The sequence below is a fragment of the Muntiacus reevesi genome, chromosome 18 (genome assembly GCF_963930625.1).
Source record: "Muntiacus reevesi chromosome 18, mMunRee1.1, whole genome shotgun sequence".
NCBI lineage: Eukaryota > Metazoa > Chordata > Mammalia > Artiodactyla > Cervidae > Muntiacus > Muntiacus reevesi.
Genome location: NC_089266.1, coordinates 6,240,321 through 6,301,268, shown reverse-complemented (window position 1 = coordinate 6,301,268; position 60,948 = coordinate 6,240,321). Strand labels below are relative to the sequence as shown.

The window sequence follows — 60,948 nt, the reverse complement described above, 5'->3', positions numbered from 1 at the left end:
TCATTTATGATTAAAACTCTCCAGAAAGCAGGAATAGAAGGAACATACCTCAACATAATAAAAGCTATATATGACAAATCCACAGCAAGCATCACCCTCAATGGTGAAAAATTGAAAGCATTTCCCCTGAAATCAGGAACAAGACAAGGGTGCCCACTCTCACCACTACTATTCAACATAGTTTTGGAAGTTTTGGCCACAGCAATCAGAGCAGAAAAAGAAGTAAAAGGAATCCAGATAGGAAAAGAAGAAGTGAAACTCTCGCTGTTTGCAGATGACATGATCCTCTACATAGAAAACCCTAAAGACTCTACCAGAAAATTACTAGAGCTAATCAATGAATATAGTAAAGTTGCAGGATATAAAATTAATACACAGAAATCCCTTGCATTCCTATACACTAACCATGAAAAAACAGAAAGAGAAATTAAGGAAACAATTCCATTCACCATTGCAACAAAAAGAATAAAATACTTAGGAGTATATCTACCTAAAGAAACAAAAGATCTATACATAGAAAACTATAAAACACTGATGAAAGAAATCAAAGAGGACACAAACAGATGGAGAAACATACCGTGTTCATGGATTGGAAGAATCAATATTGTCAAAATGGCTATTCTACCCAAAGCAATCTATAGATTCAATGCAATCCCTCTCAAGCTATGAACAGTATTTTTCACAGAACTAGAACAAATAATTTCACAATTTGTATGGAAATAAAAAAAAAACCTCAAATAGCCAAAGTAATCTTGAGAAAGAAGAATGGAACTGGAGGAACCAGTCTGCCTAACTTCAGACTCTACTACAAAGCCACAGTCATCAAGACAGTATGGTACTGGCACAAAGACAGAAATATAGATCAATGGAACAGAATAGAAAGCCCAGAGATAAATCCACGAACCTATGGACACCTTATCTTTGACAAAGGAGGCAAGGATATACAATGGAAAAAAGACAACCTCTTTAACAAGTGGTGTTGGGAAAACTGGTCAACCACTTGTAAAAGAATGAAACTAGAACACTTTCTAACACCATACACAAAAATAAACTCAAAATGGATTAAAGATCTAAATGTAAGACCAGAAACTATAAAACTCCTAGAGGAGAACATAGGCAAAACACTCTCCGACATAAATCACAGCAGGATCCTCTATGACCCACCTCCCAGAATATTGGAAATAAAAGCAAAAATAAATAAATGGGACCTAATGAAACTTAAAAGCTTTTGCACAACAAAGGAAACTATAAGCAAGGTGAAAAGACAGCCCTCAGATTGGGAGAAAATAATAGCAAATGAAGCAACAGACAAAGGATTAATCTCAAAACTATACAAGCAACTCCTGAAGCTCAATTCCAGAAAAATAAACAACCCAATCAAAAAATGGGCCAAAGAACTAAACAGACATTTCTCCAAAGAAGACATACAGATGGCTAACAAACACATGAAAAGATGCTCAACATCACTCATTATCAGAGAAATGCAAATCAAAACCACAATGAGGTACCATTACACACCAGTCAGGATGGCTGCTATCCAAAAGTCTACAAGCAACAAATGCTGGAGAGGGTGTGGAGAAAAGGGAACCCTCTTACACTGTTGGTGGGAATGCAAACTAGTACAGCCACTATGGAAAACATTGTGTGGAGATTTCTTTAAAAACTGGAAATAGAACTGCCATATGACCCAGCAATACCACTTCTGGGCATACACACTGAGGAAACCAGATCTGAAAGAGACACGTGCACCCCAATGTTCATCACAGCACTGTTTATAATAGCCAGGACATGGAAGCAACCTAGATGTCCATTAGCAGACGAATGGATAAGGAAGCTGTGGTACATATACACCATGGAATATTACTCAGCTGTTAAAAAGAATTCATTTGAATCAGTTCTAATGAGATGGATGAAACTGGAGCCCATTATACAGAGTGAAGTAAGCCAGAAAGATAAAGAACATTACAATATATTAACACATATATGGAATTTAGAAAGATGGTAATGATAACCCTATATGCAAAACAGAAAAAGAGACACAGAAATACAGAACAGACTTTTGAACTCTGTGGGAGAAGGCGAGGGTGGGATGTTTCGAAAGAACAGCATGTTTATTATCTATGGTGAAACAGATCACCAGCCCAGGTGGGATGCATGAGACAAGTGCTCGGGCCTGGTGCACTAGGAAGACCCAGAGGAATCGGGTGGAGAGGGAGGTGGGAGGGGGGATCGGGATGGGGAATACATGTAACTCCATGGCTGATTCAAGTCAATGTATGACAAAACCCACTGCAATGTTGTGAAGTAATTAGCCTCCAACTAATAAAAATAAATGAAAACAAATAAATAAAATAAAATAAAATATTCATTCCCATTGTGATTTATCACAGGATATTGCAGACAGTCCCCCGTGGTACACAGTAGGATCTTGCTGCTTATCCATCCACACGTAACAGCTCACGTCTGCTAATCCCAGACTCCGAGCCTTTCCCTTCCCTCCTCCCTCCCTCTTGGCAACCACAGGTCTGTTCTCTACCTCCGTGAGTCTCTTTCTCTTTGGTTGATATGTTCATTTATGCCATATTTGAGATTCCACATATAAATGATATCATATGGTGTTTGTCTTTGACTTTCTGAGTTACTGCACTTAGTAGGATATTCTCTAGTTGCACCTATGTTGATGAAAATGGTCAGTCGTGTCTGACTCTTGTGACCTCATGGACTGTAGCCCACCAGATTCTTCCATCCGTAGGAATCTCCACGCAAGAATACTAGAGTGGGTTGCCATTTCCTTCTCCAGAAAATGGCATTATTCATTCTTTCTTATGTCTTAGTAGTATTCCAGTGTGTATGTATGTGGATATATACACACCACTTCTTCCTCATCCATTCATCTGTTCATGGATGTTTAGGTTGTTTATATGTCTTGGTTATTGTGAATAGTGCTCCGATGAACATAGGGGTGCGTGCATCTTTTTAAATTAGTTTTGTCCAGGTCTATGCCCAGATGTAGGAGTGCTGGATCAAATCGTAATTCTATTTTTGGTCTTCTGAGGAACCTCCACACAATTTCCATAGTCGCTGCACCAACTTATATTCTCACTAACAGGGTAGGAGGGTTCCTTTTTCTCCACCCTCTCTCCAGCATTTGTTAAATGTAGACTTTCTAATGGTGGCCATTCTGACCAGTGTGAGGTGATATCTCAATGAAGTTTTTTATTTGCATTTCCCTACTAATTAGTGATGCTGAGCATCTTCTCATGCGCCTACGTAGAACAGCGGGATGTCTTTAGAGAAGTGGCTGAGACCTACTTTTAAGAGAAGTGGAATTTCAGCCAGGGTTAAATCCTCAGCCACAACCAGTGATTCAGGACACACGTTTCCTGGAGGGAAACAGAGGAGGCCCTGAGACCAGTGCACTTGAGCTCCTCACCACCTGCCCAGGTGCCCTGAACCCTCAGGGTGGGCAGAAGAGGTCTGACATTAGAAGACATTAGAAGACATTGGAAGACAGTGGATCCCCTGCCGCAGCTGAGAAAATGAATTCCTTTCGTTATGACCAGAGGGCTTGCTTCGGAGTGGATCTCAAGGCAGAGATCCCGGTGCCACCATGGAATCTCATGGTGACCGAGGAGGAGTCTGTCGACCTGGGGCTCACACACACACACACACACACACACACAGCCACACACACAGCATGGGGCACTCAGCACACTTGCCAAGCCTGGGGAGCTGGGCCCTGTTCACCTCTGGGTAGCTCTTAGCAGCACGGAAGCCACAAGACCACACATGACATGAGATAAACAGAACTGGCCAGGACAGAGTGAGAAAGAAGGGGTCAGAGGCTCAGAGAAACTCGCCTGCTAAAATATGACAGAGAAAAGGAGAGACAAAGAATCCGTCCAGAGAGGAGGGGGAGAGGGCGCAGGGGACACAAGGGGCCCCTGAGGGCAGTGGGGAGGGTCACCCAGGACACAGAAGAATAAACAGTGCCTGTGCAGGGCGGTGACCAGCAGCCAGGAGCCAGGGGGCAGGTGCACACGAGGGAGAGGAAGCCTAGGACAGAATGGGTGAAGGAAAAGGGGCTTCTCCTTTCTGATCCTCCCCCAGGGCGGCCTCTGCTCTGCAGTGACTCAGGACCTCAAAGGGAGCTGGCCCCAGGGAGGGGCAGGGGTCAGGCTCAAGGCAGGCAGGTGGTCTGAGATGCTGCCTGCAGGGAGGGAAGGGTGGGGCAGTTTCTCCAGCAAGGCTGGACCTGAGCCCTGAGCTCCGCCTTCTCCCCAAAGTGCAGACCCTGTTGAGTCCATTCCTGCCTCCGACCCCTGCTCTGGGATCCTCTCTCCTCAGCCACCACCAGCTCTTCCCTCTCCCCCCAGCAGCGATGTCTCGGCTTCTCGTGGGCACACTCGCCCGGATCCGGACCACTTGTTCTCCCCAGAGGCACAGAGGTCTGGACACAGCTCTCATCACGTGCTGCAATTCATCCTCTCAATCAATGACACTCCTTTCTCCTAATATGTAAAATGCAGAAGTAGGTGCTGAAGTGGGAAGTGAACCAGAGACAAGTGCAAAGGAGATTCAGGAAACGCCTTTCAAGTCTTGAGAGACATCAGGCATGTCCACTTCTGATCTGGGCTTTGGGTCCTTGAAGGGACTGAGAGTTCGTTAGCTCTGAGGATGGGAGGGAGGACCACGTGTCTGCTTCTGGCTCTGTTACTTCTCGTCATCCCAGGTGAGTGGGGCGGGGCTTCAGACCCTGGAGTGACTAAGACAGGAGATCCTGAGGGTCCTTCTTGGGGGAATGTGGCAGGAAACATGACAGGGTCTATTCATTCATCCAGACACTTACTTGTTAATCAAATATCACGTTTACTATTAACATCTCATAGGTTCTATGTTAGGTGCTGGGAAACAAGAAATCAAACCAAAACAAAGTGTCTCCCCCTTTAGGACAGTGTTTTTCAACCTTGGCCATTCTACACAAGCAGATGAATGAATGAAAACGGGAGTAATGAAGGAACCCACTCCTGAAGAGCTTTTTAAAGCTTTATTTCTGGCTGCACCGGGTCCTGGAGGTGCGCTGGCTTCTCATAGCAGTGGCTTCTCTGGTTGCAGAGCACAGGCTCCAAGGGGTGCAGTCTCCACAGCTGTGGTCAGGCAGAGCTGCCGCCTCACCCGTGGAATGGGGAATCTTCCTGGACCAGGATGGAACCCGTGCCCCTGCATTGGACCATCGGGGAAGTCCTTAAGGTTTTTATTGTGATTTTCCCCCCACTATTTTGTTCTTTTGGGCATCCCTGGTAGATCAGAGGGTAAAAAATTTGCCTGCAATGCAGGATATCCTCGTTTGACCCCTGGGTTGGGAAGATTCCTTGGAGAAGGTAATGGTAACCCACTCTGATATTTTTGCCTAGAGAATTCCATGGACAGACCATGGGGTGAAAAAGTGAGACTTGACTGAGCGATAACGTTTTTGCTTTATTTTGCTCTTTAGACATTTTCTGAGCACGTGGAAATGGTTCACTTCTGTTTTGTTAAAATTTCTGGCTTAGTTGAATTATATCCAGAGAACATATTCAGTGACTTCAGCCCTTGGAAAATTTCAGCGACCTATTTTATGGCAGATCTCTTTAATGGTCAAATTTTGTAAATATTCTCTATGTGCTTTAAAAGAAAGTGTTGTTTGAAGTTGTTAGATCGTGTTCCACATGCTTCTAGTTGCATCTCAAACTCATGCTGAACAATCATGCTGAATGTTTATTGACTGTAAAGAAGTGGTCAGCGTTTCTGTGAATGGGTTTGCACTTGCATGCATGCATGCTAAGTTGCTTCAGTCATGTGTGACTCCTTGTGACTCCATGGACAGTAGTTTCTAAGCTCTCTGTCCATTGGATTCTCCAGGCAAGAATACTGGAGTGGGTTTCCAAGCCCTCCTCCAGGGGATCTTCCTGACCCAGGGACAGAACTCTTGCCTCCTTCCGCTCCTACATTGCAGGCGGATTCTTTACCACTGAGTCACTGGGAACCTCCAGGTTTGCGTTGACTTCAGTAAATTTAAATTATTTTTAATGGAGGTCTGATTTAAGTTATTTCCAGCACTCTGAGTGCCTTTACGCAAGTTTCAGTTCATTTCAGTCACTCAGTCATGTCCAATTCTTTGCAACTCCGTGGACTGTAGCACGGCAGGCCTCCCTGTCCACCACCAACTCCTGGAGTTTAATCAAACTCGTGTCCATTGAGTCGGTGATGCCATCCAACCATCTCAACCTCTGTAATCCCATTCTCCTCACACCTTCAATCTTTCCTAGCATCAGGGTCTTTTCCAATGAGTCAGTCCTTCACTTTAGGTGGCCAAAGTATTGGAGTTTCAGCTTCAGCATCAGTCCTTCCAATTTATATGCAGGACTGACTTCTTTTAGGATGGACTGATTGGATCTCCTTGCAGTCCAAAGGACTCTCGAACATCTTCTTCAACAACACAGTTCAAAAGTATCAATTCTTCAGCACTGAGCTTTCTTTATAGTCCAACTCTCACATCCATACATGACTAGTGGAAAAACCATAGCCTTGACTAGACAGACCTAGACTGAAAATCATGAGCCAGTGAGTGCTGTCCTGTCCTTGCTGTTATAAGACAAAAGCACTTCTCCCAGGAATTTGGAGTGGAATTCACAATCCAGTGAACATAATGGGATGTGTCCTGTATGGAGTCCATAGCACATGGAGCCCCAGTAGCAACCACTGTTTTGGTCAGCTTCAAGGAGGCCCGTGCTGGCACATTTACTACATCATACCCAGTTTACTACAGCTTACCGGTTTACTACATCGTAACCAGTAGGAACAGCCTCCCCACAGACATGCTAAGGGGGTGTGTCAGCTGGACCTCCTGAGGTCATCAGTGCAGAGTCATCTTGTGTGGAAATGGGTCCCCTGGCCTTTCCTCCCCATCAGAGCAGAGTAACACAGGGATGGCTGCAAATGGACATGGCTGGAGTGGAAAGGCTTACTGGCTGCAGACAGGGAAAGTGGGGATAATTACAGGAAGCTACTCTTGCTCTGTGTCAATGTTTGTGCTTCTTCGAGATCTGCAGTTGTGCTTTTATGGGATTTTCCTGGTGGCTTTGGCTAGAATTCTGAAGGACAAAAGGTCCATCTTGTGGAAGGTGTATTCCTTCCTTGACTGTTTCTCTCTCCAGGAGGCCGTTGGGTCTGGTTGAACTATTTACAATGCAGGAGGCTGTGGCCCTGCCCCCAGGGCGGGAGGTGACAGGTGCATGGATTTGTATTTCCAGGCTCATCTGCCATCTCGGGTCCCAGAGCAGTGAGAGGTGTGGAGCAGGAATCACTGACTGTGTGGTGTCGATACGACCCGGGGTATGAGTCCTACGTGAAGTGGTGGTGCCGGGGGGCCGACAGGGGCAGCTGTCGGATAGTCGTTAAAACCACTGGATCAGAGAAGGAGGTGAAGAAGGGCCTTGTTTCCATCAAGGACAACTGGAAAGACCGCTCATTCACCGTGACCATGGAGAAGCTCAGGCTGAACGATTCAGACACTTACTGGTGTGGGATTGAGAGAAGTGGACCTGACCTGGGGTACCGAATAGAAGTGACCATTGACCCAGGTGAGAGTCTGTGTCCGTGTGGACGTGTCTCTTCAGGACCTGCTCTGACCAGGGACCCAGCTGGCCCTCAGAGGGAATGTCACGGGATGGGGGAGTCCTGAGGTCTCACGGAGCCCCGGCTGACCACCTGGCCTGGGAGGGGCAGGGCTTCCCCTCGACGCTCTCCTGGCTCCAGGGCCTCCTCCGGGAGGGGATCAGGCTTTCCCGGCACCTTGCTTTCCTCTGCACAGTCAGTGCCCGAGTCTGTTCCCAAGGAGATGAAGGTGGTGGTCCCAGTGTCAGCCCGTGGGCCAAGGGACCCTCCTCTGTGGCACCTGGAGCCCCCGATTCCTGCCAGTGCTTTCCTGGGACCCCTGCTGCCCTGGGGGTGTTCCTGCTCTTTCGGAATTCAGGCTTGGGTCTTCAGAGCTGCCATGCCCACCGCGTGGTCCATATCCCATCTCAGGGGAAAGACCCAGCCCAGTGGGGGATGCTGTGCTTAATTTCGGGGTCTGGAAAGGGCTTCACCGTCAGAAGGCTGCATTTCTGATGCATGAAACCCCATCAAGAGCCATTTACATGTTTGCGTTGAATGACACTCTTCTTAAATCCTTCTAAAAGGCAAACTCTCCTGGGCTTATCTGCTGAGGCACCTTGGTTTGACAGATTTTGTCTGTTGGGCTCTGCCTCTGCTGACTCTGGAACCGGGCAACCCCAGCTCACTGGGAACCTGTGGCAAAGAGGGGTGGGCACACAGTCAATAGGTCCCCTACACATACACCTGGGACCTGTGAGGCTCATTGTACTTGCAAAGCAGAGCAGGTTCGTCATCTCATTCAATCCTGACAACATTCCTGAGAGGAACTACCCCATCGTGGGAGCTTAATAACATCCTCCAAGTGCAGGCTCTTCCTGAACCTTGGGACTTTGCTCAGGGTTGGTCCTGACCTTTGACGTCGCAGAGCTCGGCTATGTCAGCGGCCTGGTAGCCCCCAGTCTACTCCCGTCCTTGAGGATAAGTAGATGGGGGAGGCACTGGCCGAGGCCCCGGCATAAGCAGCTGGAGCATTTGGATTCAGGTGCCCTCCAGCTGCCCTTGTCCTGAGGCGACCCTGGGCCCCTCTGACCTCCCTGGACCTGTGCCAGCCCCACTGCCTCTGAGGCTCTGAGTCTCCTGGAGGCCAGGGAGACATGAGCAGTCCGGGCTGTCTGCCCCTCCCTTGGCCCTGCTCCAGACTCCTCAGGGCAGGGCGGCCCCTGCTCCCCTAAACCCCATCCCCGAAACTCAGGGGCATGTTTAGGGCGGCGGGCGGGCGAGCAGGCAGAGTGCTGTGTAACCTGGTCTGTTGTCTTGCAGCAGAGTCGATCTCCACGTCTGCCACCTCCAATGCCAACATGCTCACGGCACCTGTTGCCCCGGAAGGGCACCCGTAAGTACCAGTTAGGGCTTTTGATCTTCATGAGATGCTTGATTCACTCATTTATCCAACAAATAAGCACTGAGTACACACTCCTGCCCATCCCTTTCTTCAAAAAATTTTTTATTTATTTTATTTTGGGGGGGATATGCTCGGTCTTCATGGCTGTGCATGGGCTTTCTAATGATTCCTGCATTGGCTTTGGCTTCTTTATCACTGGACCACCAGGGAAGCCTGCCCATCCCTGTTTTAGGAATACGAGGGGATATGAGGATTATCCAAATATGCAGCTGTCTGCCTTCCAGGTACTTATATTACATAATCAACGTACCAAACAGGGCTAAGTGATTGATTCATGACTTTATTTGAGAAATTTCTGTGACGAGTGAAGAATAAGGGATGATTCTTGTATTAGCTTGGCTGCCATGACAAAGTAACACAGGCCAGGTGGCTTACACAGCGTTCATTTCTCACAACTCTGGAGGCCAGGGTCTGCGGTCAAGGTGTCAGCGTATTTCCTTTCTTCCAAGGCCTCCCTCCTTAGCTGTGTAGACGGCCGTCTTCCTCACTGTGGCATCACGTGTTTCCCCTTTGTGTGTGTCTGTGTTCTAAGCTCTTCTCCTTCTGATGAGGGCACTAGTCCTTTCCTGCCCAGGAGAGCAGCAAGGGTCTGAATAGTGAGACATGAAGGAGAGTCTGGGGGTGAAGGCCGTTGTCACCCTGGGGTCCCGGGCTGGCCCTCATGTAGGTTATTGGAACCTGGGACCCGGGAGAGCTGGGAGGAGGGGGCCTGGGGGGCAACTCACTTCCTGTCCCCGTGTCCCCACAGGCCCCTGCTGGGCAGCGTCCACTTCCTGCTCCTCGTCTTCCTGAAGGTGCCCCTGTTCCTGGGCCTGCTGGGTGCCGTCCTCTGGGTCAATAGGCCTCTGAGGAGCTCGGGGGGGAAGCCCCAGGAAAACCAGCAGCCCCCATGCTCTTCAACATTGTCCAGAGAGAAAGACCCTCAAAGAGAAGAAAAAGGCATTTTTTCAGGCAATGACGGTCAGCAGTGACTGTGGTTCTTGAGGTAGCATGGCTCTCCTGCCTCAAGAATCAGTCCCCTAGTCCCTGGAAACCTGCTGCTGTGATGCTCGGGCCTGGATCCAGTTTCGCCCTTCCGTGCACAGCCTCTGACCTTCTTCATCCTGAGGCCTCCAACACAGGAGAAACTACAGGAAGGAATGCAAGAGCAGATGCCTTTTTCCTGGGCCTTGTTCCTTGGAGGACATACATGATCTCAAATCTGTGCCGCACACAATGTAAAACACTTGTCTTTGCATTGTATGCGGGGCAGGGCTTCAGCCAATCGGGGCTTTGAGATTCTCTGTGTGTGTGCTGGATCGTGTCCGACTCTTTGTGACCCCATGGGCTGTAGCCCACGAGGCTCCTCTGTCCGTGGATTCTCCAGACAAGAATACTGCAGTGGGTTGCCATTTCCTCTTCCAGGGGATCTTCCCAACCCAGGAGTTGATCCCGTGTCTCCTGCATCACCTGCATTTGCAGGTGAACCACTGAGTCACCTGGGAAATTCTAGACCCCAGGAAAGTAGAGAAGTGTGCAAAACAAAGATAGTATGCCAACTGCATGTGAAGATTTGAAGCTGTAAGTGGACAGAGGGACTTTGCTGGTGGTCCAGTGGGTGAGAATCCGCCGTGCAATGCAGGGGCTGTGGGTTTGATCCCTGGTTGGGGAACCAAGACCGTGCAGTGCAATGAAAGATTCTGCATGACTCAAGGAAGATCCCGGGGGCAATGCAGCCAAATAAAGTATTTTCTTAAAAAGTGGCAGAAGACTCTGGCGTCCCTGCCCTGATGTATTTTGTGTTTGTGTGAAATGAGATTCTAGTCCCAGCGCCATCCCTCACCACACCTGAAGATGAGAGCGACCTCACAGCCTCTCCTTGTCACCCTAAGTCCCCGCCCAGTCAATCTCTCCATTCTCTTCCCTCTCTCGAATGTATTCAGTCTGACTCTCACTTGGGGTCTGCGAGGAGATCCTCCATGCATTTTGGGGATGGTGGAGTAATCCATCAGTCAGACCCTGGAGTTAGAACAGATCAGCGGCTGTGAGCTAGGCTGGGCTGGAGAGGGTGGGGTTTGGAGAAGACTCTTTATTCTTTTTTTTTTTTTTTAGGAGGGAACGCAGACAGTCTTTAGTTTTCAGTGATTATCAGTACAATATCAGTACACCAAGTAGTAACATGTAACAAGTTAGTGAATTCTACCATCTGGTAAGTTTGAATAAGAGAAACTAAGAGCAGCCCAACACTAGGACCCATTATTCTAATCCTTGGCTGGAAAGGACTATTTTAAGGCTGGCTGCTGTTTCATGTGGGTTACAAATAACTATTTACTACTTTTTATTTATTTATTTTTTATTAGTTGGAGGCTAATTACTTCACAACATTTCAGTGGGTTTTGTCATACATTGACATGAATCAGCCATGGTATTTCCTACTTTTTCATAGATAAAGCCCCTGACCTTCAAGAAAGATTTAGGGAAAAAAACATTTTAACCCCCTTTCTCTCTTAAGAAAATTGGGTTTTTAAAAACTATCTAAGAAAGAAAAAGTCAGTGTTGATAATATGCTGCTTGAGTGAAAAGGCATAGAAAACACACAACATATATCCATTAAATTTCTAAGAACTATGAGATAAAAAGATACAATCTTTGGATAAGCTCTAAGCCTGTACAAAGAATCTACGTTTGCGATTCTGCAAAAAGCGAAGGGACCTAGTATGGAATGTACAGAAATAATTTAATGCCTTTTCATAAGATATAACTCAAGCCTTGCTAAATGAAACCTCATGTTCCATGAAGGCATTCAAAACGCCAACCCACGCAACAGGCACTTTTCCTGTCCCTCTGTCCATCCATGCGGTAGTTCTCACGGATTTCTGGCCGGATGTCGCAGGCAAAGGCCAAGCGGTTATCCAAGCTTCATCCCGATTCTGCCGGAAGTAGGTCTGAAGGACGGTCATCTTCTCCTGGGTCCTTCTCTACCTCAGCGCTGCAGCTCCATGGGCTCCCAGAGCCGCAGCGACCTTGGCCTTGAACTCCTTCTCCCGCGGCAGGCGGTACTGTGCAGTTTCAGCCCGGCTTCTTTGGCCTGCTTCAACCTCCGGTCCTTTCGCTCGCGGGCCTCGGACACCTTCTCGGCGGCCCGCTTCTCCGCCTGGAGCAGCCGCTGGACGCCCTGCGACTGACTGGCCATGGCTGTGGCGACGGCGCCGGCGCGGCGACTCCGAGGCGGCAGACGAGGCCCGCTCAGCCGCCTCTCCCACCTCGGGTCAGCTGATCAGACGCGCACGATCTGCGCCTGCGCCCGTCGCCCCGCCCACCGTCACGAAGACTCTCTATTCTTATGAAGATCTCTAGACAGGAGTCCTGGGATATGAATTAAGCTCTTCCTGTTGGCTCACTGTGGAGGAAGGGGGCAGGACAGTCTAGAAAACGACAACTGCTTTCTTCTCAAGCTAGAGGCTAAACCTTGAGACCCTCTCTTGCCCCCGAGAGGTGAGGGGCACATAGGAGGGAGACCAAGGTTTCAGCCCCCTGTCCTGCCATCCAGCTGAAGATTTTGCCTTCACGTCCCTAAAGCTCGGGTGGGACATTGGCTGTATTCAAAGACAAAATGAGTTTGGGGAGGCCCACCCCAGACTTCCCAAAGACTCTGCTGACACAAGGAAACATCCGAGGGTCCAAGTGTGGGGACCCCAGCTTGAGTACCCCAGAGGGTAGAGTTATCAGGTTTAGCAAATAAAATCGCGGGACACTGGGGCTTCCCTGGTGGCTAAGAGTCCACCTCCCAATGTAGGGGATGTGGGTTCGATCCCTGACTGGGGAGCTAAGAGCACACATGCCTTGTGGCCAAGAAATATAACAAACAGACACAATAATCTAAACCGATAAAACTTTAGAGTGATCTACATTAAAAAAAAATCTTGGAAAAAGTTCCACAGGACACTCAGTTATCACTGAAGTTCGGCTAAACAACAAATATTTGAAAATATAAGTATATCCCGTGAAATATTTGGAAAATACTTGTAGTAAAAATTGGAGGTTCCATTGAAAGAGGACTGTCAGGCTTGTCTAGTTCCAAGGAAGGCAGAGTGGGTGCCATCAATGACCAACATGGGGACACGGTCTTTTTCAAATTCTTCTACCTGAGCTGAGCATGTCCTGCTCTGAGAGGCTAAGACAGGCATCTTCTTCTGATGTCACACACTCACTCCTTCCCTCACTCACACTCATACACGTGGTCTCAGGGAAGGCTTTGGGGGTTCAGTTTTATAGTTTGAATAAGAATGAAGGGGACCCTGAAACCTCAAGCCCCCAGCAACATGATGCAGAAAGGAAGAGTCTTTATCTGGGTCGGGGTCAGTTTAACTCAGACCCCAGGGCCCGCTTTGATTCTCTCAGCCCCACATCAGTAAGTGTCTGCATTGTTTTCCCTGAGCTCCCCCAGATGTATTGAGATGTATTGAGAAGCTGGAGTTGCTGTGTTGAATGAAGACTATGCAGATTATAGAATGAAACCATGCCATTTGTAGCAAGATGGTTGGACCTAGAGATGATGATACTAAGTGAATTAAGCCAGAGAAAGACAAATATCATATGATACCACTTATATGTGGAATCTATAGAATGATACCAATGAACATATTAAAACAGAAACAGACGCAGGGACTAAAACAACAAGCTTATAGCTACCAAAGGGGTAAAAGAGGGGGAGGGATAAATTAGGAGTTTGCGATGAGCAGATACAGACTACTATATATAAAATAGATAAACAACAAGGACCTACTTATAGCACAGGGAACTCCACTCAATATTTTGTATTCAGTTCAGTTCAGTCCCTCAGTCGGGTCCGACCCTTTGAGACTCCATGAGCTGCAGCATGCCAGGCCTCCCTGTCCGACACCAACTCCCAGAGTTTACCCAAACTCATCTCCATCGAGTCGGTGATGCCATCCAGCCATCTCATCCTCTGTCGTCCCCTTCTCCTCCTGCCCTCAATCTTTCCCAGCATCACGGTCTTTTCAAACGAGTCAGCTCTTCACATCAGGTGGCCAAAGTATTGGAGTTTCAGCTTCAACATCAGTCCTTCCAATGAACACCCAGGACTGATCTCCTTTAGGATGGACTGGTTGGATCTCCTTGCAGTCCAAGGGACTCTCAAGAGTCCTCTCCAAACCACAGTTCAAAAGCATCAATTCTTCAGCGCTCAGCTTTCTTTATAGTCCAACTCTCACATCCATACGTGACTACTGGAAAAACCATAGCCTTGACTAGATGGACCTTTGTTGGCAAAGTAATGTCTCTGCTTTTTAATATACTGTCTAGGTTGGTCATAACTTTCCTTCCAAGGAGTAAGCATCTTTTAATTTCATGGCTGCAATAAACATCTGCAGTGATTTTGGAGCCCAGAAAATTAAAATCAACCACTGTTTCCACTGTCTCTCAAACTATTTGCCATGAAGTGATGGAACCGGATGCCATGATCTTAGTTTTCTGAATGTTGAGCTTTAAGCCAACTTTTTCACTTTCCTCTTTCACTTTCATTAAGAGGCTCTTTAGTTCTTCTTCACTTTCTGCCATAAGGGTGGTGTCATCTGCATATCTGAGGTTATTGATATTTCTCCCAGCAATCTTGATTCCAGCTTGTGCTTCCTCCAGCCCAGCGTTTCTCATGATGGACTCTGCAAATAAGTTAAATATGCAGGGTGACAATATACAGTTTTGATGCACTCCTTTCCCTATTTGGAACCAGTCTGTTGTTCCATGTCCAGTTCTAACTGTTGCTTCCTGACCTGCATACAGGTTTCTCAAGAGGCAGGTCAGGTGGTCTGGTATTCCCATCTCTTTCAGAATTTTCCATGGTTTATTGTGATCCACAGGGTCAAGGGCTCTGGCATAGTCAATAAAGCAGAAATAGATGCTTTTCTGCAACTCTCTTGCTTTTTCGATGATCCAGCGGATGTTGGCAATTGGATCTCTGGTTCCTCTGCCTTTTCTGAAACCAGCTTGAACATCGGGAAGTTCTCGGTTCACGTATTGCTGATGCATACTTTGATGAATGTTTAATGCAGGCATCATTTCTTGCAAACACCACCACAAACATACAGCGCAATTCCATCACTTTCCTCCCAGGGTCTTCAAATGAGGCTTCCGCTTCTTTACTGTCAGGCAGTGAAGAGCTTCACGTGCTGAAGGCTTCCCAGGACTGCGGATCCAACGGAGTTCAGCTTTCAGAGGCTTGGAGGTGCTTCCGGACCTGGCCCGTGTGCGCCCCCCAGCGGCTAGTCCGTGACACGGGGTGGCCTTTCCCCAGGTCTCAGACTGGGGAACTCGCTCAGGGTCCCGCCCGGCAGGCACGGCTTGGAGGGTGAGCTGACTGTCCAGGGTCCCTTTCTGGAGCTGCGTCCTCTTCCTCAACTCCCTGACCCCTTCGCAGCTCCCGGAGACCTCCCCCCCGGTTCCTGGTCCTCTGGTTGGAAAGCTGAGGCTTTTATCTATCCCGCTCAGCCTGGGTCAGCCTCCAGGGCCCGTCAGAGGGAGCGTGAGAAGAAACACGCACTGGCTTCCCTGCCAGCCGCCCCCATGCTGCTGCTTCAATTCCTTTTTTAAAAAAAGGTCTATTTATTTATCTTTTGGCTTGGCTGAGTCGTTGTTGCTGCACTCAGGCTTTCTCTACTTGTGGTGAGCAGGGCCTACTCTAGTTGCAAGGGGGAGGCTTCTCCCTTGTGGTGGCTTCTCTTGTTGCCCAGCGGAACCTCCAGGGGCGGGGCCTCCGGGGGCGGGGCCTCCGGGGGCGGGGCCTCCAGGGGCGGGGCTTCCACTGTCGGGGCCTCCGGGGGCGGGGCCTCCGGGGGCGGGGTCTTCAGGGGCGGGGCCTCCAGGGGCGGGGCCTCCGTGGCGAGGCTCCGGGGGTGGGGCCTCTTCAGGGGCGGGGGGTTTCAGGGGCGGGGCCTCCAGGGGCGGGGCCTTTGTCAGCTGAGGCTCTCAGGCCCTAGGCTTCAGTAGCTGGGGCACACAGGGTTGCTTGCTCCACAGCATGCGGAGCCTTCCTGGACCAGGGGTCAAACTCATGTCCCCTGCATGGGTAGGTGGATTCTTACCCACTGAGCCACCAGGGAAGTCCCGATCCTTTGTGTCGGTGGGTGTCTGAGTGGTGTCAAGTTTTGACTGTTATGAGGAGGGTTGCTCTGACATTTTGGCCCATGCCTTTGGTGAACATCCATATTCGTTCTTCTTAGCATTTATAGGGACCCTTGTTTTCTTTATGGGAAGAAGCAATCGTGTATATATCAGGTCAGCACCCAATTTTTATAATGGCTCTTTTCATTTTATTTTTTTAATTGAAGTAGAGTTGATTGACAATGTTGTTCGAACCCCTCCTGTACAGAGTGACTCAGCTATACATATCAGCTCAGTTCAGTTCAGTCCCTTAGTCGTGTCCGATCTTTGCAACCCCAAGAATGGCAGCATGCCAGGCCTCCCTGTGAATCACCAACTCCCGGAGTATATCCAAACTCATGTCCATTGAGTTGGTGATGTCATCCAACCATCTCATCCTCTGTCATCCCCTTCTCCTCCTGCCCTCATCTTTCTCAGCATCACAATCTTTCCAAAGGAGTCAACACTTCCCATCAGGTGACCAAAGTATTGGAGTTTCAGCTTCAACATCAGACCTTCCAATGAACACCCAGAACTGATCTCCTTTAGGATGGACTGGTTGGATCTCCTTGTAGTCCAAGGGACTCTTGAGAGTCCTCTCCAACACCACAGTTCAAAAGCATCAATTCTTCAGCACTCAGCTTTCTTTATAGTCCAACTCCTACATCCATACATGACTACTGGAAAAACCATAGCCTTGTTAGACAGACTTTTGTTGGTAAAGTAATGTCTCTCCTTTTTAATATACTATCTAGGTTGGTCATAACTTTCCTTCCAAGGAGTTAGGGCCTTTTAATTTCATGGCTGCACTGTTTATAATAGCCAGGACATGGAAGCAACGTAGATGCCCATCAGCAGACGAATGGATAAGGAAGCTGTGGTACATATAGACCATGGAATATTACTCAACCATTCAAAAGAATTCATTTGAATCAGTTCTAATGAGATGGATGAAACTGGAGCCCATTTTACAGCGTGAAGTAAGCCAGAAAGATAAAGGCCATTACAGTATACTAACACATATATATGGAATTTAGAAAGATGGTAATGATAACCCTATATGCAAAACAGAAAAAGAGACACAGATGTACAGAACAGACTTTTGGACTCTGTGGGAGAAGACGAGGGTGGGATGTTTCGAAAGAACAGCATCGAAACATGTATATTATCTAGGGTGAAGCAGATCACCAGACCAAGTTGGATACATGAGACAAGTGCTCGGGCCTGGTGCACTGGGAAGACCCAGAGGGATCGGGTAGAGAGGGAGGTGGGAGGAGGGATCGGGATGGGGAATACATGTAAATCCATGGCTAATTCATGTCAATGTATGACAAAAACTACTACAATATTGTAAAGTAATTAGCTTCCAACTAATAAAAATAAATGAAAAAAAATTTAAAAAGAACTAAAAAAAATAAATAAAATAAAATTCAACAAATTAAAAAAAAATAATTTCATGGCTGCAATCACCATCTGCAGTGATTTTGGAGCCCAGAAAAATAAGTCAGCCACTGTTTCCACTGTTTCCCCATCTATTTGCCATGAAATGATGGGACCGGATGCCATGATCTTAGTTTTCTGAATGTTGAGCTTTAAGCCGACTTTTTCACTCTCCTCTTTCACTTTCATCAAGAGGCTCTTTAGTTCTTCTTCACTTTCTGCCGAAAGGGTAGTGTCATCTGCATATCTGAGGTTATTGATATTTCTCTCGGCAATCTTGATCCAGTTTGTGCTTCTTCCAGCCCAGCGTTTCTCATGATGTACTCTGCAAATAAGTTAAATACGCAGGGTGACAATATAGAGCCTTGACGCACTCCTTTTCCTATTTGGAACCAGTTGGTTGTTCCTTGTCCAGTTCTAACTGTTGCTTCCTGACCTGCATACAGGTTTCTCAAGAGGCAGGTCAGGTGGTCTGGTATGCGCATCTCTTTCAGAATTTTCCAGTTTGTTGTGATCCACACAGTCAAAGGCTTTGGCATAGTCAATAAAGAAGAAATAGATGTTTTTCTGGAACTCTTGCTTTTTCGAAGATTCAGCAGAAGTTGGCAATTTGACCTCTGGTTCCTCTGCCTTTTCTAAAACCGGCTTGAACAGGTGAAAGTTCACGGTTCATGTGTTGCTGAAACCTGACTTGGAGAATTTTAAATACACAGAAGAACTGCACAAAAAAGATCTTCACGACCCAGATAATCACGATGGTGTGATCAGTCACCTAGAGCCAGACATCCTGGAATAAGAAGTCAAGTGGGCCTTAGGAAGCTTCACCATGAACAACCCTACCCGAGGCGATGGAGCTCCAGTTGAGCTGTTTCAGCTTCTAAACAATGATGCTGTCAGGTGCTGCACTCGGTATGTCAGCCAATTTGGAAAACTCAGCAGTGGCCACAGGCCTGGGAAAGGTCAGTTTTCATTGCAATCCCAAAGAAAGGCAATGCCAAAGAATGCCCAAACTACCGCAAAATTGCACTCATCCCAAACACTGGTAAAGTAATGCTCAAAATTCTCCAAGCTAGGCTTCAGCAGTAGGTGAACTGTGAACTTCCAAATGTTCAAGCTGGTTTTAGAAAAGGCAGAAGTTATACGTATAGAGACGTTCTTTTTCAAAATATTCGTTTCCATTGTGATTTATCACAGGATGTTGCAGACAGTCCCCCTGGTATACAGTAGGATCTTGCTGCTTATCCATCCCCATGTAACATCTTTCGTCTGCTAATCCCAGACCCCAAGCCTTTCCCTTCCTCCTCCCTCCCCCTCGACAACCACAAATCTGTTCTCTATGTCCGTGAGTCTGTTTCTGTCTGGCTGATATGTTCATTTATGCCATATTTGAGATTCCACATATAAGTGATATCATATGGTGTTTGTCTTTGTCTTTCTGAGTTACTGCACTTAGTAGGATAATCTCTAGTTGCACCCATGTTGATGAAAATGGCATTGTGTTAGTCGGTCAGTCGTATCTGACCCATAAGACTCCATGGACTGTAGCCCACCAGCTTCCTCTCCATAGGACTCTCCAGGCAAGAATACTAGAGTGGGTTGCCATTTCCATCTCCAGAAAGTGGCATTATTCATTCTTTTTTATGACTGAGTAGTACCCCAGTGTGTGTATATGTGGATATATACACACCTCTTCTCATCCACTCATCTGCTCATGGCTGTTTAGGTGGTTTCTATATCTCGCCTATTGTGAACAGAGCTGCTGTGAACATAGGGTGTGTGCATCTTTTTGGACTAGAGATTTGTCCAGTATATGTCCATGCGTAGGAGTGCTGGATCGTATCGTAATTCTGTTTTTAGTCTCCTAAGGAACCTCCACTCAATTTCCACAGTAGGTGCACCAACTTTTATTCTCACTAACAGGGTAGGATGTTTCCCTTTTCTCCACCCTCTCTGCAGCATTTGTTAAATGTAATGATGGCCATTCTGACCAGTGTGAGGTGATATCTCATTGAAGTTTTTATTTGCATTTCTGTACTAATTAGTGAGGCTGAGCATCTTCTCATGTCCTATGCAGAACATTAGGATCTCTTCTTTGGAGAAATGGCCGGGACCTACTTTTAAGAGAAGTGGAATTTCAGCCAGGGTTAAATCCTCAGCCACAACCAGTGATTCAGAACACAATTTCCTGGAGGGACAGTGAGGCCCTGAGACCAGTGCACTTGAAGTTTTCACCGCCTGCCTAGGTGCCCTGAACCCTCTGGGTGGGCAGAAGAGGCCTGACACCCATTAGAGGACAGTGGCTCCCCTGCAGCAGATGGGAGCCTCTGAGAGGGAGCCGGGACACACTCCCGCCCCCAGGATCTTCCCACCTGCCCTCCCGACCCCAGACCAATGGGTGAAGTTGAGTGTGGGCATGGCCCTTGGGGAGTGCTGGGCTATCAGGGAAGAATAAAGAAGCTCCTTTCGTCACGACCAGAGGGCGTGCCTGGGAGTGGATCTCAAGACACAGATCCCAGGGGTGGAATCTCATGGTGACCAAAGAGAAGTCCTTTGACCTGGGGCTCACACAAACACACAGACACAGACACAGACACACACACACACACACACACAGCATGGGGCACTCAGCACACTTGCTAAACCTGGGGAGTTGGGCCCTGTTCACCTCTGGGTAACTTTTAGCAGCATGGAAGCCACAAAACCACACATGACATGAGATAAACAGAACTGGCCAGGACAGAGTGAGAAAGAAGGGGTCAGGGGCTCAGAGAAACTCGCCTGCTAAAATATGACAGAGAAAAGGAGAGACAAAGAATCCGTCCAGAGACAAGGGGGAGAGGGCGCAGGGGACACAAGGGGCCCCTGAGGGCAGTGGGGAGGGTCACCCAGGACACAGAAGAATAAGCAGAGCCTGTGCAGGGCGGTGACCAGCAGCCAGGAGCCGGGGGGCACGTGCAGGCATGGGAGAGGAAGCCTAGGACAGAATGGGTGAAGGAAAAGGGGCTTCTCCTTTCTGATCCTCCCCCAGGCGGCCTCTGCTCTGCAGTGACTCAGGACCTCAAAGGGAGCCGGCCCCAGGGAGGGGCAGGGGTCAGGCTCAGGGCAGGAAGGTGGTTGGGATGCAGGTGGGGTTGCTGCCTGCAGGGAGGGGAGGGTGGGGCTGTTTCTGCAGTGAGGCTGGACCTGAGCCCTGAGCTCCGCCTTCTCCCCAAAGTGCAGATCCTGTTGAGGCCATTCCTGCCTCCGACCCCTGCTCTGGGATCCTCTCTCCTCACTCACCACCAGGTCTGCCCTCTCCCCCCAGCAGTGATGCCTCGGCTTCTCGTGGGCACACCCAACCCGGACCCGGGCCACTTGATCTCCCCAGAGGCACAGAGGTCTGGACACAGCTCTCATCACGTGCTGCAATTCATCCTCTCAATCAATGACACTCCTTTCTCCTAATATGTAAAATGCAGAAGTAGGTGCTGAAGTGGGAAGTGAACCAGAGACAAGTGCAAAGGAGATTCAGGAAACTTCTCTCGAGGCTTGAGGGACATCTGGTGTGTCTACTTCTGACCTTGACTCCGGGTCCTTGAAGGGCACTGAGAGCTCCTTAGCTCTGAGGATGGGAGGCAGGACAACGTGTCTGTTCCCAGCTCTGCTCCTTCTCATCATCCCAGGTGAGTGGATCGGGGCCTCAGACCCTGGAGTGACTAAGGCAGGAGTCCTGAGGGTCTGTCCTGGGGGAACATGGCAGGGAACAGGGCAGGGTCCATTACTTCATCCAGACACTTACTTGTTAATCAAATATCACGTTTACTATTAATACCTCACAGGTTCTATGTTAGGTGCTGGGAAACAAGAAACCAAACCAAACCAAAGTGTCCCCCGCCGTAGGACATGTTTTTCAACCTTGGCCATTCTACACAAGCAGATGAATGAAGGAAAATGGGAGTAATGAAGGAAACCACTCCTGAAAAACTTTTTAAAAGCTTTATTTCTGGCTGCACTGGGTTATGGGGGTGCTCAGGGTCTTTCTCTAGGTGTGGTGTGCGGGCTTCTCATAGCAGTGGCTTCTCTGGTCTCAGAGCACAGGCTCCAGGAGATGCATGCTCCATTGCTGTGGTCCGGCACAGAGTTGCCCACCCCATCCATGGAGTGGGGAATCTTCCTGGAACAGGGTGGAACCGGTGCCCCTGCATTGGACAATCATGGAAGTCCTTAAAGTTTTTATTGTGATATTTTTCCCTCACTACTTTGTCGATTTTGGGCATCCCTGGTAGCTCAGATGGTAAAAAAAAATCGCCTCTAAGACAGGATATCCTGGTTCAACCCCTGGGTCAGGAAGATCCCCTGGAGAAAGGAATGGCAACCTACTCCAATATTCATGCCTAGAGAATTCCATGACAGACCATGGGGTGGCAAAATGTCAGACTAGACTTAGCGATAACACTTCCATTTTATTTGCTCTTTAGACATTTTCTGAGCGTGTGGAAATGTTTAACTTCTGTTTTATTATGAATTTGTAGCTTAGTGGAATTATATCCAGAGAACATTCTCAATGACTTCAGTCCTTGGACAATTTCAGTGACCTATTTTGTGGCAGTCTTTTTTTTTTTTTTTTTGTGGCAGTCTTTAATGGTCAATTTTTTAAAATGTTCTCTATGTGCTTTCAAAAAACCTGTTGTTTGAAGTTGTTAGATCATGTTCCACACGCTTCTAGTTCCATCTCAAACTCATGCTGAACAATCACGCTGAATATTTTTTTTCATTTATTTTTGTTAGTTGGCGGCTAGTTACTTTAAATATTGTAGTGTTTTTTGCCATACATTGACACAAAGGCCATGAGAAAATACTCGAGGAGATAATAGCTGAAAACTTCCCCAAAATGGGGAAGGAAATAGTCACACAAGTCCACAAAACCCAGAGAGTCCCAAACAGGATAAACCCAAGGTGAAAACCCCAAGACACATATTAATCAAACTAACAAAGATCAAACACAAAGAACAAATATTAAAAGCAGCAAGGGAGAAACAACATGTAACACACAAGGGGATTCCCATAAGGATAACAGCTGATCTTTCAAACTCTTCAGGCCAGAAGGGAATGGCAGGACATACTTAAAGTAATGAAAGAGAATAACCTACAACCCAGATTACTATACCCAGCAAGGAGCTCATTCAGATATGAAGGAGACTTCAAAAGCTTTACAGACAAGCAAAAGCTGAGAGAATTCAGCAGCACCAAACCAGCTCTTCAACAAATGCTAAAGGATCTTCTCTAGACAGGAAACACGGAAAGGTTGTATGAATGTTTATTGACTGTAAAGAAGTGGTCAGCGTTTCTGTGAATGGGTTTGCATTTGCATGCATGCATGCTAAGTTGCTTCAGTCCAAGAGTTGTCCAACTCTTTGTGACTCCATGGACTGTAGTCTGCCAGCCTCCTCTGTCCGTTGGATTCTCCAGGCAAGAATACTGGAGTGGGTTGCCAAGCCCTCCTCCAGGGGAACTTGCTGACCCAGGAATGGAACTTGTCTCCTTGGCTCCTGAATTGCAGGTGGATTCTTTACCCCTGAGCCACTGGGAAGCTCCAGGTTTGCGTTGACTTCAGTAAATTTAAATATTTTTAATGGAGGTCTGATTTAAGTTATTTCCAGTGCTCTGAGTGCCTTTATGCAAGTTTCAGTTCAGTTCAGTTCAGTTGCTCAGTCATGTCCGATTCGTTGTAACCCCATGGACTGCAACACACCAGGCCTCCCTGTCTTTTACCAACTCCTGAAGTTTACTCAAACTCGGGTCCATTCAGTTGGTGATGCCATCCAACCATCTCATCCTCCGTTGTCCCCTTCTCTTCCTGCCTTCAATCTTTCCCAGCAAAAGGGTCTTTTCCAATGAGTCAGTTCTTCACATAAGGTGGTCAAAGTATTGGAGTTTCAGCTTCAGCATCAGTCCTTCCAATGAATATGCAGGACTGACTTCTATTAGGATGGACTGGCTGGATCTCCTTGCAGTCCAAGGCCCTCTCAAGAGCCTTCTTCAACACCACAGTTCAAAAGTATCTGAGCTTTCTTTATAGTCCAACTCTCACATCCAGACATGACTAGTTTGAAAAACCATAGCCTTGACTAGACAGACATAGACTGAAAATAATGAGCCAGTGAGTGCTGTCCTGTCCTTGCTTTTATCTGACAAAAGCACTTCTCCCAGGAATTTGGAGTGGAATTCACAATCCAGTGAACATAATGGTATGTGTCCTATATGGAGTCCATAGCACACGGAGTCCCAGTAGCAACCACTGTTTTGGTCAGCTTCAAGGAGGCCCCTGCCGGCACATTTACTACATCATACCCAGTTTACTACAGCTTAACAGTTTACTACATCATAACCAGTAGGAGCAGCCTCCCCACAGACATGCTAAGGGGGTGTGTCAGCTGGACCTCCTGAGGTCATCAGTGCAGAGTCATCTTGTGTGGAAATGGGTCCCCTGGCCTTTCCTCCCCATCAGAGCAGAGGAACACAGGGATGGCTGCAAATGGACATGGCTGGAGTGGAAAGGCTTACTGGCTGCAGACAGGGAAAGTGGGGTTATTTACAGGAAGTTACTCTTGCTCTGTGTCGATGCCTGTATTTTTCGAGATCTGCAGTTGTGCTTTTATGGGATTTTCCTGATGGCTTTGACTAGTATTTTGAAGGGCAAAAGGTCCATCTTGTGGAAGGTATATTCCTTTCTTGACTGTTTCTCTGCTCAGGAGACCCTTGTGTCTGGTTGAACTATTCACAATGCAGGAGGCTGTGGCCCTGCCCCCAGGGCGGGAGGTGACAGGTGCATGGATTTGTATTTCCAGGCTCATCTGCCATCTCGGGTCCCAGAGCAGTGAGAGGTGTGGAGCAGGAATCACTGACCGTGCGGTGTCGATACGACCCTGGGTGGGAGACCTACGTGAAGTGGTGGTGCCGGGGGGCCGACTGGGGCAGCTGTCGGTTCATCATTAAAAACACTGGATCAGAGAAGGAGGTGAAGAAGGGCCGCGTGTCCATCAAAGACAACTGGAAAGACCGCTCATTCACCGTGACCATGGAGAAGCTCAGGCTAGACGATGCAGACACTTACTGGTGTGGGATTGAGAGAGTTGGAGCTGACCTGGGGAACCGAGTAAAAGTGACCATCGACCCAGGTGAGAGTCTGTGTCCGTGTGGACGTGTCTCTTCAGGACCTGCTCTGTCCAGGGGCCCAGCTGGCCCTCTGAGGGAAAGTCACAGGGTGGGGGAGTCCTGCGGTCTCACGGAGCCCCCGCTGACCACCTGGCCTGGGAGGGGCAGGGCTTCCCCTCAACGCTCTCCTGGTTCTAGGGCCTCCTCCGGAACGGGATCAGGCTTTCCCGACACCTTGCTTTCCTCTGCACATTCAGAGCCGGCGTCTGTTTCCAAGGAGATGAAGGTGGTGGTCCCAGTGTCAGCCCGTGGGCCAAGGGACACTCCTCTGTGGGACCTGGAGCCCCCGATTCCTGCCAGTGCTTTCCTGGGACCCCTGCTGCCCTCGGGGTGTTCCTGCTCTTTCGGAATTCAGGCTTGGGTCTTCAGAGCTGCCATGCACACCGAATGGTCCATATCCCATCTCAGGGGAAAGACCCAGTCCAGTGGGGGAGACTCTGCTTAATTTTGGGGTCTGGAAAGGGCTCCACAGTCAGAAGACTACATTTCTGATGCATGAAACCCATCAAGAGCCATTTACATGTTTGCGTTGAATAACACTCTTCCTAAATCCTTCTAGAAGGCAAACACTCCTGGGCTTATCTGCTGAGGCACCTTGGTTTGATAGATTTTGTCTGTTGAGCTCTGCCTCTGCTGACTCTGGAACCGGGCAACTCCAGCTCACTGGGAACCTGTGGCAAAGAGGGGTGGGCACACAGTCAATAGGTCCCCTACACATACACCTGGAACCTCTGAGGCTCATTCTACTTGCAAAGCAGAGCAGGTTGGTCATCTCATTCAATCCTGACAACATTCCTGAGAACTATCCCATCGTGGGAGCTTAACAACGTCCTCCAAGTGCAGGCTCTTCCTGAACCTCGGGACTTTGCTCAGGGCTGGTCCTGACTTTTGACGTCCCAGACCTTGGCTATGTCTGCGGCCTGGTAGCCCCCAGTCTACTCCTGTCCTCGTGGATAAGTAGATAGGGGAGACAGTGGCCGAGGCCCCGACATAAGCACCTGGAGCATTTGGATTCAGGTGCCCTCCAGCTGCCCTTGTCCTGAGGCGACCCTGGGCCCCTCTGACCTCCCTGGACCTGTGCCAGCCCCACTGCCTCTGAGGCTCTGAGTCTCCTGGAGGCCAGGGAGATATGAGCAGTCCAGGCTGTCGGCCCCTCCCTTGGCCCCGCTCCAGACTCCTCAGGGCAGGGAGGCCCTAGCTTCCCAAATCCCCAGACTCAGTCATGTTTAGGGTGGCAGGCAGTGAGCAGGCAGAGTGCTGTGTAACCTGGTCTGTACTTCTTACAGCACCTACAGTGTCGATCCCCACGCCTGCCACCTCCACGCCTGCCACCTCCAGCGCCAACATGTTAACGGCACCAGTTGCCCCAAAAGAGAATCAAGGGCAACTGTAAGTACCAATCAGGGCTTTTGATCTGCATGAGATGTCCGATTGTCTCATTTAACCAACATATAAGCACTCCGTACTCACTCCTGCCCATCCCTTAAAAAAATTTTATTTTTTTGGATATGCTCGGTCTTCACGCCTGTGCGCGGGCATTCTCTAGCTGTGGCCCTTTTGGTCCCCGACTGTGACCACCCCCGCTCCAACAGCAGGTCCTCCAGGTCTGTTGCTGCTGTACCCATGGCCCAGCCCTCCAATGGAGGCCCCCTTCAGAGTCCCGGCCAGAGCTTGTCTCCCGACCCTCAGGCTCTGTCGAGAGGGCAAGGACCCGGGCTCTCTTCCCACTTGCTCCTGGGCCGCAAGTGTCCTCGGAGCCCCCAGACCTTTCGTCCTGGGCTCAGTGACTTTGGCAGGCGTGTTCTCCCGACGTTCATCCGTCTCGTTTTTACGAGTGAACCTCTACGTGGCCTGCGCTGTGTGGGGCTCCGGGGACACAGACAAGGAGCCTCTCCTGCGGAGCTCAGACATGGCGACTCTGAGTCTGGGACTCGGTCGGGATGGCAGCCAGTGTGGATGGCACAGCTGGTGTGTGTGGGCACAGCGGGGCTCTTGGTCCAGATTCTGGGAGAGCAGGGAAGGCCTGATGAGTCCTGCTTTCCCTAACTTCTGCTATGGCAACAGCAGTGACATCATATCTCCTGGCGGCTCACAGAGGCTTTCCGGTCACTATTCTGTTAATTCTTTGCCCCTGTCTACGCCACTCATGAGCAGGAATGGACAGAAGCACGTTCCCCATTTACAGAGGAACAAACTGAGTCTCACCCATGACCCTGAGTGCCCTGCCCGGCTGTTGCAGCTGGAGGGGCTTTTTGTACGCTGCGAGGTCCCTTTCACTTCCTGCTTCTCTCTCCCTGGCCTTCCCTGCTTCTAGATCTGCCCCGCTTCCTATAGCTGGGCCTTCACACAGAATATCTGTGGGCCATCCCCCACCTTCTTCCTGCAAGAACACTTGCCTTCCCCTGTCACTTTTGCTCTGTTTGGAAAGTTTCTACCGAACGGCTGTGAATAAGTGATCACTAAGGAATATCTTCATTGAATGGATTGAAGGCACTCGTCAGTGTCAGGCAGGGCCTTTGATGCACACGAGATGGCTAATTCACTCATTTATCCAACAGTTAAGCATGGAGCACCCACCTCTACCTATTCCTGTGTTTCCAAGTGATTAGCTTATTTATTTTTGGCTGCTCTGGGTCTTCATCACTGTACGCAGGCTCTCTCTAGTTGTGGTCGGTGGACTTCTCTTTGCAGTGGCTTCTCTTCTCATGTAGCATGGGCTCTGGGGTGCATGGGCTTCAGAAGATGTAGCACACGGGCTTAGATGCTCTGCAGCATGTGGGATCTTCCTAGACCAGGGATCCAGCGCGTGACCCCTGCATTGGCATGCGGCTTCTTTATCACTGGACCACCAGGGACGCCTGCCCACCCCTGCTTTAGGAATACGAGGGGATATGAGGATTATCCAAATATCCAGCGGTCTGCCTTCCAGGTACTTACATTACATAATTGACGTGCTTTTTAAAAAGTGATTGATTCATGACTTTACTTGACTAATTTCTGTGAAGAGTGAAGAATAAGGGATGATTCTTGTATTAGCTTGGCTGCCATGACAAAGTAACACAGGCCAGGCGGCTTACACAGCATTCATTTCTCACAACTCTGGAGGCCAGGGTCTGCGGTCAAGGTGTCAGCGTATTTCCTTTCTTCCAAGGCCTCTCTCCTTAGCCGTGTAGATGGCCGTCTTCCTCACTGTGGCATCATGTGTTTCCCCTTTGTGTGTGTCTGTGTTCTAAGCTCCTCTCCTGATGAGGAGGACACTAGTCCTTTCCTGCCCAGGAGAGCAGCAAGGGTCAGAACAGTGAGACATGAAGGAGAGTCTGGGGGTGAAGGTCATTGTTACCCTGGGGTCCCGGGCTGGCCCTCATGTAGGTTATTGGAACCCGGGATCCGGGAAAGCTGGGAGGAGGGGGCCTGGGGGGCAACTCACTTCCTGTCCCCGTGTCCCCACAGGCCCCTGCTGGGCAGCGTCCACTTCCTGCTCCTCGTCTTCCTGAAGGTGCCCCTGCTCCTGAGCCTTCTGGGTGCTGTTCTCTGGGTCAATAGGCCTCTGAGGAGCTCTGGGGGGAAGCCCCAGGAAAACAAGTAGTCCCCATGGTCTTCAAGGTTGTCCAGAGAGAAAGACCCTCAAAGAGAAGGAAATGGCATTTTTCTCAGGCAATGATGGTGGTCAGCGGCACTGTGGTGGTTCTCGAGGCAGCGTGGCTCCCCTGTCTCAAAAATCAGTCTCCTAGTCCCTGGAAACCTGCTGCTGTGATGCTCGGGCCTGGATCTAGTTTCATCCTTCCCTGCACAGCCTCTGACCTTCTTTGTCCGGAGGCCTCCAACACAGTAGAAACTACAGGAAGGAATGCAAGAGCAGATGCCTTTCCTCTGGGCCCTGTTCCTTGGAGGACATACATGATCTCAAGTCTGTGCCGCACACAATGTAATACACTTGTCTTTGCATTGTATGCGGGGCAGGGCTTCAGCCAATTGGGGCTTTGAGATTCTCTGTATGTGTGCTGGATCATGTCCGACTCTTTGTGACCCCATGGACTCTAGCCCACGAGGCTCCTCTGTCCGTGGATTCTCCAGATGAGAGTACTGCAGTGGGTTGCCATTTCCTCCTCCAGGGGATCTTCCCGACCCAGGAGTTGATCCCATGTCTCCTGCATCTCCTGCATTTGCAGGTGGACCACTGAGCCACCTGGGAAATTCTAGACCCCAGGAAAGTAGAGAAGTGTGCAAAACAAAGATAGTATGCCAACTGCATGTGAAGATATGAAGCTGTAAGTGGACAGAGGGACTTTGCTGGTGGTCCAGTGAGTCAGAATCCGCCTTGCAATTCAGGGGCTGTGGGTTCGATCCCTGGTTGGGGAACCAAGACCGTGCAGTGCAATGAAAGATTCTGCATGACTCAAGGAAGATCCTGGGGGCGATGCAGCCAAATAAAGTATTTTCTTAAAAAGTGGCAGAAGACTCTGGCGTCCCTGCCCTGATGTATTTTGTGTTTGTGTGAAATGAGATTCTAGTCCCAGCGCCATCCCTCACCACACCTGAAGATGAGAGCGACCTCACAGCCTCTCCTTGTCACCCTAAGTCCCCGCCCAGTCAATCTCTCCATTCTCTTCCCTCTCTCGAATGTATTCAGTCTGACTCTCACTTGGGGTCTGCAAGGAGATCCTCCATGCATTTTGGGGATGGTGGAGTAATCCATCAGTCAGATCCTGGAGTTAGAACAGATCAGCGGCTGTGAGCTAGGCTGGGCTGGAGAGGGTGGGATTTGGAGAAGACTTTTTATTCTTTTTTTTTTTTTTTAAGGAGGCAACGCAGACAGTCTTTAGTTTTCAGTGATTATCAGTACCATATCAGTACACCAAGTAGTAACATGTAACAAGTTAGTGAATTCTACCATCTAGTAAGTTTGAATAAGAGAAACTAAGAGCAGCCCAACACTAGGACCCATTATTCTAATCCTTGGCTGGAAAGGACTATTTTAAGGCTGGCTGCTGTTTCATGTGGGTTACAAATAACTATTTACTACTTTTTATTTATTTATTTATTTATTTATTTTTTATTAGTTGGAGGCTAATTACTTCACAACATTTCAGTGGGTTTTGTCATACATTGACATGAATCAGCCATGGTATTTCATAGATAAAGCCTCTGACCTTCAAGAAAGATTTAGGGAAAAAAACATTTTAATCCCTTTCTTTCTTAAGAAAATTGGGTTTTTAAAAACTATCTAAGAAAGAAAAAGTCAGTGTTGATAATATGCTGCTTGAGTGAAAAGGCATAGAAAACACACAACATATATCCATTAAATTTCTAAGAACTATGAGGTAAAAAGATACAATCTTTGGATAAGCTCTAAGCCTGTACAAAGAATCTACGTTTGCGATTCTGCAAAAAGTGAAGGGACCTAGTATGGAATGTACAGAAATAATTTAATGCCTTTTCATAAGATATAACTCAAGCCTTGCTAAATGAAACCTCACGTTCCATGAAGGCATTCAAAACGCCAACCCACGCAACAGGCACTTTTCCTGTCCCTCTGTCCATCCATGCGGTAGTTCTCACGGATTTCTGGCCGGATGTCGCAGGCAAAGGCCAAGCGGTTATCCAAGCTTCATCCCGATTCTGCCGGAAGTAGGTCTGAAGGACGGTCATCTTCTCCTGGGTCCTTCTCTACCTCAGCGCTGCAGCTCCATGGGCTCCCAGAGCCGCAGCGGCCTTGGCCTTGAACCCCTTCTCCCGCGGCAGGCGGTACTGTGCAGTTTCAGCCCGGGCTTCTTTGGCCTGCTTCAACCTCCGGTCCTTTCGCTTGCGGGCCTCGGACACCTTCTCGGCGGCCCGCTTCTCCGCCTGGAGCAGCCGCTGGATGCCCTGCGACTGACTGGCCATGGCTGTGGCGATGGCGCCGGCGCGGCGACTCCGAGGCGGCAGACAAGGGCCGCTCAGCCGCCTCTCCCCCTCGGGTCAGCTGATCAGACGCGCACGATCTGCGCCTGCGCCCGTCGCCCCGCCCACCGTCACGAAGACTCTTTATTCTTAGGAAGATCTCTAGACAGGAGTCCTGGGATGTGAATTAAGCTCTTCCTGTTGGCTCGTTGTGGAGGAAGGGGGCAGGACAGTCTAGAAAACGACAACTGCTTTCTTCTTAAGCTAGAGGCTAAACCTTGAGCCGCTGTCTTGCCCCCGAGAGGTGAGGGGCACATAGGAGGGAGACCAAGGTTTCAGCCCCCTGTCCTGCCATCCAGCTGAAGATTTTGCCTTCACGTACCTAGATGGACCTTTGTTGGCAAAGTAATGTCTCTGCTTTTTAATCTACTGTCTAGGTTGGTCATAACTTTCCTTCCAAAGAGTAAGCGTCTTTTAATTTCATGGCTGCAATCAACATCTGCAGTGATTTTGGAGCCCAGAAAAATAAAGTCAGCCACTGCTTCCACTGCCTCCCCAACTATTTGCCATGAAGTGATGGAACAGGATGCCATGATCTTAGTTTTCTGAATGTTGAGCTTTAAGCCAACTTTTTCACCCTCCTCTTTCACTTTCATTAAGAGGCTCTTTAGTTCTTCTTTTTCTGCCATAAGGGTGGTGTCATCTGCATATCTGAGGTTATTGATATTTCTCCTGGCAATCTTGATTCCAGCTTGTGCTTCCTCCAGCCCAGCGTTTCTCATGATGGACTCTGCAAATAAGTTAAATACGCAGGGTGACAATATACAGTTTTGACGCACTCCTTTCCCTATTTGGAACCAGTCTGTTGTTCCATGTCCAGTTCTAACTGTTGCTTCCTGACCTGCATACAGGTTTCTCAAGAGGCAGGTCAGGTGGTCTGGTATTCCCATCTCTTTCAGAATTTTCCATGGTTTATTGTGATCCACAGAGTCAAGGGCTCTGGCATAGTCAATAAAGCAGAAATAGATGTTTTTCTGGAACTCTCTTGCTTTTTTGATGACCCAGCGGATGTTGGCAATTGGATCTCTGGTTCCTCTGCCTTTTCTGAAACCAGCTTGAACATTGGGAACTTCTCGGTTCACATATTGCTGATGCATACTTTGATCAATGTTTAATGCATCATCATTTCTTGCAAACACCACCACAAACATACAGCGCAATTCCATCACTTTCCTCCCAGGGTCTTCAAATGAGGCTTCCGCTTCTTTACTGTCAGGCAGTGAAGAGCTTCACGTGCTGAAGGCTTCCCAGGACTGCGGATCCAACGGAGTTCAGCTTTCGGAGGCTTTGAGGTGCTTCTGGACCTGGCCCGTGTGCGCCCCCCAGCGGCTAGTCCGTGACACGGGGTGGCCTTTCCCCAGGTCTCAGACTGGGGAACTCGCTCAGGGTCCCGCCCGGCAGGCTCGGCTTGGAGGGTGAGCTGACTGTCCAGGGTCCCTTTCTGGAGCTGCGTCCTCTTCCTCAACTCCCTGACCGCTTCGCAGCTCCCGGAGATCTCCCCCCCACCCCCCGGTTCCTGGTCCTCTGGTTGGAAAGCTGAGGCTTTTGTCTATCCGGGTCAGCCTGGGTCAGCCTCCAGGGCCCGTCAGAGGGAGCGTGAGAAGAAACACGCACTGGCTTCCCTGCCAGCCGCCCCCATGCTGCTGCTTCAATTCCTTTTTTAAAAAAAGGTTTATTTATTTATCTTTTGGTTTGGCTGAGTCGTTGTTGCTGCACTCAGGCTTTCTCTAGTTGTGGTGAGTAGGGCCTACTCTAGTTGCAAGGGGCAGGCTTCTCACTTGTGGCGGCTTCTCTTGCTGCCCAGGGGAACCTCCAGGGGCGGGGCCTCCGGGGGCGGGGCCTCCAGGGGAGGGGCCTCCGGGGGGCGGGGTCCTCCGGGGGCGGGGCCTCCGGGGGCGGAGCCTCGAGGGCGGGGCCTCCAGGGGCGGAGCCTTCGGGGGCGGGGCCTCCAGGGTTGGGGCCTCCGGGGGCGGGGCCTCCAGGGGAGGGGCCTCCGGGGGGCGGGGTCCTCTGGGGGCGGGGCCTCGAGGGCGGGGCCTCCAGGGGCGGAGCCTTCGGGGGCGGGGCCTCCAGGGGCGGGGCCTTTGTCAGCTGCGGCTCTCAGGCCCTGGGCTTCAGTAGCCGGGGCACACAGGGTTGCTTGCTCCACAGCATGCGGAACCTTCCCGGACCAGGGGTCAAACTCATGTCCCCTGCATGGGTAGGTGGATTCTTACCCACTGAGCCACCAGGGAAGTCCTGATCCTTTGTGTCGGTGGGTGTCTGAGTGGTGTCAAGTTTTGACTGTTGTGAGGAGTGTTGCTCTGACATTCTGGCCCATGCCTTTGGTGAACATCTATATACCGTCTTCTTAGCATTTAAAGGGACCCTTGTTTTCTGCATGGGAAGAAGCAATCGTGTATAGATCAGGTCAGGACCTAATTTCATAATGGCTCTTTTCATTTTATTTTTTTAATTGAAGTAGAGTTGATTGACAATGTTGTTCGAACCCCTCCTGTGCAGAGTGACTCAGCTATACATATCAGCTCAGTTCCATTCAGTCCCTCAGTCGTGTTCCATCTTTGCAACCCCATGAATGGCAGCATGCCAGGCCTCCCTGTGAATCACCAACACCCGGAGTATACCCAGACTCATGTCCATTGAGTTGGTGATGCCATCCAACCATCTCATCCTCTGTTGTCCCCTTCTCCTCCTACCCTCAATTTTTCCCAGCATCATGGTCTTTCCAAATGACTCAACGCTTTGGATCAGGTGGTCAAAGTATTGGAGTTTCAGCTTCAGCATCAGTCATTCTAATGAACACCCAGGACTGATCTCCTTTAGGATGGACTGGTTGGATCTCCTTGAGGTCCAAGGGACTCTTAAGAGTCCTCTCCAACACCACAGTTCAAAAGCATCAATTCTTCAGTGCTCAGCTTTCTTTATAGTCCAACTCACATCCATACGTGACTACTGGAAAAACCATAGCCTTGACTAGATGGACCTATGTTGGCAAAGTAATGTCTCTGTTTTTTAATATGCTGTCTAGGTTGGTCCTAACTTTCCTTCCAAGGAGTAAGCATCTTTTAATTTCATGGCTGCAATCATCATCTGCAGTGATTTTGGAGCCCAGAAAAATAAAGTCGGCCACTGTTTCCACTGTTTCCCCATCTATTTGCCATGAAGTGATGGGACCAGACGCCATGATCTTAGTTTTCTGAATGTTGAGCTTTAAGCCAACTTTTTCACTTTCCTCTTTCACTTTCATTAAGAGGCTCTGTAGTTCTTCTTGTCTTTCTGCCATAAGGGTGGTGTCATCTGCATATCTGAGGTTATTTATATTTCTCCTGGCAATCTTGATTCCACCTTGTGCTTCTTCCAGCCCAGCGTTCCTCATGATGTACTCTGCAAATAAGTTATATAAGCAGGGTGACAATATACAGCCTTGACGCACTCCTTTTCCTATTTGGAACCAGTCTGTTCCCTGTCCAGTTCTAACTGTTGCTTCCTGACCTGTATACAGGTTTCTCAAGAGGCAGGTCAGGTGGTCTGGTATTCCCATCTCTTTCAGAATTTTCCAGTTTGTTGTGATCCACACAGTCAAAGGCTTTGGCATAGTCAATAAAGCAGAAATAGATGTTTTTCTGGAACTCTTTTGGTTTTTCGATGATTCAGTAGATGTTCGCAATTTGATCTCTGGTTCCTCTGCCTTTTCTAAAACTGGCTTGAACATCTGGAAGTTCACGGTTCATGTGTTGCTGAAACCTGACTTGCAGAATTTTAAGTACACAGAAGAACTGTACAAAAAAGATCTTCACAACCCAGATAATCACGATGGTGTGATCAGTCACCTAGAACCAGACATCCTGGAATAAGAAGTCAAGTGGGACTTAGGAAGCTTCACCACGAACAACACTACCTGAGGCGATGGAGCTCCAGTTGAGCTGTTTCAGCTTCTAAACAATGATGCTGTCAGGTGTTGCATTCGGTATGTCAGCAATTTTGGAAAACTCAGCAGTGGCCACAGGACTGGGAAAGGTCAGTTTTCATTGCAATCCCAAAGAAAGGCAATGCCAAAGAATGCCCAAACTACCCCACAATTGCACTCATCCTAAACACTGGTAAAGTAATGCTCAAAATTCTCCAAGCTAGGCTTCAGTAGTAGGTGAACTGTGAACTTCCAGATGTTCAAGCTGATTTTAGAAAAGGTAGAAGTTATACGTATAGAGACGTTCTTTTTCAAAATATTCGTTTTTTTTTGTGATTTATCACAGGATGTTGCAGACAGTCTCCCTGGTATACAGTAGGATCTTGCTGCTTATCCATCCCCATGTAACATCTTTCGTCTGCTAATCCCAGACCCCGAGCCTTTCCCTTCCCTCCTCCCTCCCCCTCGACAACCACAAGTCTGTTCTCTATGTCCGTGAGTCTGTTTCTGTCTGGCCGATATGTTCATTTATGCCATATTTGAGATTCCACATATAAGTGATATCATATGGTGTTTGTCTTTGTCTTTCTGAGTTACAGCACTTAGTAGGATAATATCTAGTTGCACCCATGTTGATGAAAATGGCAGTGTGTTAGTCAGTCGTGTCTGACCCATAAGACCCCATGGACTGTAGCCCACCAGTTTCCTCTCCATAAGACTCTCCAGGCAGAATACTAGAGTGGGTTGCCATTTCCTTCTCCAGAAAGTGGCATTATTCGTTCTTTTTTATGGCTGAGTAGTACCCCAGTGTGTGTGTATGTGGATATATACACACCTCTTCTCATCCACTCATCTGCTCATGGCCGTTTAGGTGGTTTCCATGTCTCGCCTATTGTGAACAGAGCTGCTGTGAACATAGGGTGTGTGCATCTTTTTGGACTAGAGATTTGTCCAGTGTATGCCCAGGCGTAGGAGTGCTGGATCATATCGCAATTCTGTTTTTAGTCTTCTAAGGAACCTCCACTCAATTTCCATAGTAGCTGCACAAACTTTCATTCTCACTAACAGGGTAGGATGTTTCACTTTTCTCCACCCTCTCTGCAGCATTTGTTAATTGTAATGATGGCCATTCCAATCTCATTGAAATTTTTATTTGCATTTCTCTACTAATTAGTGAGGCTGAGCATCTTCTCATGTCCTATGCAGAACATCAGGATGTCTTCTTTGGAGAAATGGCCAGGAGCTACTTTTAAGAGAAGTGGAATTTCAGCCAGGGTTAAATCCTCAGCCACAACCAGTGATTCAGAACACAATTTCCTGGAGGGACAGTGAGGCCCTGAGACCAGTGCACTTGAACTCCTCATCGCCTGCCCAGGTGCCCTCAACCCTCAGGGTGGGCAGAAGAGGCCTGAACACCCATTAGAACACAGTGGCTCCCCTGCAGCAGATGAGAGCCTCTGAGAGGGAGCCGGGACATGCTCTCACCGAAAGGATCTGCCCACTGGCCCTCCCACCCCAGACCAATGGGTGAAGTTGAGTGTGGGGCATGGCCCCTGGGGAGTGCTGGGCTACGAGGGAAGAAGAAAAGGAGCTCCTTTCGAGGGAAGAAGAAAAGGAGCTCCTTTCGTCACGACCAGAGGGCGTGCCTGGGAGTGGATCTCAAGGCACATATCCCAGTGGTGGAATCTCATGGTGACCGAGGAGGAGTCTTTCGACCTGGGGCTCACACACACACACACACACACACACACACACACACACACACACACACAGCATGGGGCACTCAGCACACTTGCCAAGCCTGGGGAGTTGGGCCCTGTTCACCTCTGGGTAGCTCTTAGCAGCACAGAAGCCACAAAACCACACGTGACATGAAATAAACAGAACTGGCCAGGACAGAGTGAGAAAGAAGGGGTCAGAGGCTCAGAGAAACTCGCCTGCTAAAATATGACAGAGAAAAGGAGAGACAAAGAATCCGTCCAGAGAGGAGGGGGAGAGGGCGCAGGGGACACAAGGGGCCCCTGAGGGCAGGGGGGAGAGTCACCCAGGACACAGAAGAATAAGCAGTGCCTGTGCAGGGCGGTGACCAGCAGCCAGGAGCCGGGGGGCAGGTGCAGACGTGGGAGAGGAAGCCTAGGACAGAATGGGTGAAGGAAAAGGAGCTTCTCCTTTCTGATCCTCCCCCAGGGCGGCCTCTGCTCTGCAGTGACTCAGGACCTCAAGGGGAGCCGGCCCCAGGGAGGGGAAGGGGTCAGGCTCAGGGCAGGAAGGTGGTTGGGATGCAGGTGGGGCTGCTGCCTGCAGGGAGGGAAGGGTGGGGCTGTTTCTGCAGTGAGGCTGGACCTGAGCCCTGAGCTCCGCCTTCTCCCCAAAGTGCAGACCTAGTTGAGTCCATTCCTGCCTCCGACCCCTGCTCTGGGGTCCTCTCTCCTCACCCACCACCAGGTCTGCCCTCTCCCCCCAGTGATGCCTCGGCTCCTCGCCTGGACCCGGACCACTTGTTCTCCCCAGAGGCACAGAGGTCTGCAGACAGCTCTCATCACGTGCTGCAATTCATCCTCTCAATCAATGACACTCCTTTCTCCTAATATGTAAAATGAAGAAGTAGGTGCTGAAGTGGGAAGTGAGCCAGAGACAAGTGCAAAGGAGATTCAGGAAACTTCTCTTGAGGCTTGAGGGACATCTGGTGTGTCTACTTCTGACCTTGGCTCCGGGTCCTTGAAGGGCACTGAGAGCTGCTTAGGTCCGAGGATGGGAGGTAGGTCCACGTGTCTGCTCCCGGCTCTGCTCCTTCTCATTATCCCAGGTGAGTGGGTCAGGGCTTCAGACCCTGGAGTGATTGAGGCAGGAGATCCTGAGGGTCTGTCCTGGGGGAACATGGCAGGGAACGCGACAGGGTCCATTACTTCATCCAGACACTTACTTGTTAATCAAATATCACGTTTACTATTAATACCTCACAGGTTCTATGTTAGGTGCTGGGAAACAAAAACCCAAACCAAACCAAAGTGTCCCCTGCTGTAGGACAGTGTTTTTCAACCTTGGCCATTCTACACAAGCAGATGAATGAAGGAAAATGGCAGTAATGAAGGAATCCCCTCCTGAAGAGCTTTTTAAAGCTTTATTTCTGGCTGCGCTGGGTCATGGGGGTGCTCAGGGTCTTTCTCTAGGTATGGTGCCCGGGCTTCTCGTAGCAGTGACTTCTCTGTTCGCAGAGTACAGGCTCCAGGGGATGCAGGCTCCATAGCTACGGTCTGGTACAGAGTTACCCACCCCACTCATGGAGTGGGGAATCTTCCTGGACTGGGGTGGAACCCATGCCCCTGCATTGGACCATCGGGGAAGTCCTTAGAGTTTTTATTACGATTTTTTCCCTCACTATTTTGTCGATTTTGGGCATCCCTGGTAGCTCAGATGGTAAAAAAAATTCGCCTCTAAGGCAGGATATCCTGGTTCAACCCCTGGGTCAGGAAGATCCCCTGGAGAAAGGAATAGCAACCTATTCCAATATTCTTGCCTAGAGAATTCCATGACAGACCATGGAGTGGCAAAAAGTCAGACTCGACTTAGCGATAACACTTTCATTTTAATTTTGCTCTTTAGACATTTTCTGAGTGTGTGGAAATGTTTAACTTCTGTTTTATTACGAATTTCTAACTTAGTGGAGTTATATCCAGAGAACATTCTCAATGACTTCAGTCCTTGGGCAATTTCAGTGACCTGTTTTGTGGCAGTCTCTTTAATGGTCAATTTTTGTAAATGTTCTCTATGTGCTATCAAAAAACCTGTTGTTTGAAGTTGTTAGATCATGTTCCACTTGCTTCTAGTTCCATCTCAAACTCATGCTGAACAATCACGCTGAATGTTTTTTTTTCATTTGTTTTTATTAGTTGGAGGCTAATTACTTTACAATATTGTGGTGATTTTTTGACATACATTGACACAAAGGCCAGGAGAAAATACTCAAGGAGATAATAGCTGAAAACTTCCCCCAAATGGGGAAGGATATAGTCACACAAGTTCACGAAACCCAGAGAGTCCCAAACAGGATAAACCCAAGGTGAAAACCCCAAGACACATATTAATCAAATTAACAAAGATCAAACACAAAGAACAAATATTAAAAGGAGCAAGGGAGAAACAATATATAACACACAAGGGGATTCCCATAAGGATAACAGCTGATCTTTCAATAGAAACTCTTCAGGCCAGAAGGGAATGGCAGGACATACTTTGAGTAATGAAAGAGAATAACCTACAACCCAGATTACTATACCCAGGAAGGATCTCATTCAGATATGAAGGAGACTTTAAAAGCTTTACAGACAAGCAAAAGCTGAGAGAATTCAGCAGCACCAAACCAGCTCTTCAACAAAAGCTAAAGGATCTTCTCTAGACAGGAAACATGGAAAGGTTGTATGAATGTTTATTGACTCTAAAGAAGTGGTCAGTTTCTGTGAATGGGTTTGCATTTGCATGCATGCATACTAAGTTGCTTCAGTCCAAGAGTTGTCCAACTCTTTATGACTCCATGGACTGTAGTTTGCCAGCCTCCTCTGTCCATTGGATTCTCCAGACAAGAATACTGGAGTGGGTTGCCAAGGCCTCCTCCAGGGGACCTTCCTGACCCAGGAATGGAACTTGTCTCCTTGGCTCCTGAATTGCAGGTGGATTCTTTACCCCTGAGCCACTGGGAAGCTCCAGGTTTGCCTTGACTTCAGTAGATTTAAATCATTTTTAATGGAGGTCTGATTTAAGTTATTTCCAGTGCTCTGAGTGCCTTTATGCAAGTTTCAGTTCAGTTCAGTTCAATTGCTCAGTCATGTCCTATTCGTTGTGACCCATGGACTACAACACGCCAGGCGTCCCTGTCGATCACCAACTCCCGGAGTTTAATCAAACTCAGGTCTATTGAGTCAGTGATGCCATCCAACCATCTCATCATCTGTCGTCCCCTTCTCCTCCTGCCTTCAATCTTTCCCAGCATCAAGGTTTTTTCCAATGAGTCAGTTCTTCACATCAGGTGGCCAAAATATTGGAGTTTCAGCTTCAGCATCAGTCCTTCCAATGAATATGAAGGTCTGCCTTCTATTAGGATGGACAGGCTGCATCTCCTTGCAGTCCAAGGAACTCTCAAGAGTCTTATTCAACACCACAGTTCAAAAGTATCAATTGTTCAGCGCTCAGCTTTCTTTATAGTCCAACTCTCACATCCATACATGACCACTGGAAAAACCATAGCTTTGACTAGACGGACCTAGACTGAAAATAATGAGCCAGTGAGTGCTGTCCTGTCCTTGCTTTTATCCTACAAAAGCAGTTCTCCCAGGAATTTGGAGTGGAATTCACAATCCAGTGAACATAATGGGATGTGTCCTGTACGGAGTCCATAGAACATGGAGCACCAGTAGCAACCACTGTTTTGGTCAGCTTCAAGGAGGCCCGTGCTGGCACATTTACTACATCATACCCAGTTTACTACAGCTTACCGGTTTACTACATCGTAACCAGGAGGAACAGCCTCCCCACAGACATGCTAAGGGGGTGTGTCAGCTGGATCTCCTGAGGTCATCAGTGCAGAGTCATCTTGTGTGGAAATGGGTCCCCTGGCCTTTCCTCCCCATCAGAGAAGAGTAACACAGGGATGGCTGCAAATGAACACGGCTGGAGTGGAAAGACTTACTGGCTACAGACAGGGGAAGTGGGGATAATTACAGAAAGCTACTCTTGCTCTGTTTTAATGTTTGTATTTCTTTGACATCTGCAGTTGTGCTTTTAAGGGATTTTCCTGGTGGCTTTGACTAGAGTTCTGAAGGACAAAAGGTCCATCTTGTGGAAGGTGTATTCCTTCCTTGACTGTTTCTCTGTCCAGGAGGCCCTTGGGTCTGGTTGAACTATTCACAATGCAGGAGGCTGTGGCCCTGCCTCCAGGGCCGGAGGTGACAGGTGCATGGATTTGTACTTCCAGGCTCATCTGCCATCTTGGGTCCCAGAGCAGTGAGAGGTGTGGAGCAGGAATCACTGACCGTGCGGTGTCGATACGACCCAGGGTATGAGTCCTACGTGAAGTGGTGGTGCCGGGGGGCCGACAGGGGCAGCTGTCGGATAGTCGTTAAAACCACTGGATCAGAGAAGGAGGTGAAGAAGGGCCGTGTGTCCATCAGAGACAACTGGAAAGACCGCTCATTCACCGTGACCATGGAGAAGCTCAGGCTGAACGATTCAGACACTTACTGGTGTGGGATTGAGAGAAGTGGACCTGACCTGGGGTACCGAATAGAAGTGACCATTGACCCAGGTGAGAGTCCGTGTCCGTGTGGACGTGTCTCTTCAGGACCTGCTCTGTCCAGGGGCCCAGCTGGCCCTCAGAGTGAATGTCACGGGGTGGGGGAGTCCTGAGGTCTCACGGAGCCCCCGCTGACCACCTGGCCTGGGAGGGGCAGGGCTTCCCCTCGACGCTCTCCTGGCTCCAGGGCCTCCTCCGGGAGGGGATCAGGCTTTCCCGACACCTTGCTTTCCTCTGCACAGTCAGTGCCCGAGTCTGTTCCCAAGGAGATGAAGGTGGTGGTCCCAGTGTCAGCCCGTGGGCCAAGGGACCCTCCTCTGTGGCACCTGGAGCCCCCGATTCCTGCCAGTGCTTTCCTGGGACCCCTGCTGCCCTGGGGGTGTTCCTGCTCTTTCGGAATTCAGGCTTGGGTCTTCAGAGCTGCCATGCCCACCGCGTGGTCCATATCCCATCTCAGGGGGAAGACCCAGCCCAGTGGGGGATGCTGTGCTTTATTTCGGGGTCTGGAAAGGACTCAACCGTCAGAAGGCTGCATTTCTGATGCATGAAATCCCATCAGGAGCCATTTACATGTTTGCCTTGAATGACACTCTTCCTAAATCCTTCTAGATGGTAAACACTCCTGGGATTATCTGCTGAGGCACCTTGGTTTGACAGATTTTGTCTGTTGGGCTCTGCCTCTGCTGACTCCCGCACCAGGCAACCCCAGCTCACTGGGAAACTGTGGCAAAGAGGGGTGGGCACACATTCAATAGGTCCCCTACACATACACCTGGAGCCTCTGAGGCTTATTCTACTTGGAAAGCAGAGCAGGTTCGTCATCTCATTCAATCCTGACAACATTCCTGAGAGGAACTTTCCCCATCGTGGGAGCTTAATAATGTCCTCCAAGTGCAGGCTCTTCCTGAACCTCGGGACTTTGCTCAGGGCTGGTCCTCACCTTTCACGTCGCAGACCTCGGCTATGTTAGCTGCCTGGTAGCCCCCAGTTTACTCCTGTCCTTGTGGATAAATAGATGGGCGAGGCACTGGCCAAGGCCTTGTCGTAAGCAGCTGGAGCATTTGGATTCAGGTGCCCTCCAGCTGCCCTTGTCCTGAGGCGACCCTGGGCCCCTCTGACCTCCCTGGACCTGTGCCTGCCCCACTGCCTCTGAGGCTCTGAGTCTCCTGGAGGCCAGGGAGATATGAGCAGTCTGGGCTCTCGGCCCCTCCCTTGGCCCCGCTCCAGACTCCTCAGGGCAGGGAGGCCCTAGCATCCCAAGTCCCCAGACTCAGTCATGTTTAGGGTGGCGGGCAGTGAGCAGGCAGAGTGCTGTGTAACCTGGTCTGTACTTCTTACAGCACCTACAGTGTCGATCCCCACGCCTGCCACCTCCACGCCTGCCACCTCCAGCGCCAACATGTTAACGGCACCAGTTGCCCCAGAAGAGAATCAAGGGCAACTGTAAGTACCAATCAGGGCTTTTGATCTGCATGAGATGTCCGATTGTCTCATTTAACCAACATATAAGCACTGCGTACTCACTCCTGCCCATCCCTTAAAAAAAACAAATTATTTTATTTTTTTGGATATGCTCGGTCTTTACGGCTGTGCGCGGGCATTCTCTAGCTGTGGCCCTTTTGGTCCCCGACTGTGACCACCCCCGCTCCGACAGCAGGTCGTCCAGGTCTGTTGCTGCTGTACCCATGGCCCAGCCCTCCAATGGAGGCCCCCTTCAGAGTCCCGGCCAGAGCTTGTCTCCCGACCCTCAGGCTCTGTCGAGAGGGCAAGGACCCGGGCTCTCTTCCCACTTGCTCCTGGGCCGCAAGTGTCCTCGGAGCCCCCAGACCTTTCGTCCTGGGCTCAGTGACTTTGGCAGGCGTGTTCTCCCGACGTTCATCCGTCCCGTTTTTACGAGTGAACCTCTACGTGGCCTGCGCTGTGTGGGGCTCCGGGGACACAGACAAGGAGCCTCTCCTGCGGAGCTCAGACATGGCGACTCTGAGTCTGGGACTCGGTCGGGACGGAAGCCAGTGTGGATGGCACAGCTGGTGTGTGTGGGCACAGCGGGGCTCTTGGTCCAGATTCTGGGAGAGCAGGGAAGGCCTGATAAGTCCTGCTTGCCCTAACTTCTGCTATGGCAGCAGCAGTGACATCATATCTCCTGGCGGCTCACAGAGGCTTTCCTGTCACTATTCTGTTAATTCTTTGCCCCTGCCTACGCCACTCATGAGCAGGAACGGACAGAGGCACGTTCCCCATTTACAGAGGAACAAACTGAGTCTCACCCATGACCCTGAGTGCCCTGCCCGGCTGTTGCAGCCGGAGGGGCTTTCTGTACGCTGCGAGGTCCCTTTCACTTCCTGCTTCTCTCTCCCTGGCCTTCCCTGCTTCTAGATCTGCCCCGCTTCCTATAGCTGGGCCTTCACACAGAATATCTGTGGGCCATCCCCCACCTTCTTCCTGCAAGAACACTTGCCTTCCCCTGTCACTTTTGCTCTGTGTTTGGAAAGTTTCTTTCTACCGAATGGCTGTGAATAAGTGATCACTAAGGAATATCTTCATTGAATGGATTGAAGGCACTCGTCAGTGTCAGGCAGGGCCTTTGATGCACACGAGATGGCTAATTCACTCATTTATCCAACAGTTAAGCATGGAGCACCCACCCCTACCTATTCCTGTGTTTCCAAGTGATTAGCTTATTTATTTTTGGCTGCTCTGGGTCTTCATCGCTGTACGCAGGCTCTCTCTAGTTGTGGTCGGTGGACTTCTCTTTGCAGTGGCTTCTCTTCTCATGTAGCATGGGCTCTGGGGTGCATGGGCTTCAGAAGATGTAGCACACGGGCTTAGATGCTCTGCAGCATGTGGGATCTTCCTGGACCAGGGATCCAGCGCGCGACCCCTGCATTGGCAGGCGGATTCCTTATCACTGGACCACCAGGGACGCCTGCCCATCCCCTGCTTTAGGAATACGAGGGGATATGAGGATTATCCAAATATCCAGCGGTCTGCCTTCCAGGTACTTACATTACATAATTGACGTGCTTTTTAAAAGTGATTGATTCATGACTTTACTTGACAAATTTCTGTGAAGAGTGAAGAATAAGGGATGATTCTTGTATTAGCTTGGCTGCCATGACAAAGTAACACAGGCCAGGCGGCTTACACAGCATTCATTTCTCACAACTCTGGAGGCCAGGGTCTGCGGTCAAGGTGTCAGCGTATTTCCTTTCTTCCAAAGCCTCTCTCCTTAGCCGTATAGATGGCCGTCTTCCTCTCTGTGGCATCATGTGTTTCCCCTTTGTGTGTGTCTGTGTTCTAAGCTCCTCTCCTTCTGAGGAGGACACTAGTCCTTTCCTGCCCAGGAGAGCAGCAAGGGTCTGAACAGTGAGACATGAAGGAGAGTCCGGGGGTGAAGGCCATTGTCACCCTGGGGTCCCGGGCTGGCCCTCATGTTGGTTATTGGAACCCAGGACCCGGGAGAGCTGGGAGGAGGGGGCCTGGGGGGCAACTCACTTCCTGTCCCTGTGTCCCCACAGGCCCCTGCTGGGCAGCGTCCACTTCCTGCTCCTCGTCTTCCTGAAGGTGCCCCTGCTCCTGAGCCTTCTGGGTGCTGTTCTCTGGGTCAACAGGCCTCTGAGGAGCTCGAGGGGGAAGCCCCAGGAAAACCAGCAGCCCCCATGCTCTTCAACATTGTCCAGAGAGAAAGACCCTCAAAGAGAAGAAAATGGCATTTTTCTCAGGCAATGATGGTGGTCAGCGGCACCGTGGTGGTTCTCGAGGCAGTGTGTCTCCCCTGACTCAAGAATCAGTCCCCTAGTCCCTGGAAACCTGCTGCTGTGATGCTCAGGCCTGAATCTAGTTTTATCCTTCCCTGCACAGCCTCTGACCTTCTTCATCCTGAGGCCTCCAACACAGGAGAAACTACAGGAAGGAATGGAAGAGGAGATGACTTTCTTCTGGGCCCTGTTTCTTGGAGGACATATATGATCTCAAGTCTGTGCTGCACACAACATAATGCACTTGTTTTTGCATTGTATGCAGGGCAAGGTTTCAGCCAATCATGGGTTTGAGCTTCTCTTTGTGTGTGCTGGATCGTGTCCGACTCTTTGTGACCCCATGGACTCTAGCCCATGAGGCACCTCTGTCCATGGGATTCTCCAGACAAGAATACTGCAGTGGGTTGCCATTTCCTCCTCCAGGGGATCTTCCTGACCCAGGAGTTGACCCTGTGTCCCCTGCATCTCCTGCATTTGCAGGTGGAGCCACCTGGGAAATTCTAGACCCCAGGAAAATAGAAAAACTATGCTAAACACTGATATTGCACTAACTGCATGTGAAGATATGAATCTTTAAGTGGACAGAGGGACTTTGCTGGTGGTCCAGTGTGTGAGAATTCAGCTTGCAATTCAAGGGCTGTGGGTTTGATCCCTGGTTGAGGAACCAAGACCATGCAGTGCAACGAAAGATTCTGCATGACTCAAGGAAGATCCTGGGGGCGATGCAGCCAAATAAAGTATTTTCTTAAAAAGTGGCAGAAGACTCTGGCGTCCCTGCCCTGATGTATTTTGTGTTTGTGTGAAATGAGATTCTAGTCCCAGCGCCATCCCTCACCACACCTGAAGATGAGAGTGACCGCACAGCCTCTCCTTGTCACCCTAAGTCCCCGCCCAGTCAATCTCTCCATTCTCTTCCCTCTCTCGAATGTATTCAGTCTGACTCTCACTTGGGGTCTGCAAGGAGATCCTCCATGTATTTTGGGGATGGTGGAGTAATCCATCAGTCAGATCCTGGAGTTAGAACCGATCAGCAGTTGTGAGCTAGGGTAGGCTGGAGAGGGTTGGGCTTGGAGAGGACTCTGTTTTTATAAAGATCGATAGACTAAGAGTCCTGGGCTGTGAATTAAGTTCTTCCTGTGGTTCATTGTGGAGGAAGTGGGCAGGGCCTCAGGGAGCTAGTTTAGAAAAGGTCAATGGTTTTCTTCTTCTCAAGTTCTTCCCTGGATTTTTACTTTGGGTTGCCCTAAGACCAGAGAGGGAGGCTACTCACGTTGTCACTGTGTACTTGGTGGAGGGGGCTGCATCAGGAGCAGATGTGGAAATAGCCTCTTTTTCATTTTTAAAAGACTTTTTGTTTTGTGTTGAAGTATAGCTGATTAACAATATTGTGATGGCTTTAGGTGAGCAGCAAGGTGACTCAGCCATGCATATTCATGTATCCATTCTCCCCCAAACTCCCCTCCCATCCAGGCTGCCACATAAGATTGAGCAGAGTTCCCTGTGCTAGACAGGAGGTCCTTGTTGGTTATCCATTTATTATTATTATTTAATTAATTGATTTATTTTAATTGGAGGTTAATTACTTTACAATATTGTGGTGGTTTTTGCCATATATTCACATGAATCAGCCATGGGTGTACATGTGTTCCCCATCCTGAGCCCCCCTCCCACCTCCTTCCCCATCCCATCCCTCTGGGTCATCCCAGTGCACCAGCCCTGAGCACCCTGTCTCATGCATGGAACCTGGGCTGGCGATCTGTTTCACCTATGATAATATACATGTTTCAATGCTATTCTTTCAAATCATCCCACTCTCGCTTTTTCCCACTGAGTCAAAAGTCTGTTCTTTACATCTGTGTCTCTTTTGCTGTCTCGCATATAGGGTCATCATTATCATCTTCCTAAATTCCATATATATGCATTAATATACTATATTGGTGTTTTTCTTTCTGACTTACTTCACTCTGTATAATAGGCTCCAGTTTCATCCACCTCATTAGAACTTATTCAAATGCATTTTTAATAGCTGGGTAATATTCCACTGTGCATATGTAACACAGCTTTCTTATCCATTCATCTGCTGATGGACATCTAGGTTTCTTCCATGTTCTGGCTGTTATAAACAGTGCTGCAATGAACATTGGGGTGCACGTGTCTCTTTCAATTCTGGTTTCCTTGGTGTATATGCCCAGAAGTGGGCTGGCTGGGTCGTATGGTAGTTCTATTTCGTTTTTTAAGGAATCTCCCCACTGTTCTCCATAGTGGCTGTACTAGTTTGCATTCCCACCAACAGTGTAAGAGGGTTCCCTTTTCTCCACACCCTCTCCAGCATTTGTTGCTTGTAGACTTTTGGATAGCAGCCATCATGACTGGTGTGTAATGGTACCTCATTGTGGTTTTGATTTGCATTTCTCTGATAATGAGTGATGTTGAGCATCTTTTCATGTGTTTGTTAGCCATCTGTATGTCTTCTTTGGAGAAATATCTGCTTAGTTCTTTGGCCCATTTTTTGATTGGGTCGTTTATTTTTCTGGAATTGAGCTGCAGGAGCTGCTTGTATATTTTTGAGATTAATTCTTTTTCAGTTGCTTCATTTGCTATTATTTTCTCCCATTCTGAAGGATGTCTTTTCACCTTGCTTATAGTTTCCTTCATTGTGCAAAAGCTTTTAAGTTTAATTAGGTCCCATTTGTTTATTTTTGCTTTTATTTCCATTACTCTGGGAGGTGGGTCATAGAGGATCCTGCTATGATTTATGTCAGAGAGTGTTTTGTGTATGTTTTCCTTTAGGAGTTTTATAGTTTCTGGTCTTACATTTAGATCTTTAATCCATCTTGAGTTTATTTTTGTGTATGATGTTAGAAAGAGTTCTAGTTTCATTCTTTTACAAGTGATTGATGAGTTTTTCCACACCACTTGTTAAAGAGATTGTCTTTTTTCCATTGTATATTCTTGCCTCCTTTTTCAAAGATAAGGTGTCCATAGGTGCATGGATTTATCTCTGGGCTTTCTATTTTGTTCCATTGATCTATACTTCTGTCTTTGTGCCAGTTTCATAGTGTCTTGATAACTGTAGCTTTGTAGTATAGCCTGAAGTCAGCAGGTTGATTCCTCCAGTTCCATTCTTCTTTCTCAAGATTGCTTTGGCTATTTGAGGTTTTTTGTATTTCCATACAAATTGTGAAGTTATTAGTTCTAGTTCTGTGAAAAATACTGTTCGTAGCTTGAGAGGGATTGCATTGAATCTATAGATTGCTTTGGGTAGTATACTCATTTTCACTATATTGATTCTTCCGATCCATGAACACGGTATATTTCTCCATCTATTTTTGTCATCTTTGGTTTTTTTCATCAGTGTTTTATAGTTTTCTATATATAGGTCTTTTGTTTTCTTAGTTAGATTTATTCCTAAATATTTTATTCTTTTTGTTGCAATGGTGAATGGAATTGTTTCCTTAATTTCTCTTTCTGTTTTCTCATTGTTAGTGTATAGGAATGCAAGGGATTTCTGTGTGTTAATTTTATATCCTGCAACTTTACTGTTTTCACTGATTACCTCTAGTAATTTTCTGGTAGAGTCTTTAGCATTTTCTCTGTAAAGGATCATGTCATCTGCAAACGGTGGGAGTTTTACTTCTTCTTTTCCAATCAGGATTCCTTTTATTTCCTTTTCTTCTCTGATTGCTGTGGCTAAAACTTCCAAAACTATGTTGAATAGTAGTGGTGAGAGTGGGCACCCTGTCTTGTTCCTGACTTTAGGGGCTGCTGCTGTTGCTAAGACACTTCAATTGTGTCAGACTCCTTGTGACCCCATAGATGGCAGCCAACCGGGCTCCTCTGTCCCTGGGATTCTCCAGGCAAGAATACTGGAGTGGGTTGCCATTTCCTTCTCCAGACTTTAGGGGGAATGCTTTCAATTTTTCACCCTTGAGGATAATGTTTGCTGTGGGTTTATCATATATAATTTTTATTATGTTGAGGTATGTTCCTTCTATGCCTGCTTTCTGGAGGGCTTTTATAATAAATGGATGTTGAATTTTGTCAAAGACTTTCTCAGCATCTACTGAGATAATCATATGGTTTTTATCTTTCAATTTGTTAATGTGGTATATTACATTAATAGATTTGTGAATATTGAAGAATTCTTGCATCCCTGAGATAAAGCCCACTTGGTCATGATCTTTTTAATATGTTGTTGGATTCTGTTTGTAGAATTTTGTTAAGGATTTTTGCATCTATGTTCATTAGTGATATTGGCTTATAGTTTTCTTTTTCTGTGGCATCTTTGTCTGGTTTTGGTGTTAGGGTGATGGTGGCCTCATAGATGAGTTTGGAAGTTTACCTTCCTCTGCAATTTTCTGGAAGAGTTTGAGTAGGATAGGTGTTAGCTCTTCCCTAATTTTTTTTTATAGAATTCAGCTGCAAAGCCTTCTGGTCCTGGGATTTTATTTGTTGGGAGATTTCTGATTATGGTTTCTATGGTTTCTATGCTTGTGATGGGTCTGTTAGGATTTTCTATTTCTTCCTGGTTCAGTTTTGGAAAATTATACTTTTCTAAGAATTTGTCCATTTCTTCCAAGTTTTCCATTTTATTGGCATATAGTTGCTGATAGTAGTCTCTTATGATTCTGTGTATTTCTGTGTTGTCTGTTGTGATTTCTCCATTTCCATTTCTAATTTTGTTGATTTGATTCTTCTCCTTTTTTTTCTTGATGAGTCTAGCTAATGGTTTGTCTATTTTATTTATCTTCTCAAAGAACCAGCTTTTAGCTTTGTTGATTTTTGCAACGGTCTCCTTTGTTTCTTTTTCACTTATTTCTGCCCTAATTTTTATGATTTCTTTCCTTCTACTATCCCTGGTGTTCTTCATTTCTTCTTTTTCTGATTGCTTTAGGTGTAGAGTTAGGTTATTTATTTGATTTTTCTCCTGTTTCTTGAGGTAAGCTTGTATTGCTATGAACCTTCCCCTTAGCACTGCTTTTACTGAATCCCATAGGTGTTGGGTTGTTGTGTTTCCATTTCCACTTGTTTCTATGCATATTTTGATTTCTTCTGTGATTTCTTGGTTATTCAGAAGCATGTTGCTTAGCCTCTATATGTTTGTATTTTTAATAGTTTTTTCCCCCTGTAGTTAACATCTAATCTTACCGCATTGTAATCAGAAAAGATGCTTGAGATGATTTCAACTTTTTAAATTTACCAAGGCTATATTTATGGCCCAAGATATGATCTATCCTGGGGAAGGTTCATGTGCACTTGAGGAAAAGGTGAAATTGATTGTTTTGGGGTGAAATGTCCTATAGATATCAATTAGGTCTAACTGGTCCATTGTATCATTTAAAGTTTGTGTTTCCTTGCTCACTTTCTGTTTAGTTGATCTATCCATAGGTGTGAGTGAGGTATTAAAGTCTCCCACTATTATTGTGTTACTGTTAATTTCCCCTTTCATACTTGTTATCATTTGCCTTACATATTGCAGTGCTTCTATGTTAGGTGCATATATATTTATAGTTGTTATATCTTCTTCTTGGATTGATCCTTTGATCATTATCATTCTTTGTCTCTTTTCATGGCCTTTATTTCAAAGTCTATTTTATCTGATATGAGTGTTGCGACTCCTGCTTTCTTTTGGTCTCCATTTGCATGAAATATCTTTTTCCAGCCCTTCCCTTTCAGTCTGTATGTGTCCCTTGTTTTGAGGTGGGTCTCTTGTAGAGAGCATATACAGGGATCTTGTTTTTGTATCCATTCAGCCAATCTTTGTCTTTTGGTTGGGGTACCATTTACACTTAAGGTAATTACCAATAAGTATGATCCCATTGCCATTTACTTTGTTGTTTTGGGCTCAAGTTTATAAACCTTTTCTGTGTTTCCTGTTTAGAGAAGATCCTTTAGCATTTGTTGAAGAGCTGGTTTGGTAGTGCTAAATTCTCTCAGATTTTGCTTGTCTGTAGAGCTTTTGATTTCTCCTTCATATTTGAATGAGATCCTTGCTGGGTACAGTAATCTGGGTTGTAGGTTTTTCTCTTTCATCACTTTAAGTATGTCCTGCCACAAGTGCTCAGGGCTGGTGCACTGGGAAGACCCAGAGGGATGGGATGAAGAGGGAGGCGGGAGGGGGGATTGGGATGGGGAATGCATATAAATCCATGGCTGATTCATGTCAATATATGGCAAAAACCACTACAATATTGTAATTAGCCTCCAACTAATAAAAATAAATGGGGGGAAAAAATATGTCCTGCCATTCCCTTCTGGCCTAAAGAGTTTCTATTGAAAGATCAGCTGTTATCCTTATGGGAATCCCTTTGTGTGTTATTTGTTGTTTTTCCCTTGCTGCTTTTAATATTTGTTCTTTGTGTTTGATCTTCATTAATTTGATTAATATGTGTCTTGGGGTGTCTTGTCTTGGATTTATCCTGTTTGAAACTCTCTGGGTTTCTTAGACTTGAGTGGCTATTTCCTTCTCCATTTTAGGGAAGTTTTCAACTATTATCTCCTCAAGTATTTTCTCATGGCCTTTCTTTTTGTCTTCTTCTTCTGGGACTCCTATGATTCAAATGTTGGGGTGTTCTACATTGTCCCAGAGGTCTCTGAGGTTGTCCTCATTTCTTTTAATTCCTTTTCCCTCTCAGCTTCATTTATTCCTACCATTCTATATTCCACCTCACTTATCCTATCTTCTGCCTCAGTTATTCTACTGACGGCTTCCTCCAGAGTGCTTTTGATCTTGGTTATTGCATTATTCATTATTGATTGACTCTTTTTTATTTCTTATAGGTCCTTGTTAAACTTTTCTTGCATTTTCTCAATCCTTGTCTCCAGACTATTTATCTGCAACTCCATTTTGTTTTCAAGATTTTGGATCATTTTCACTATCATTATTCTGAATTCTTTTTCAGGTAAACTCCCTATCTCCTCTTCTTTTGTTTGGTTTGGTGGGCATTTATCATGTTCCTTTACCTGCTGAATATTTCCCTGCCTTTTCATCTTGTTTAGATTGCTGTGTTTGGGGTGGCCTTTCTGTATGCTGGAAGTTTGTGGTTCCTCTTTATTGTGGAGGTTCCTCCCTGTGGGTGGGGTTTGACGAGTGGCTTGTCAAGGTTTCCTGGTTCAGGAAGCTTGTGTCAGTGTTCTGGTGGGTGGAGCTGGATCTCTTCTCTCTGGAGTGCAATGAAGTGTCCAGTAGTGAGTTTTGAGATATCTATGGGTTTGCTGTGACTTTTGGCCGTCTGTATTTTGATGCTCAGGGTTATGTTCCTGCGTTGATGGAGAATTAGCTTGTATGTCTTGCTCTGAAACTTGTTGGTTCTTGGATGGAGCTTGGTTTTAGTGTAGGTATGGAGGCTTTTGGATGAGCTCTTGTCAATTAATGTTCCCTGGAGTCAGGAGGTTTCTGGCATTCTCAAGTTTTGGATTTAAGACTCCTGCCTCTGGCTTTCAGTCTTATTCTTACAGTAGCCTCAAGACTTCTCCATCCATACAGCACTGATGATAAAACATCTAGGTTAATGGTGAAAAGATTCTCCACAGTGAGGGACACCCAGAGAGGTTCACAGAGTTACAAGGAGAAGAGAAGAGGGAAGAGGGAGATAGAGGTGACCAGGAGGAGAGGAGGGGGAGTCAAAAGGAGAGACAAATCCAGCCAATAATCAGTTCCCTAAGTGTTCTCCACAGCCCAGAACACCCAAAGAGATTCACAGAGCTAAGCAGAGAAGAGACGGGGGAGGGAGGAGATAGAGGTGACCTGGCGGGGAAAAAGGAGAATCAAAAGGGGAGAGAGCAATCAAACCAGTAATCACACTCCTAGCTAAAAATGGGTAGTGAAGATTGGATTCTTAAAGGTACAAAATTGATAACAAATACCAAAAAGAAAATTAAAAATCTAGATTAGAGGTTAGATTCTCAAAAATACCGTATTAAAAAAATTTGAAAAAATTATAAAATATATATATATGAAATTTGCTTTAAAAATAGGTCTTTTTTTGCAAGGTAATAGTAGGTTTTAAAAATGAAAATTGAAGGAGTAATAAAGAACTTAAAAAAATTAAAACAATTTTAAAATGATAATAGTAAAATGTATTTAGGAATTTCTCTGGAGCTGTTGAGGGCAGCGTGGGGTCAGTTCAGTTTCAGATAGTTCCTTGTTCCAGCTTATATTTTTTCTCAAGGTCTATAGGCCCCTTCCAATGTAGTCAGTGCTAACTACAGGTTTTAATATGTTGCACCTGTCACTTCCAAAGCAGTTCCCTTTTCTTTATTTTGGCTCCCTCTGTTTGCAGGTCTGTTCAGGGTCTAATTTCCATCCTGACACAAGGGTGGTCATTTATTTAGGCTCACTTGTTCAGTCGTGCTGTGGGGAGGTAAGAACGCTGCAAACAAGCATCACTGGCATGCGTGGGGAGCGCTCGCAGTGTCTGGGCCACACTGGGTTTGCCCCCACTCACAGCATGTGTGGTTTCCCAGTCTACACTGCTCAGGCTCCAGGTTGCTCTGCAGGGGGACTGCCCAAAGTGGGCCCTGGGTTACATGCACTTCCCAGGTCTAAGCTGCTCAGGCTCAGGTTCTCAGGTACTCCACAAATGCACAGACTTGGTTGGGCCTGCGTTTTGTGTCTTTCCCAGGTTTGAGCAGCTCAGGTACCCGGGGGCTTGGCGAGCGTGCTCTCCCCAGATGGGCGATGCATCTTATCATCTCCCTGGGCCCAGTCACTGGGTTTCCTGGGTGCACCCCAAGGACACTGTCTCAGGTGTGCCGTGTGTCTCCTCTGGGGAGCTGATCTCTGACTGCCACTCTCCTGGAGGATGTCAACCATCCAGGATCCCAGGAAGACTTGGTTAGCAACTGGGAGCCTGCTCACAGCTTAGTGGCGGATGCCATCTCTGGTGCCGAGATTGCCCCTCGCCTTCCGGCTCTGGCCGTCACCCGCCTGCCTCTCTGCCTCCGGCGGTGGATGGGCCAGTCTGCAGCTGGCTAGCTCTCTTCTGGTGTTCGCTCAGTCCTTTGTTCTGTGAGTGGGCCAGCTTACGCCTTAGAGCTTTTCACGGGAAAGTTCTCTCTCTTTCTGTCTCGCTCTCTCTCTTTTCTCTCTCTCTGGGTATCCCACAGTTTAGGCTGCTATCTCACATTAGCTCCCCCAGATTGTCCTCAGGGCATTCAGGCCTGGTCCTTACCCTTAACATGCAGCCCGTGCCTCCCTGTTCAGGCCCCGCTCGCTGGTGGCGGACATGAGCATCTGGGCTACTTCTCTGCTGGGAGTTCTGGTTAGGTTGCACCATCTGTGGGATTTTTTCCCCTCCCAGTTATGTTGCCCTCTGAGACTCCAAAACTCCCCACAGACCCACCAGTGAGAGGGTTTCCTGGTGTTTGGAAACTTCTCCTCCTTCACGACTCCCTCCCTGGGACGGGTCTCCATCCCTAACTCTTTTGTCTCTCTTTTTATCTTTTATATTTTGTCCTACCTCCTTTCGAAGAGAATGGGCTGCCTTTCTGGGTGCCTGATGTCCTCCGCCAGCATTCAGAAGTTGTTTTGTGGAATTTGTTCAGTGTTCAAAAGATCTTTTTAGGAATATGTGGTGGAGAAAGTGGTCTCCCTGTCCTATTCCTTTGCTATCTTATGACCGCCCCTGGTTATCCATTTTAAATACAGCAGTGTGTACACGTCTATCCCAAACTTCCTAACTATCCTTTCCCCTGCAACCATACATTCATTCTCTAAGTCTGGGAATCTCTTTCTGTTTTTTAAGTAAAATCATTTGTATCATTTATGATTCCACAAGGATGTCAAGCGATATTCTCTGAGAAGTCTTTTTTTCTAGTCTGTTAGAGGTGAAACCTTGAGACTCTCTCTTGCCCCGAAAGGGGAGGGGCACAAAGGAGAGAGACCAAGGTTTCAGCCCCCTGTCCTGCCATCCAGCTGAAGATTTTGCCTTCATGTAGCTAAAGCTCAGGTGGGACATTGGCTGTATTCAAAGACAAAATGAGGTTGGGGAGGCCCACCCCAGACTCCCCAAAGACTCTGCTGACACAAGGAAGCATCAGAGGGACCAAGTGTGGGGGCCCCAGCTTGAGCACCCCAGAGGGTAGAGTTATCAGGTTTAGCAAATAAAATTGCAGCACACTGGGGCTTCCCTGGCTTCCCTGGTGGCTAAGAGTCCACCTTCCAGTGCAGGGGATGTGGGTTCGATCCCTGATTGGGGAGCTAAGATCCCACAGGCTTCTCTGCCAAAATAACAAGAAATATAAAACAGAAGCAAGTGGTCTACATTATTTAAAAAAGTCTTGAAAAAAACCCCACATGTTAAAGAATCCGCCTGCAATGTGGGAGACCTGGTTTGGATCCCTGGGTTGGGGAGATCCCCTGGAGGCGGGCATGGCAACCCACTCCAGTATTTGTGCCTGGGAAATCCCATGGACAGAGGAGCCTGGTGGGCTACAGTCCATGGGGTCACAGAGAGTCAGACATGACTAAGCAACTAAGCACATCACCTCACTGTGATATTCACAGGGTGAGATATTCTCATGGCTCACACAGCAGTCTAGGTACTCCAGCACTATTGCAACAATGCAGTAGGCCCCTGCGTCCTTGCTCATTTTACACCAGTCTCTGCCCAGCATCCCCGTCAAGGCCCCTCTGCCTGGAACCAGCTGGGACTCTTGTCCGTCCTTCAGTGGCACATGCAGCAGCTCTCTCCTGGCACAATATGCATTCTTCTGCTACAGTGTTTATGAGACATTACAGACTGTGTTGTTTGCCAAAGCATCTCCTTTCCTGAGAACTCTGCAGATCAAGAGTCAAGAGGAAATTCTCTGTATCAGATGGGAACCAGGCAGGTCCTGGAGGCACCAGCTGGTCTCATTCATGAGTAGACCAGATCCTGTGATCTGGGGCATCAATGGACCGCAGAAGGAAGGCACACGGCTGGATCAGATGGTTCTGCGTGGTGTGCTGAACCTCCTGTAAGTGAATAGCTCCAGCACTTGGATAAATGTAGGGGTGACCAAAAAGCAGTGGTTCTCATGAAGGTGTTTTGCCATCACCCCCCTTCCCCTGCTCCCAGAGGACATTAGGCTGGGTCTGGAGACATTTTTGATTATCACTGCGGGAGGAGGTGCAATCGGCATCTGGTGGGTAGAGGCCGGGAATGTTGCTTAACACAGGAAGGTCCCTACGAAAAAGAACAATCTGGCCCCAAATGTCCACAGTGTCAACGTTGAGAAACCCAGCATAATCCAAGCATGGAAGAGGGGAACTTTTTTTTCTAGTGGATATAACTTCAAGCAGCGGACATGTTTGCTAACTCTGCCTGAGTGAGCAGACGGCCAGAGGAATGAGGCTGCCTGGGGTCCTGGGCAGGTGCTAACACTCCTCTGAATGATCAGGGAGGTTGATACTGTGGTCACAGTCAAAAGTTCCAGTGTGGATTTCCTCAAGAGCCTGTTAGAATTCCATGGAGGTCCAGACTCTCTGTCTCTGCATAGACACAGACACTGAGTCACAGTAAGAAGCTGCCTATCTGCAAGCCAAGACAGACCCTCACGATCTCCTGCCCAACCTCAATCACTCGTGTCTGAAGCACCAGCCCCACTCACCTGGGATGATGAGAAGGAGCAGAGCAGGGAGCAGCCACGTGGTCTGGCCTCCCATCCTTGGTGGTAACACACGCTCAATACCCTTCAAGGATGCAAAGCCAAGGTCAAGAGTGGACACCCTGGATGTCCTTAAGGTTTAAGTGAAGCTGCTTGAATCTCCTTTGCACTTGTCTTTGATCCACTTCCCACTGTCAGCCCCTACTTCTGCATTTTATATATTAGGAGGAAAGGGTGTCACTCTTTGAGAAGATCAATTGCAGCAGGTGATGGGAGCTGTGTCCAGAAAGACAAAGACAAACACCATATGATTTCATATATAAAGGAAATCAACCCTGAACATTCATTGGAAGGACTGATGCTGCGGCTCTAAAACTCTGGCCACCTGATGCAAAGAACTGACTCATTGGAAAAGACACTGGTGCTGGGAAAGATTGAAGGCAGGAGAAGAAGCGGGTAATAGAGGATGAGATGGTTGGATGGTATATCACCAACTCAATGGACTTGAGTTTGGGCAAACTCAGGAAGATAGTGAAGGACAGGGAAGCCTGGCATGTGGCAGTTCATGGGGTCATAAAGATTTGGACCCGACTTACCAACTGAACAATAACTTAATGTGGAATCTAAAATATGGGAAAAATAAACATATCTACAAAACAGAAACAGACTCACAGATGCAGAGGATAGGCTTGTGGTTGCCAAGGGGGAGGGTGGCTTAGGAGGGAAGGACTGGGAGTGTGGGTTTAGCACATGTAAACTACTTTTTTGTAGGATGGATAAACAGCAAGTATATTCTACTGGATAGCACAGGGAACTATATTCAATATCCTGCGATAAACCATAAGGGGAAAAGAATATATATATGTATATAAATATATAAATTCTATATGTGTATAACTGAGTCACCTTGCTGTCAGCAGAGATTGGCACATCATAAATCACCTACACTTCAATTAAAAAATAAAATGGAAAGAACCATTAAAAAAATTGGGTCCTGGACTGACCTATAGCACAACTGTTCTTCTTGATAAAGGAAACGAGTATCCCTCTAACTGCTGAGAAGGAGGTGCATAGATATTTACCGAAGGCGAGAACAGCATGAGCACTGGCATCTAAACAAGATTAGTAGAATGAGGTGCAGCCGTCACTGGGCTTGATGTGCCCCCCAGCCTCCTGACTCTGATCGGCTCTAGGTCAGAAACAAGATGGGACTGAAAGAGGGAACAGAAGGGTACTCGGCACACACACACATTCACGGCATTGAAAGAGTTGTGTGTGTGTGTGTGTGTGTGTGTGTGTGATCAGCCACTCAGTCATGCCCAGCCCTTTGCGACCCCATGGGACCACCAGGTCCCTCTGTCCATGGGGTTGAAAGAGATATAGCTTTCCATTTACTTATATTTCTCTCTCTCAACAGAATTTTAAAGTGATTAAAAATACAAGCATATTTCCCATATGAATCACCCTGTGATTCCTAGATTCCTGAGATTCCTAGAATGAATCAAACTTGATCATATTGTATCACTCTTTTAAAGTATTTCCCCAAACTTATCTTTGATTTTATTTTTATATAAGAACCTTTGCATCAATGCCTATCAATGAGATTGGACTATATTTTCTTTCTCATAAATGTTCTCTTGGTCAGGTTGTCATATCAGTATTACTCTGACTTCATCCCAAAATGTTCCTTCTTTCTTGACAGCCTGGAATAGTTTCCATTGTGTTGGAAGTATCTGTTCCTTAAAGCTTTGGAAGGACAAATCACTGGGGTTTGTCCATCATTGTGAGGGTTGGAGTGGGGACTGGAGGGAATAAATAGTTCCTTGCTAACATTCTCAGATTTTTTCACAGCATCTTTAAGAAAATAATTTTATTTATTTATTTGGCTGTTCTCCATGCTGGGTGGGCTTTTCTTTAATTGCAGAGACTGGTGGCTACGCTCCAGTGGCAGTGCACGAGCTCCTCATTGCTGTGGCTTCTCCTGTTGTGAGCGTGGGCTCTAGAGCACAGGCTCAGTAGGCATGGCCCACGGGACACGCAGGATCTTCCGGGACCGGGGATCAAACCCGTGTCTCCTGAATTGCCAGGAGGATTCTTTACCACTGAGCCATCAGGGAAGCCCTTTCTACAGTATATTGAAGATTTCTATTTCATCTGCAGTAAGCTAGGTAATGTATATTTCCCTAGAAAATTGCTGGTCTAATCTCAGTTTATGAGCATACTTGTAAATATTTTTTTTTGGAATGCTCTCATGAGATTCTTTTAATTTTCTCTTTATCTGGGAATATTCTCTTTTTTAATTCCTCTGTTGTATTGTCTTTTCTGCCCCACATTTTCCTCCACTCCAGAAAAGGTCAGTTCTTGGGTTTGTTCATGGTTTTACTGCTTTTCTGTTTTAAAATTAACTAAATTCTGCTTTTATCTTTTTGAGAGAGAGAGAGGGAGAAGGAGAGAGATGGAGGGAAAGGGAGAGAAATCTTCCTCTTGTAATAAGGTCATCATCGTATCAGAACAGGGCCCCACCCTCATGACCTCATCTAAACTGTTTACCTCCAACTGGGGTTGGAAAGAGACACAGATGTTTGGTCCATGATGGATGACTGACAGACATCTTAAAACTTAAATCAGGGATTTCCCTGATGGTCCAATGGTAAAGACTCTGTGCTTCCAATGCGGGGGAGCTGAGTTCAATTCCTGGTGGAGGAACTAGGATCTCACATGCTGTGTGGCCCAGTCAAAAAAATTTAAAGACAACAGTAATAACAAAACAAGCCAGACTCGGATCTTCATCCCCAAACCATCTTTTCCCACTCCAGTTTATTTCGATTTCATTCTTCCCATTGTTCCCCAAACTGGAGCGATACTCTTGACCCCTCCCTTTTGCTCATACACCATATCTGGTCTGTTAAAATGTCCTTCCTTCAAAATACCAATCTCCAGGATCTAACCACTCCCTCCCCTGCTCTTAATTTGAGAGCCAGTCATCATCAACTCTTGGACTTTTGCAGACTAACTGGTCTCCCAGTTCTCACATTAGACCCTCTTCCTCATCTGAATGGTATACTCAGTTCAGTTCAGTTGCTCAGTCATGTCCGACTCTTTGCAGCACGCCAACCCCATGGACTGCAGCACTCCGTCCACTGTGTCAGTGATGCCATCCAACCATCTCATCCCCTGCTGTCTCCTTCCCCTCCTGCCTTCAATCTTTCCCAGCATCAGTGTCTTTTCAAATGAGTCAGCCCTTAGCATCAGGTGGCCAAAGTATTGGAGTTTCAGCTTCAGCATCAGTCCTTCCAGTGAATATTCAGGACCAATTTCCTTTATGATGGACTGGTTGGATCTCCTTGCAGTCCAAGGGACTCTCAAGAGTCTTCTCCAACACCACAGTTCAAAAGCATCAATTCTTCAGCGCTCAGCTTTCTTCACAGTCCAACTCTCACATCCATACATGACAACTGGAAAAACCATAGCTTTGACTAGACAGACCTTTGTTAGCAAAGTAATGTCTCTGCTTTTTAATATGCCATCTAGGTTGGTCATAACTTTTCTTCCAAGGAACAAGCGTCTTTTAATTTCATGGCTGCAGTAATCATCTGCAGTGATTTTGGAGCCCCCCAAAATAAAGTCTGTCACTGTTTCCATTACTTCCCCATCTATTTGCCATGAAGCAATGGGACCAGATGCCATGATCTTAGTTTTCCGAATGTTGAGTTTTAAGCCAACTTTTTCATTTTCCTCTTTCATTTTCATCAAGAGGCTCCTTAGTTCTTCTTCACTTTCTGCCATAAGGGTGGTGTCATATGCATATCTGAGGTTATTGATATTTCTCCCAGCAATCTTGATTCCAGCTTGTGCTTCCTCGAGCCCAGTGTTTCTCAAGATGTACTCTGCATATAAGTTAAATAAGCAGGGTGACAATATACAACCTTGATGTACTCCTTTCCCAATTTGGATCCAGTCTGTTGTTCCATGTCCAGTTCTAACTGTTGCTTCCTGACCTGTATACAGGTTTCTCAAGAGGCAGGTCAGGTGGTCTGGTATTCCCATCTCTTTCAGAATTTTCCACAGTTTATTGTGATCCACACAGTCAAAGGCTTTGGCGTAGTGAGTAAAGCAGAAATAGATGTTTTTCTGGAACTCTCTTGCTTTTTCAATGATCCAGCAGATGCTGGCAATTTGATCTCTGGTTCCTCTGCCTTTTCTAAATCCAGCTTGAACATGTGGAAGTTCATGGTTCATGAAGCCTGGCTTGGAGAATTTTGAGCATTACTTTACTAGCGTGTGAGATGAGTGCAATTGTGCAGTAGTTTGAGCATTCTTTGGCACTGCCTTTCTTTGGGATTGGAATGAAAACTGACCTTTTCCAGTCCAGTGGCCACTGCTGAGTTTTCCAGATTTGCTGGCATATCAAGTGTAGCATTTTCACAGCATCATCTTTTAGGATTTGAAATAGCTCAACTGGAATTCCATCACCTCCACTAGCTTTGTTCATAGTGATGCTTCCTAAGGCCCACTTGACTTCGCATTCCAGGATGTCTGGCTCTAGGTGAGTGATCACACCATCGTGGTTATCTGGGTTATGAAGATCTTTTTGGTA

The 60,948-nt window shown here is 47.6% G+C and overlaps 3 protein-coding genes and 2 pseudogenes across 4 annotated transcripts; 3 read left to right on the top strand and 2 right to left on the bottom strand.

Annotated features, from left to right (window-relative positions):
- The first annotated feature begins 4,607 nt into the window (after positions 1-4,607).
- On the top strand, positions 4,608-10,480 carry LOC136149991 (CMRF35-like molecule 5). Of its 2 annotated transcripts, none has more exons than XM_065910719.1 (4): positions 4,608-4,732; positions 7,293-7,622; positions 8,962-9,031; positions 9,849-10,480. In XM_065910719.1, the coding sequence occupies exons 1-4, from the start codon at positions 4,678-4,680 to the stop codon at positions 10,069-10,071; spliced, it is 678 nt and encodes a 225-aa protein (XP_065766791.1). In that variant the 5' UTR covers positions 4,608-4,677; the 3' UTR covers positions 10,072-10,480. The 2 variants fall into 2 exon arrangements, with proteins under 2 accessions (XP_065766791.1, XP_065766790.1); XM_065910718.1 differs by having other exon boundaries at positions 8,959-9,031.
- Positions 10,481-11,201: 721 nt separating this feature from the next.
- On the bottom strand, positions 11,202-12,272 carry LOC136149705 (V-type proton ATPase subunit G 1 pseudogene; annotated as a pseudogene).
- Positions 12,273-21,284: 9,012 nt separating this feature from the next.
- Positions 21,285-28,457, top strand: LOC136149527 (CMRF35-like molecule 5). The gene is made up of 5 exons (XM_065909862.1): positions 21,285-21,339; positions 24,505-24,834; positions 26,418-26,475; positions 26,561-26,839; positions 28,322-28,457. The coding sequence occupies exons 1-5, from the start codon at positions 21,285-21,287 to the stop codon at positions 28,455-28,457; spliced, it is 858 nt and encodes a 285-aa protein (XP_065765934.1).
- Positions 28,458-30,072: 1,615 nt separating this feature from the next.
- LOC136149588 (V-type proton ATPase subunit G 1 pseudogene) lies at positions 30,073-30,800 on the bottom strand (annotated as a pseudogene).
- Positions 30,765-44,733, top strand: LOC136149525 (CMRF35-like molecule 5). The gene is made up of 5 exons (XM_065909861.1): positions 30,765-30,828; positions 32,028-32,226; positions 40,712-41,016; positions 42,345-42,447; positions 44,523-44,733. Exons 1-5 carry the CDS (start codon positions 30,765-30,767, stop codon positions 44,731-44,733), a joined length of 882 nt encoding a protein of 293 aa, XP_065765933.1.
- Positions 44,734-60,948: the final 16,215 nt, after the last annotated feature.

Coding starts and splice junctions, on each gene's coding strand:
- LOC136149525 (XM_065909861.1), top strand. CDS start 30,765: ATGGCGCCGGCGCGGCGACTCCGAGGCGGCAGACAAGGGCCGCTCAGC. Junction 32,227..40,711: donor CGGCAGGCTCGGCTTGGAGG/GTGAGCTGACTG, acceptor CTTGGGTCCCAG/AGCAGTGAGAGGTGTGGAGC. Junction 41,017..42,344: donor AGAAGTGACCATTGACCCAG/GTGAGAGTCCGT, acceptor TACTTCTTACAG/CACCTACAGTGTCGATCCCC.
- LOC136149991 (XM_065910718.1), top strand. CDS start 4,678: ATGGGAGGGAGGACCACGTGTCTGCTTCTGGCTCTGTTACTTCTCGTC. Junction 4,733..7,292: donor GTTACTTCTCGTCATCCCAG/GTGAGTGGGGCG, acceptor TTGTATTTCCAG/GCTCATCTGCCATCTCGGGT. Junction 7,623..8,958: donor AGAAGTGACCATTGACCCAG/GTGAGAGTCTGT, acceptor GTTGTCTTGCAG/CAGAGTCGATCTCCACGTCT.
- LOC136149527 (XM_065909862.1), top strand. CDS start 21,285: ATGGGAGGCAGGACAACGTGTCTGTTCCCAGCTCTGCTCCTTCTCATC. Junction 24,835..26,417: donor AAAAGTGACCATCGACCCAG/GTGAGAGTCTGT, acceptor GGCATTCTCTAG/CTGTGGCCCTTTTGGTCCCC. Junction 26,840..28,321: donor CAGTGTGGATGGCACAGCTG/GTGTGTGTGGGC, acceptor GTGTCCCCACAG/GCCCCTGCTGGGCAGCGTCC.